Genomic DNA, 72,089 nt, shown 5'->3' with positions numbered 1-72,089 from the left:
CAGAAATCTCTCCTCTGCCAGAGCATCCATCCTCCAGAGCACCCCAGAAGAAGCCGCAGAAGGCCTCCTCATACGTGGCACATCTGGCAAATGTTGAGATCAGCTCCGGGTGAGAACGTCACTGCTCTCAGCAATTTCTGCGTGCAGGTCAGAAACCTCTTTTCTCTACCCACGCGTCCGTTTTGTGGGCGGTCTTTTTGTTAACATCAGCACAGGAAGCATAAACACCGGTTTCATGGAAATTTGATGATCCTGATAAAATTACTCAGCACAGAAGATAAGCAGCAGCACGTTCGGGTTAGTTCTATCTACCATTTCCTTTTCTTTTTACTGTAAAAAATGTGACTTGAAATGAAAAAAAAACTCCACAGAATACTGTCCTTGCAGCCATAACAACACATTTTGAACAAAAAGTGGAAAAGTTCGATTAGAAAATGCCACGTGGTACTCTGAGAGTTAGAGGCAGCCCATGACCATGCTTCACATAAGGGATGAAACCCTCCTCACCACACTTCCAGCTCCTGGCATCCCGCTCTTCTGCACCAGGAGAGGTCTGACCCTGCTGGCACCAACAACGTGAGAGGTCCAAACTGCCATCCCCACAAAGCACCACACCAGCACTTCTGAATTTTAAGAGTACGGCCTATTATTTGATTTTAAATTTTATGGAAAGTAGTCACTTTTTAAATAGAAAGAACTTGGTTTATTTAAAGAGCAGATTTTATATTGATTTTGATAAGTAAATTTTTGATGAGCAACAGTCTTGGGAACCTGTGGATAGTAAACAACCATTGAGATTCTGTAGAAGTGAAGATGCTGATGCTGCAGTTTAGATCATGTTCCAATGAGGGTAATCACAAAGTGCATATCAACACTCCTCTGCTACCTTATCTTTGAAGATTTCTTTGGAGCTGTTTTAATGAGTGATTGCTGGTGAACAGCACAATACCATGTCTCTTAGTGAAAGGAGTTTGTTTTTCGGCAGAGGAGTTATTCAGTAAAGCATGTTTTGAATGTAAAACACTTACATTATAATCAGATTTCACTTTATTATTGTGGAATATTAGATTTTTCTTGGACTGGGATAAAGTTATCAATCTAGACATATGAATTTCATTTAACCTGGTAGCGAAACGTAGAGAAAATATCAGGTACCAAATCCTGTTTGGACCTACAGCTTTGCACAGCCTCAGTCACGAAGCTGTATTTCAGAGTAGACTTTGGCTGAGAGATGTTGGGCTTTTTTAGAGGAAAGAGAGAAGTTTCTGGCTATTTTTTTGTTAAAAGACTCTCAAGGTGGAATTCTACAGTGAAAAGCAGATTAATCAAGTCAAATAATTTTCTTCTGCTGTGCAAAGGATTTATTGATTGATTCAGCCCACCTCTTACTCCCATGACATATGAAGTAAATTGGAGGAGGCAATAACCCTATTAACAAATAAAAGATATAGGGGATGGTCCCTTTAAGTAAAGGATGGTCTACTACCTTAATAAGAGTCATGGTGTGATGCTTCTGCCCTTGAGCACTCTTTTCCTTCTTTGATGTCTCCTATCTATTTATAAAGCGCTCTGAGATTGCAAGGATGAAGCACCCTGTATAAAGTACAAGGTCTTTGTCTGTCTGTATTAAAATAAACCAAGACAATTTATGTTTTAAAAAGAGAGGGAAAGAATTCAGCAAAGAAATCAGCTTGCCATGTGTTGTTGTAAGATCTGAGAAAAACTTCTGATAAAGCTGACACATTTTTCCGTTACAACCTAAATCACACACGTAGCTTCAGAAAGCTTCATCTGGTTTTCTACTCAGAGCAAATGAACCTGAAAAATTAGAAACTAAAACTTAACAATAAAAGAATCCCAGAAAGTTGAAAGGGATGCAGAGTTCTGGGTTCTAGGCTGTAATTACAGTCTAATTCAGGCAAACTGCAATTATACATAAATAACAAGTTGAAGCGGCACTGCCCTGTGGAGACGAAGGACTGAAACCAATCTCTGTTTTAAGGGAAACCTGCTACACCGAGGTGGAATACAATATGCTGAAAAAACTGTAAAAAATGTTTGGTCTGTGCAGCAGGCTTTATTTTATTAAGCATGTTGAAAGTGATACCCCTACAAACGACTAAAATAATGGTTTCTTTAGTGGGTATTATGGATTTTTAATTTTAAAGAGCAAATCAAGAGCATGGAAGATAACTCCAGAATCAGTCCTATACCACATGACTTTTCAATGCCCTTTTTGAGGCTTTTGTTTTGTATTCCTAGGCTAGACCTACTAAACTTACGGTGCCCAGATCCTCTTTGGCTGAGGAAAGCTACAGAGTTTATGGATCCTGTAAGAGCTGGCAGGAGTCCTGATTTGGCTGGGCTTCTGATCAGGCTCTCGACGCCCACCTGTGTCACTGGGAGGTCAGATGCTCTCCACTGGGCACAGTAAGTCCTCACGCTGAAGACCATCCCATGCTGGACTGGGCAACGTGGGGCATCTGCCTGCCCGCGCGTGCAGTGCACCTCATCCTTCCCAGCTCATCGTGTTCGCTGGCAACAGGCAGGACAATTTGGGCTGTCCAGCTGCAAATGACTTCAAATACCTGAGTTAAACATTCATGCCAAGTGCATCCTTAATTGCCGTGCTGAATTACAAGCAAGTTCTGCTGTCGCATTCGTTTGTAGTCCTAGGTCAATGAGACTGTCACGCTGACTGTCATCTTGGGTTAGAAAGAGAAGATTAAAAATGAGACCCCTTTTTCTTGCCCCATGTAGCTAAGAGCTTTTCTTAGCAGTTTGTGAGCTGTTTGAAACTGGCTGCTTCTAACAAATCCAGTTAGCTGATTGTCTGCTGAAAAGCCACAGAGGGGAAAAAACCCACCCTAATAAATACTAAAGATTTTGAAAAAAAAAAGTTGTGTTGTCATTCTTTGTATTTAAAGTTTTGAGGCTTGATTAGCCATTAGCCATCAGCCATAAAGCTGAACTATACATTACATCAAATAGCAGAAAATAGCTAATCATTGGACATGGTACTCATTTATTCTCGCCTAGCCCTGGGCTCTGTGTGAGCACGGCTATTGTTATTTCGTACATGGCAGATATTTGACATGGTGTGTGCCCTGTTATTGTGACTCTGTAAAGCTTCTGAGGATTAACAAAGAAAGGCCATAGAAATGTCAAACACAAAAGAGGAAAAAAGGTAAAATATAGGAAAAATGGACACATTTGTACCTAAAGCTCTCAGGGAATCAGATAATGTAGGTTCAATTTCTGATTCTACTACCAGCTTTTTTATGTGACCTTGGGCAAATCATTTAACTTTTCTCTCTCCATTTTCTCTTCTGTAAAACTGACACCATGCTTTGCCGAAAGGAAGGGGAAAGGGACAGGTTTTGGCATTATTTCAGCACAGAGATCATCTCATGTGGACAACGGAAATATGAACTAATCTCTTTTAAGAGAATAATTTATAATGTATGTTCCTCCTGAACTAGTCATAAAATACGCAATGCTTAAAATTTCCTTCTTTTTGTTATATATCTCATATCTGAATAAAATAACTGAAAACTGCGTACACCCCCAACCCACGCACACAAATGACAGCACACATTTGACCTCTTGAAGCATAAAAAGTAAGTCTTCTACTTGTTTTTTTCCTCCGTTAAACTGGTAGAATTTTTTCTAAAAGAATTACCTTTGGCAAAAGATTCATTTGTTGTAAATATTCAGAAACTATGGCAGAAGCCTGCATTGTAGCTTTCCGTTTATTGGATCTGAACAAAGTCTTACACATTTCAACAGCAGCTATGAAACAAATTGAGAAGATTAAGGTATACGTCTTGTCACCAAACAGATTTTTGCTAGCCCTCCCTTGGGCTGACGGCACTTTTAAACATTTATATGGCCTAGGATTTATATCCTAACTGCGTGCAAGTAAAAAATCACCCTAGTTGGTATGAAAAAGCCTTAATGGATGTGTTATTTTGGAAATCAGTTATTTAGTTTCATGCTGAACTGAAATCACATGTTCTGCTGTGAAGAACTGCTTCTGTTCACTGTTTACATACCGTGAATAAATGTTTAAAACACTCCTTCCTGTGAGCAAAGCTCAAAAGCAGAAGCTTGGCCACTCTTTACAGAAAGCAGGCGAGATCTGGTCCCTCGTGCTGGCTCCCGAGGCTCCCGGAGCTGAGCTCCAGCCCGGCCCCTGGCCCGCTGCGGCCAGCGGGAAGGTTTTGTGCCTTCGTCCCTGACAGCTCTGCAGATGTTGCGGGTCCTCCTCTGCAAGCCCACGGGACACAGCGTCAGCTGGGGGACTGTCGTGGCAAGTGGCATTTCCACTTACAAAATAAGGACACAAACTCTTCAGCGGATTATTCGGGTTGGTCTCTATGGCGAGAGCTGTGGCCTCCTTCCTGCAGAGGTATTTCACAAATACCGAGAATCAGACCCGCAAAAGAAAAAAAGCAGAAATGAATTTATGATAAAACAAGCTCTTGTAAGATGATTATCTGGAATGTCTGTGGAAAAACAAAGCACAGGATTGTATCATTATCTAATATTGCATATACATAAAGAAGCTGAATTAAGGTTCTTTGGGTCTTTACCTTATTTTTATCACTTCCTAACTTTTCTGTAATTAACTTGGCACCTTCAGTTGTGTCCTTAGTACTCTTCATGAGTCATACATAAAGTATCTGGACAGCATATGTTCTCTGAATGAACAGATTTTTAAAACACAATTATTCATAGTTGTATGAGCAAAACCCCCTTCTCAAACATCCGTATGTACAAAAATCACAGTCATCTGCGTACCCACAGGAAAGGAACTGCAATGATATGAAATGGAGAAATTATACTTTATCTCACATTTCATAAGCACATTCATTCTACCTGCAACTTCTTCTTTGTGAACCTCAGGCCTGTCTAAATACCTCTAATTCAGAGAAAGCACATTTCCCCTGTTTTCACAACACTGATAAAGACAAACAGATATTTTTATGTGTTCATCGCAATAAAAATACACTCAATTTTTTTTTTTAGATAATGATTTAAAGCCCTTTTTTCCCAAGACTTCTGGCCTTTCAATGTATCCCTGTAGTTTTTAGAGTTATGCACTGATGTGACACGGGGACAAGGCTGAATTGAAGGCTTTATCCTAGGACGATGCAGCAGGTATATGTTCTTTTCTTTCCTGATACAGTTTTTTCTTCCTTTCACATTTAAGCGACAAGCCCTGATGAATACTTAAGGTACTATGTGTAATGAATTGCACATGGCATGCTGACCTATTTTTAAATACATGGTTTTATTTTTTTTAGTAGACAAATCCCTTGATTTTTTTCATGTAAAGTTTGCATCCAGGCCAAGGATACGGCAGCATGCAGTGATTCAGGCTTATGAGTTATTCTGCCAGGTTCTGCCTTGTTACACTCACACACACCACATCATCTTCTTGACCTCCTTTACCTCTTAAGAGGCCAGTGCCTGAAGCAAAGGAGATTTAGTTTTAAAGCAGTTGTTTTGGCTTCGTATGTTTAAAGCTATTGAATAAAGAGGTGGCTCTGTAAAGGGCTCGTGTCCCTGCGGCTATTGTTCGGTACACAGATAGTACCAGAAAGCATCACACCGTACTGTAACAGCAAGTGGGCAACCTTTGACAAGAGCATGAAAAGAAAACAGATATGTTAGCTACAAACACTCATGTTCTTAACCTTTGGTTTCATTGCTCATAAAGAAAAAAAAAAAAGAGTTTTTAAAGTAGCAAATATGTAGGAATGGCACAGACACAATGGTTTCTTGAAGGCTATGAGTCTAAATATAGACATGGGCTGTGGCAGAGGTCTGTTGCCCCCTGAAGTGCAGAAGGTCATTGTGGGACTTGCAAATTTTTGAAGAAATGCATTGAACACGTTTGGTCAGAGAGTGTTTGCTGACATGGGCAAGGTGCTCAACCGTGTGGCTGGCTGAAAGGGGACCTGTACAAATGGATAGGCAGGGGGGAGCACTCAATGCAGGTGTAGCTGCAAAAGATTAGAGCGTACTTCAGAATAGCTCAGATGGCACAGAGCTTACTTCCCTCTCTCAAAATATTACTTGGGTCTCTGCAGCAACTGGAGGACTAAAGGCTTCTAGCTCCACCGGTAGGATTTCATCAGTCCACAGGGGGTGGGTATGTGTATAAAAAACAGATACAGGAGAGATGGTGTCCACAGACAGTTTATTTGTATGAAAATACATGTTGCTGACTCCGTGTGATACCAGTACTACTCCTCAGCTCAAGGGGACTGAGACAGGTCTGATCCTCCTTCCAGAACTGCTTATTAGGTGTTTGTATAATCATGTCAATGAGTCTTTCTTTCTTTCTCTTTCTTTCTTTCTCTCTCTTTCTTTCTCTCTTTCTCTCTATGTTTCTCTTTCCTTCTCTTCTTCTTTCTTTCTCTTTTTTTCCTCTCTCCCTCTCTCCCCTTTCTCTCCCCCCCTCTCTCCCCCCCAATTTTGATTTGTCTTCTGAGTTTCTAGGCCTTTCTCTATGTATGTTCGTGACAGCCAGGACATTTTCATTATAAAAAAGGAAAAATGAAGTCACATGCCCTGCAATATGAGTCATAGGAACTGGGGCTAAAAAGCTAGTGGAAGAGTTTGTCCAATTTAAGGGACAAATCCAGAACTACAAATTGGTGTGACTGTCTCCAGCGAATCCAATTTATACACGTGGTTGCCATTAGTTGTAGAATCCGAAGGAAATTGTGTGATGTTTTGGACAAGGTCCTTGAAGGCACAGGAAAAGTCCAGAATCATATACTGAAAAAAAACTCTCTTCTGGTAGACATGTAAAGTTGCTTACTGTTAATTATTATTTTACTTACATTTTTTACTTGCCTGAAGTAGTAATACGTCTGAATTATTACTCCATATTCGTGATTTCAGTTTATTTCTGTTGCTATTTCTGGTGCTTGGTGTCTAAAGCTTAGGCACATTTTTGTGGTTTAAATCTTAGGGGTATTCACTGCTTGCCTGTAACCAGTAATTGTGCAAAACACTGACCCAAGGCTTTTGTATTCCTACTCACTCTGTACATCGTTTGATTTTAGTTTAAGGGAGTTTACCCTAACAGTACAAGCTGACATAACACTCCCGTAACAAAATATACCTTGGCCACCTCCATACCCACCATACAGCTACGGGAATAATCTGAAAGCAGAGTTTCTATACTAAGCAGAAATTATAGGAAACAGCAGGCTCCGTCACTGAAGGATGGATGTATAGGTTCAGTTCCCTGCCAAAACTGCAGGGATGGAGTTCACCAAAGTGTATTTCATGTGAATTTTTGGATATCTGATCATTATTAGATGCATGCCACATGAAAGCGGCCTGGCTCTAGGCTCAGAGGGGAGAACGGAGTGGCTTTGGCCACAACCAGCATTCACAAAGCGTTTGCCATCGTGAACTCCTAGGCCTTTACATTTTCAGCTTAGAGAGAGTTGGGGTTGTTCAGCCTGGAGAAGAGGAAGCTCCAGGGAGACCTTATTGCAGCCCTTCAGCACTTAAAGGGGGCTTATAAGAAAGATGGGAATGGACTTTTTAGCAGGGTCTGTTGCAATGGGACAAGGGGGAATGGTTTTAAATTAAAAGAGCGTAGATTCAGACTAGATATAAGGAAGACATGTTTTACAATGAGGGTGGTGAAACACTGGCACAGGTTGCCCAGAGAGGTGGTAGATGCCCCATCCCTGGAAACATTCAAGGTCAGGTTGGACGGGGCTCTGAGCAACCTGATCTAGTTGAAGATGTCCCTGCCCATGGTGGGGGGGTTGGACTAGATGACCTTTAAAGGTCCCTTCCAACCCAAACTATTCTATGATTCTATGATTTGCCCCTTTGGCAGTGTTTCTGTTGCCACGCACACAAACACACTTTGCCAAGTCCTAGCAGCACCTGCCTTGCTGGCTACCACCATCTACACACAGAACCACAGAGACAGCCTTCTCTCCACCTTTAGTTGCTAAAAGTCAGCAATATGTTTCACTGTCCTGCCCCCAAAACCATCCAAACTGCTGTGAACTAACGCTAGGGCTTGCTTTTTTAAGGCTGTTGGTGAACAAGAAACTCTTCTGAGAAAGATGATGGTAGAAGTCACTGAACCCTAGTCCCTCCGGCGGAGGCGGATGCTTGTTGTACACTCTGTGGTCCCTCAGGAGGGCACATGTAAGCCACATCCTGCCCAGCCAGTCCCTGGCAGGTCCTTCCTCACCATGGCGGCCTTTCTTTGCTCCCTGGGTCTCCCCATGCCAGGACACCTTCTCTTAGAAATTACTGGGTCCGGGCAAAGTGAAAAGGTAGACTTTGTAGAAATCCCACTAGTCAACTTCGGGTTTCTCTAGGTGTGCTGTATCCTTAAACCCCACAAGTGTTCTAGCACAAAATGCCGGCATTTCTTGACTGGGCTGAGGCAACCCCTCAGATCACCCTAATCTAGTGCAGACTAATTCACAGATTTGGGGAAAAGAATAAACTGCATGCCTCAAATCTAATTCAGTCTTCCCATGCACTTATGAAAGTCGTTTCCACCTAAGACTTGCTTCCATGGCAGTGAATTTTCTGTTTTCATTGTCTGACCCTTTATTTGTGGTCTCTTAATGCCCATCCGTTACGTAAGCCAGTTTTACAAGCTAAAACACGAGCTCTCCATGAGCCAGCATCCACTTTTACACAATGGAACAATGAAGAAATGGATGTATGTTTATTGCTGCATTGATGATCCGTCTTCAAGATTCTTCCACATAAAGCTCAGTACAACATAGAGTCTTTTATTGAAGTTCAGCTTTATTGCCTTTTGCATTTCTTCTAACCATTACTTCTGTTAAAGGAAAGAGGAAAGTGACGAGACCATCTGAATAAGAGCATTTAGGAAAACATCTCTGGGGATATCATTATTGCTTTGAGATTAAAAAAAAAAACAGAAGGGAAACCAGAATGTTTCCTATTCATACAGTATTTCATCATCATTTCATTCTGTGAGTTCCCAAAATCTCCACTTTCAGGGATCACCAGTTGCAAACTTGTTAGTGATAAAATTAATTTATTGCATTTCAAGAGTGTTTCCAGAAGCTGAAAAGTTTCTTACCCCTTACGTAATTTTTATTTGTGCTCTTTTCCACATTTTTTTTCAGATTTTTGATCCAAAGATGATTATTTTAATAAACGAGTGCCTTTAGAAGATATGACATTGTTAATTATGCAGTAAATTATATTAAGAGACAAGATTAATAATAAGATAATGATAATGAGAAGCTATTATTTATTTATTCCAAAGGTGCAAAAGCATAAATTAAATCTTATTTGAAAGTATTAATTAATGATTCTGCTACTGTTGCTAATACTGAGCCTACAAAGAGATGGAATATTATGTCAACGCAGTGCATGGGAAGTGATTCAATTAAAAGTATAAAATATTTATGTCTCCAGGCTGTGAGCTGGCACTGTAGGTTAGAAATAAAACATGAAGTTTTGAGGCTGATAATTTTAACCCAGATAATTTTGCACAGAGATCTTTTTGTCCTTTTCCACAGCATCCATTTTTCAGCATGTTTTCTGACGATTGCATCAAGAGTGTAAACACAAATGTGAAGGTGGGCATGAGTCAGCGTGAGAGTAGGCTCCTGCCTTTTACAGAAGGACACTTCCCAAACCGGCAAACATATCAGCAAGATCTTACAGCTTTGATTTTGTTAGTTTTTTAAGTAAATGGCAGCTAGTAACCAATTCAGTACTGAGACGATACAGCAGTGGTACTCTGGGGAAGATGACGAAACAACACTCGTGATGGCAGAAGATCTTCACTTGTGGAGTAGGTTACTACAGTTACTTTGACCTCTTCTGTATAGCACACCAAGAAGAAAACTGCTGTATCACGACTCAAAGAAACATGATTTCTTTCACAGCATTGTATGAAGGCAGCCACAACACAGGGATCAGCTCTGCCCCCAGCGCTATCCTAAACTGTGGTTGCTTTGGCCTGCATCAACTGAAATGAGAGCAGGGCTGGGAAGAAAAAGGTAGAGGAGAGCATTATTTCACTCACCGACCCGTAACAGTAGCCATTAAAATTACAACCCCCTGACAGTCAGCGGAAAGACTCCCTTTTTTGGGAAGGACTCTTGTGGGTATTGGGTTGGTCTTTGTGGATACAAAGGGAGTCAGTGCCCCTCAAGACATGATCCAAGGAACCAAGTTAATCAAGACTTATAGCACTTCAGTATTTCAAAGGCCCCTACTGCCATTTTCAAATTTAATGGAGTCCAGATTCTTAAAGATTAAGGTATTCTCAGTATTTTCCAGACTACAGTTTAAAAAGCAAGTCATCCCAATTTGTAAAAAAGTATGGATAATACATACTTCACACACACACACCTGGCCTCTTTCAAAAGGAGCCACTTTATGACCTCTTGCAATATAGTTGTGGTGTATTTATAAAAATAGATGTGGTACATGCGTCTGCTGAAGCCTTCAGTTATGCATTTACATGCACCAGTGAAGGGTGAAATCTTTGTCACCGACATCAACAGTAGACTCTCACAGCTTACTTGGGATTCAGGCTTTCCTTTACTAATGCCTGTGAGTGATGCTGAGCCTGTTGCAACGTACCTGTACAAATATGGATGGTTGTACACACAAAATACCTGATTCTTCACACGCCTTTTCAGTCTCACTTGCAAATTTTGTCGTATTGCACAGTGGCTGAGAAAGTTAGCCAAAATTCAGTTGTTACTGTTTGCACCTCACGGTTTTGTTACTGGGGCAACTGGGGATCTTTGCTATGGAAATGTTGCTTTCAGACTTTGAGATATTGGCAGTGCTACACAGACTTATTTTGATTATTAAATCATTTTTAAAAATAAAACTGGAATTAATGGGCATGCTTTGAGAAAGGACTGGAATACTTTGTTTGATGTAAACAGCTAGACTAACTATGGCAGCAGATTAGCAGCAGAATCACAAAATAGAAGTAAAACAAACTTCCAAGCCTTTTGACATAAATAAGATTAACTGTCAGAAGGGAGAAAATCTGCTTTAGTAATGTGCTGGACCATGATTTCAAATCCAAATTTATGTCTTGAAACTTATTGCTCCTGAAAGACATTAAAAGAACCTGCAGAGTGCCAGCTACATAAAGACCTACCCAAATCTTTCATGATCCTCTCTGTTTTATAACGCTTCCCTCCCCATTTTGTTTGGTTTGATACCCACCATGATGGGTTAAGAACCAAATCTCAAATCTCAGCTTCTCTCTGATGTGCTACGACTGTGTGACAGAACAGGAGCAGCAGCTTCAGAGCATCAAAACACGAGTCCTAACTTGCTGATATCACAGAAGTCCAGACAGACCTCCTGCTGTCCTACTTCAGCCGTTGTTAGAGGTCTGCAAAGGGCCATGCGCCAGCAGTCAGACATAGCAGAACCATACGTGGTCCTGCCAGGTTCTTTACTCCCAAAGTCTCTTCCCGGGAGCTGCCTGACTTGGGACGCCCAGTGCAGTTCTCTGTTGATAACTGCTGTTACCCCAGCTGCTACTCAGGGAGGCTTTTCCTCCCCGATTTGAGGAATGAAGTATTCAGTACGGAGGCATGAACTGAGGTGAGGGCTTCCACATTTTTTTTCCACGTCCTTTCCTCAAAGTGTTCCCACAACAAAGGTGGCTTATGCTTAAACGCTGAGCCGTTGTTCAAACTGAGCTCAGGTAAATCATAGGTATTTGATGGGAAAGGAGAAAATAATGAGTCGTCTCATCTCAAATTATTATGAAGAGGAACGTGATTAGTATCCCCTTGCTCTAGTTGTCTTCAGCGTGGCTGCCTCCATCAGAGCTACCCACCCTTGGAGCTCCCGTTACAACCAAGGGAGACAAATAGGCACCTTTACAGCAAGTCACCTGGCCCATTTTATCTTTATTAGGCTGCTCCAGAAGTGCCTCTTTCTCTCCATGAGCTAAACAGCCTAAATGACTGGCACTACGCTGGGGATGCCTACATTTAATAAGATGAATTCCACTGCTTCTGGCATTTTTTTGACACCTGATGAAGAGCCTCCTGATGAAGCGGAGACACCAGTACCTGTTTGTCACCCACACTGCCGTGAAGCATCGTGAGGGGGCAGTGGAAGGAAGTGATCACTCCCGATGCTATTTCTGGCCCGAAAATGCATGCCTTACTTGGAAAACGGCAGTGGGATTTTTATCTGAGTAAGGATGGGTAGGGAGAGGGAGAGCCAGCCAGTTATGGATAAATAAAGGATCTGCATCCCTGTCAGCATCAGTCTGACATCTCTCACCTTCTCCTACGTTGACCAGAAAACCACACATGCAGAAAAGTAAAAAAGCATAGAAAATTTAAAACGCTGCAGGAAAATAAATGAAACGGTTATGAGAATTTGTCAGAAACATGGTTTCCAGAGCTATGATACCTGTTGTTACCTATTTTTATCTATAGCTGATGCTCTCTTAAGTACCAAAGTATACTGTTTCTCGCTAGATTTCCTCTCATATTTGCTAGTTACTCATCAGCAAAATCCAGCTTCTGACTGTAAGAAACATAGGAAAAAAAAAGTTTCCTCAAGTTATTGTTATGCAGCTCACAAGCTGGGTTCCAGCTGCATGTGAATCATCACCTCTAGGCTGGGCACAACCCATCCACCGCTTTTTGTGGGAGGCTTTGCAATTTGTTTTGGGAGCCACTTTCTTGTAGGCAGGGATTTTCCTGGGGTTTAGGCAACCTGCTAAAAAATACTTCTAGGTTTTGTTTTGCCCAGTGTAAAAAGTGCCCTACAGACTGCAGAGTACTGCTCCATTATCTAATTCATATTTAATAATTAATGTTAAGTGGAGTATTTCTCATGAAAGATTAGGAAAGAATCACTCCCATAGTTTGCTTGCAGGGACAAGCTCCTAACACTAGTGCTCTTGATTCCCAGCAGGCTCTGACCCAAGGTTGCCACAGCCAGAGGGAATGCTCGTAGCATGCTGAAATCAGTATGTTTTAATAAAACTCCAATTTTCAGTGAAAATTTTTTTCCAAAATTTTTCAACAAGACCCACATTCTGATTTCACTAATGGGCCATTGTGGCTCAAGTGTATTCTTCATTCAGTGGAGAATGCCTCCTGTGTTTCAAATGAGGGATTCAAAAATAAGAACGTGAAATAGCAGCTTGAAAAAGATGATGTTTTGCAATGACCTTTCTCTTTAGTGTCCTGAAAATTGCAGCCAAAACCTAACTTGACAGAGAAATACATGACTGGCTGATTGATAGATAGCCTGAAGATAGTTTTTTCCAAGTTAATTCATCCAGACAGATTCTTCAGGGAATTCTTAAACACTGTGAAAGTTCCCAGGAGGTAAATTGGATAGATGAATCTTCAAATGTTAGTCACATTAAAATGATCTAGTTTAAATTTGTCCTCTGTCTTGTACTTGCTATAATTGCCTACAGACAGTAAATTGGATGCCATATCTGAACATCGGCGCGGTGCATCACTTTTATGCAGATAACAGTGCTTATACAGAGCAGATAGCACGGAAAACTCAGTCTGTGGATTGAACACCCACGTGCCAAGACTAGAAGCAGAGAGCTTAATTTAATACGAGTTGTGACAGTAAATTAGTGACAGCAGGGTTATTGTTCTGTTTCACATGTAGGAATTCTTGGCCTGCTACCAAAGGAAGAATAAATATTCAGGGAGAAGCAGCTGAAAAAGGAAGTGGTTGTATTTTGTCATTCCTGACTCCCTCAGCATGTAAATGCAAAAGGGGAGAATCCTGCAGCTCCCTCTCGGAGATGCCGAGTTCTGCTCCGACGGCACCTCTCACTCCCGGCGGGGCGGCTAAGGGGTGCAGGCAAGAGCCTCACTAGGGCAGCGGTGGGGGAGTTCAAACACTCAAACCCACGACGTGCTCCGTGGTGGAGACAGGCAGGATGAGCTAGCCGAACCAAAAAGCTTCTCAGATCAGATGAACCAGACCATTAAGAGTGAAATCTAACTGGAAATGTGTCTACCTGCTCACAGGAAAACATGAATCAAAGCAAGTTATTTTCAAGTAATTCTTGTGTGGACCAGCCGTAGGTAGACAGTCAGGATAAAACATCTGGAATCTCTGAATCTCAGAGGTACTCCCCCACTTAGAGAAGTTGTTCGGCTCTGGTCCTTCAGCTTCTCTGATGCCCCAGAGGGGAATAAAACTTCACCACATTCAGCTGAAGACTTGTGCGATCCTCAAGGAACTGGCAAGATGAGCTTCCCCAAACCCCAAGAAGAGCAAAGTGAGATGATGTGGGGCTTGGCAGGGCACTGGTGGCTGAAAATAAAGTCCCTAGAAGTGATGTTAATGTTTTGATTGACTCCTGTGGTACTTGGATTAGGCTTTTAGTGGAAGAGAGTTGCTGCCTGTGTTGTGTCTTAGGACACAGGAGTGCTAATCCTAGCGCTTTGTTCAGGGAATTCAAGTGACTAATAAGGGACTTAAAATATTGGATTAAAAGATCTGTAGAGATTATTTTCATAGTTGTACATGTCAGTTTAAAAAGGATGTGGGAATTTCAGGTAAATCCCCACTTGTATTTTCCTTAAGTCAGCATAACCTGTGGAGGAGAACAGAGCTGGAAAGCTTTATCATAAGGGACCCCAAGCAAACAGGCATCCTCTCCCTCCCCCGGGCAGTCCCCTGGGGCTCACTGTCAGAAGTGAGCCCACTGGCTATCTTTTTCAGTGTCTCTTTAATGCATGCTATGTTTTCCTCAGTGTGCATAGACTTGGCAGCCTGGAAAGTAGAGAAGTTGAGGGATGGAAAAGGACACAGCGAGCCTAACACGGAAACCAAATTTAAGCATTAGGTCTTAAATTTGCCTCCTCACAGCCATGGCCGCAGTAGAGGGTGGGCAGCAGTGGCTTCAGTCCTGGTATAAGCATTTAATTTCCACGTGCTCTCACAGGAAGAATTTTATTCCTCAGCATTTGTCCAGAGGGAGACCTGGTTCACCGAAATTACGCACCCGTTTCACTGAGGGTGTAGTTGAACCAATGTGAAACGTTAGATGCGATATCAGCATACTTCTGAAAGCAGGTGTGTAACAGGGAGACTTGGCTTTAAAAATTGTGTCTGTGCCCTGCCGTCATTTCTGTAGCTGCCTGCGAGACATTGCTATTTGAAGGGGCTTGGACCTACACTTGCCCCCTTTTAGAGCAGGGCCCTAACGAGGATCCTGATGTGCAAAAGCTTTTGACAGCCGTCCCTGTCTGCCAGGAGAAGCGAACAGCGGTCACAGCAACAGCCACTCCGTCGAAGGGAAATGTAAGTGCAGGCTAGGGAGCTATCTTGTATCCAACTTTTGTGTACCCAGCCGGGAATCACAACAGCGTTCTTGAGGTAGCAGATACCTCTCAAAACCACCAATTCCAGTGGGTTAAATCTGGGGTAAGTAGGGGAGCATCTAATAAGCTTAGCTGCCTACAGACTCAGCTGTTTTGTCAGTCTTCTTTCCAATATCCCCTTTGTAACATATCCAACAAGCCTGGCTTTAAGCTTTTTCATAAACTGTATTATATTTTTGTCTAATTTTTTTCACCAAAAGAAGTCAAATTTAGTGACGGTAATGATAATTCTTTTTGAGATTCTGATATTTTTGGACCCTGAATTTCAAAATAGATAGGAAAGTAGATATTGCTGGCCTATATGAAGTGATGTACAAGATAAATAAAAAAAGATTGTCACGGAACCTGCAGTTGAGATTTATCACAATTTGTATTTCTTTGAAGTTCATGAATACCGCACTTCTGATATGAAAGATCCATTAATTTCCTCTCTGTTTTTACTTAGCAGTAACATTCAAGCTGTGATCAAATAACCTTCATTCCTCTTGTTCAAATATCCATTAATACGGAATATGCTACTCAAGGGATTTGAACTGATTCCCAAAACTACCTGTAGATTTGAAAATGCTTCAGGCTATCATACAGTACCAAAATCCAAATGAACAGCTCCTACAGCAACTACTGTTTACATGTGGAAATCATCTGTCATAAACAATCCATTCAGCGATGCCTGAATCAGATACTAGTAAGAATTACAGTATTTTCTATTACATTAATTTAAAATCCTAATTCTTTCTCACTAAGGCTAAGATCACACTAGGTGGACTGTTACCAGACTGTTGCCTTGCTGAGGTGCCTTTAAAAGACCGTATCTGTTTGTAGCAAGGATGCTGACAATTCATTCTAATAGCATTTGGCAATTTATAATTGCTATGTTCTGTCTGAAGACCTTCTGTCATATTCATATAATCTCTATCAGAGATTTCCAAACAAAATGAATCATAAAGAGCCATAATTAATTGGAAAAAAGCCAGATATCTAAAACAAACACTACCATTAGCATCTCCGGCAAGCCCAAAATAGCCTCTAGAGATGCCACTGTCAATGAAAAAGCTTTCAAAACAGTATGAAGATGTATTCTACATGTTAATGGAATGATTCTGCACTGGCCAAGACTTTGAGAGCTATATTTAGAATACCATTTTGTGAAACTAAGGTGACTACACCATTGCTGCTAGCTGTGTTACACCTGCCTCTAATTTAAGGACCAGGTCATGGCGCACTTTGTTTGCCCAAAGTGCAAAGGGAACCCAAAACGCCACCTTAACCCAGCTGAAAGCTCCAGCCTAGGAGGGCAACATGAAGGAAGGAGATTTCACTCGACGATCGTTTGCCATCATCTTTATATATGTGGGAAGGTGTGAAGAGTGTGGAAATTCAGTAGTCAATATAGCAGCTAATTTGAGTGTGCAAACATTAGGGTGCACTGTAAAGCCTATAATCAACCTTATAATCAACCAAAAAAAATTTTTTTCTCTTGTCTATCTGAATTATGGGAAAGGGCATGTACCTTGAATAAGAACATAAGCATGTTACTGGTATTAATTGAGGAAGAAACCTATTGTAATCAAGAGAATATTTAATAGAAAAAAACCACAGGAAAACAGCACAGATAAATGAGATGGAGGGTGCTATTCAAGACATCTTTAACTGAATTAAACATGCTTCATCAGTAACTTTTCCAATCGATAATGATACCAAAAATATACATAGGTCATCTTTTAATACAACAGGCCAAATATCTACTTCATCAGCAAGAGCTGTAAGCAGCAAGTTATGGCTTCCTGGTTCCTTGCCCAATGTTGGCTTGTGAGGGGGTGAGGGCACCCTAGACACTGCTCCTAAGTGCATCTGCTGGCCAGAGTCCCCAGTGGAAAATTTAGAGCTGTGGGTTAGCTAAGTGCACAGTTTTCTAACCACATTTACTCTCTGTCCCTCCTTGTGCCTGACAGTGACCCTGCCATTAGAGGACATAGGAGGGAAGGGTAAAAATTAGCTTAAGCTGGTATATGCATAAGTGAAACTGTATATTGTTGGCTTACTTGTAAGCTCTTTAGGGTAAGAGACTCTTAGTCTTTTTTATAGTGTATTTTATTGATTCAGATACATTAATGATTTTGTAATACAAATAATTAGGAGCCTGATTCTGTGGGTAACAGGGAGAGAAAGCTTTATGTGCCTTCCCCTGTATTGCAAAGTAGGCACTAACCAGACTGTTCAATACCAGCAATCAGTGAACTAGAGCATTCAGGTTTATCTCCGTAATTTTGGAGGCCTGTAACGTACCTGAGTGAAGGCTAGCGTTATCGCCTACTTCTGTACTTTGTGTCAAATCAGACAATCCCTCAGCTCTGAGCTTTGAAAGGCTGAGTGTCTTCTGTGAGCATGTGCTTTACTCAATGTCATATTAAAATCTATGTTTTTATCAAGAATATACTTAATATAACTGGGTCTTGTAAAGAGGTGCTTTCATGCCATGTTTATTCCTTTCTGAAAACTTTAACAATATTGGTTATATGGAATAAAAGGGGGTGAAAGGAGAAAGAGCTTTATTTGGAGCATGCATACTGCTTGATAGAAATATGAATTAAATGGATAATTTCTACTCAGTAAGACTGAATCTGAAATTACTTCCAAACTCTGTATGTGACTAGAGGAATTTAAGATATATTTATACTGATAGAAAATAGATTACTCCTCTACAGTTTTCTGATATACCAAAAAAAATCAAGTTCTGTGGTAGATCTGCCTGCAGATATGCAATTTCATATAGCATGGCACAGAAAGAATTGCGTATAACTGATTGGCCAAAGAGGAAAGACAGGTGAGTACAGGAAAGCTGGGAAGTGAAACATCCTGTCCCTCATGAATTAAAAATCTACAAGTGTCTGTGTTAACCTATAGGTGTGAACATTTCTCCTCGAATGCAAAGTGGAAGCCCTAGCAGCAATCAAGAGCGATCCTAGAGGAGATTGAGGAGAAATACCTATTATTACCATTGCCAGGAAATGTAATGAAGCACTACCCCTCCCCACTAAAACGGGATGCTAGTCTGAAATGTAAGCATGCTAACCATCAAGGAGTAAGATTAGCTGGAGCGATGGATTCGTGGATGAGTCGTGCTGATTAGGAGGCCTATAAACAAAGATCCTTTTAAAGGTCTACTTTGCTTTTGTGCTACTGTTAGGTTCTCATAGAGAAATAAAAGGAATGCAGTGAAAATCAAAGGGGATTTTAAAATTTCTAAAAATCAGTGTTTCATCTATTTTTGCACAGCTTTCAAGATACATTGGTATGATAACACAGATAATAAAAGCAACACAACTTTACTTCAATCAGCTGCTCCAAGGGAAGAGCTACTCACTATGTGTTCACTTTCCCTCCATGCAGTAATTCACCTCCTCATCAGGCTCAGCCTCCTTGTTTTCCCAGCCACCTCTTCCTAACTGTTTCTTTGCCTGCACCCTGCGTGCAACAACACCAACCCCCTTCAGGAAAGCTGTTGCTTCCATTCCAGGCACAACTAGAATGTGTGTGAATAATCCGCATGCGGTGACCCAATCCTTTTCAATTCAAAATAAAAAGATTTCAGGGTAGGTAGGTGGACAAGATTCCTTCAGCACCTTCAAGAGTGTTTGACTAATTAACTGGATGAACTTGACTTTTGTCAGAGTCCACTAGCTCCACCTGCCCCAATCTATAACCTCTTCAGTACAATCCTACGCCATTGCCCTCCTCATACGCCAGCAGGAAAAGCACATGAAGATGACTGATTTGCTCACATTCATTCCCAGCCACTGATGTGCTTTCTTCTTGTTAGTAAACTAAAAGTGGCTAAAACTGTTGGTTTCTATGAGAAGTGCTTAACTTCTACATTGCAAAAGTTAGAAGAAAATATATCCCATTTCCCTGCTACACTTATCCTGGATGACAATACTGCCTTTTGTACGCTGTCCTCCTTTGGAAACCACAGAATTAGTGATATTGCCATGTCTAGTTCACTAATATGTTGGCACTGGAGCTGCCTTCCAATAAACATAGCTGGGAGATGATTCTGTGAAAGGTGTTTGAGAGAGGTTAAGTCTGGAGGTAAGCCTCTGAACATGCAAATATCCCAACATGATTAAGAATCTTAATGTCTTTAGTTGGATCAATGCATTTGATGGACCAGATGGACACGGTGCTGGTTGTGAGTAGCTATTGCTTTATGGCTTAATGGCAGAACCAGAGCGACATCCTCTATTATTAAGATGATTAGGAAACAGGTTTAGTTTTGAATGATACTTGATAAAAGATAACAGGAGTAAAGGGAACGATAGAAGGTATCTGATAATTGAATAGATGGTCAGGAAGTTCAGCAAGACATGCAGAAAGATGGAAGCTTCTATATCTCTTATTTACTGCTCACTGCAGTCTGATGGCATGGACAAGCGGTTCCTCCAGGACAAGGCTTTTCCATGATGGGTGGCTGATGGAGGTGTAGGTAGAATCTGGATGGCTGTCTGCTAAAATTAGACCACACTAGAGATCTTGGTAGTAAGCACCTTTCTCCCCAGAACTGTAATCTTGCAGCGTGAATGTGCGAAAAACTACTCACTTCGGCTTGCATTAAGCAGGGACCTACTTACAGCGTGACTGCTATAAAGTTGTCAGCTGAGAGCTAAGTGGTCTGTACTCTTTCCTTGTGTTAGCAGGGGGAGCTGAGCACATGAAGACTGAGAACTGATTAGCTTGCTTGTCTCAAATGTAGTATGTATCTCTCTCTCTCTTCCTTAGGCCTAAGAAGGCAAAAAATGTAACTCACCCAAAGAGAAATCTGCTTTAATTTTTAGAAATTTGGGATGTATCTTTGTATCTTAACACAGAATGGGATCTCTGAGAGGGAATTGAGAATTAGTATCTCTGTCCATGGAGTACATGATATTGCTGAGAAATGCAGTGGACTGAGCAATATTTTCCCTAGCACACAAAAATGAAACTTCTGTGATGTATATTACACTGCTGCCTTCCACCTTCATTTACTTGTTTTGCTTAGGGATCTTCAGGATGGCTGCCTTGCAACTGTGGCTACACCGATATCTCCTGCCAGAGTGAAAAACCCTATTGTGTCTGAAAAGATTTGCCTTTTCCAATGAGGAATTGTGCTGAAATGGGTTATCCTTCAAATCCAGGAAATGTTACAGGATATCTGCTTATTTCATCTTGCTTTGCTCCAGATGATTTTGCTTGGGCAATGAAAACATTTAGACTGTGACCTTTCCCCTCTCCAGTATTTGTTGGTGTTTTTTTTATTTTAGTCTTCTGATAAGAAGACTATACCTCCCCATACCTTTGTAGGGAGATGGGAAGTAAGAAACAGTTTAAACCCTGCTCTTGCCAATAGAAATAGAAGAGAGTGAGAATCTTACTCTCCTTATCTCTAGTGGGCAACTTTGCATCTGGACTAGAGCAAAGTGAAATAAGCATCATGTGTCATCTTATCCCCTAGCTGAAACAGATAAAGAATGATAAAGCAGCTGTACTCCTGCCCTGAAAGAGGAATTCAGCTCTTCAAATGGCCTTTTGCATACTGTTTTGGTGTAGCTTGCTCCTAATAGTGCATATACCACAGCTTGAAATTCTGGATGAGACTGAAGACTACGTTTTAATGAGCCTTTGATAAAAATTCTCACGCAGGTCCTGCTATTGATATATCAAAGAGACAAAATAACATGCCAAGAACTATTTAATGGCAGTAGTTCTTCAATGATTAGGAGAAAATGTTTAATACATTAGGTAAAAACACATCTGGTAGGAAGACATCAGTAAGTCACACTCATGAAAGTCTTTTTTCAATAGACGCATATAATATAGATGTAGAGCCTCAGAGAAATGTCACTAAAACTATGATCTCTGTCTTCTGTGGCATCATTCCTGTCGTTGTAGATATTCAAGTGAAGTGTGTGCTTCACTTAATTTTTCCTTTCTTTTCAACTACAAAGGGAAAAAAACCACTAACTAAAAAACTCAGTTCTGTCAATGAGAAATAAAGTGTGCAAGCCCTTGTACTCTGAGATCCAACTGTATCAGACTGCAAAGTGAATTCACCTTTTGAAATCCAATTTAAATTTAAATTGAGGTCATGTGTTATCATTTTAATATGCAATAGTAGTATTGTTTTCAACTGGAGTCTACTAATCACTCTGTGAAGAGCTATAACAGGATTTTCCAAATGAAACTGGTCATAAAAGAGAGAAAGCTTTCCTGCTTTTTTTGCCAGTAGAAACCAGTTTGGAACTTAGCTGAATATTCACACTAGCCCTTCTTAGGTTTTTTATTTTTGCTATTTTTATTTTTGTAGTTTGGAGGTCATGGAAAATATGAATATGAAAAAAATTCATTATGATGTATTCTACAATTGAGTCAAAAAAGAGCACTGGATTTGGGAAATGCACCAGAACAGAAAACAAACTCCATAAGGCTGTTGTTTATCTTATAAAACTACATAACAAGAACATACATGGATATGAAAATATATTTCTTATCTTCTCAGATAAAGGAATTCGTGTTTAATGTATACACATTTATACATATGAAAAGTTTAATGTGTATATATAGATACAAAAGTTAATGTAGTCATAACCAACTGGACAAGTATGGCAGGTATCACTTTGCATTAGACTTTGCTCCTAGTGCTTTTTTGACTCACCACTAGATCAATTCCTTGACCAGAAACACTGTGTCGTATCGCTACGCCGGGGAACGGCAGGATGGAACAGCATCAACGCCAAGCAGCAGAGGTTTCACCAGCACAGCAGAAGAGCCTCGGGCATGGAAATTTTTAGAACCTGAAATTAACAGCCAAGGTCTCATTCATTGATTTTTGGCCTGTAGAAAGGACAGCAGAGCCACTGATTCCTGTGGGGTATCTGCTCGGAGAAGGGCTGAACTTGACAAGGTTGGTTCCATTGACTGTACGAGGCTTCACGCTGGGAAGCAGAATGGCTATTCTGGGTCAGACCAGCCTCTATCTAAACTAGAACCTTATCTCCAATACTGTGATTTTAACCTTGAGATAAGCTCAAAGAAGAGCTACAGAGGACAAGAGAGGATTAACATAGCCCACGGCATGCCTTCTTCCAATCTTTCATACTTGGAGGTGGAGTGCTCCCCTAATGAAGCAGATCACCTAACAGATCGGATCCTCTCTCAGACTTTGATTGCTTTGGGCTATTTTTTAAAATCATACCTAAGGATAGTGTTTTTCACAAAACCATATAAATATTTTGACTTGTAAGGTATATTTTCATATGCAGTTGCAGTTGAGCGTGCTCCCCCCATCCATACAACCAGCAAAAGCCAATTTAGGATCTGGAAGCTGTGTGAATACAGTTCATTTGCTGAAGAGTGTGACCTAATTAGCCATGTTAAGCAGGAATTTTACTAGCTGAGGAATGGTGTTTATTACGACAATCCAGAATACAGATGACCCACTTCTCCCTTCCACCTGTCCCCACCCAACCACAGGGATGTTGGCGATCGGTCATGAGCGGTGTTCCCCAGGGCTCAGTACTGGGGTCGGTCCTGTTCAATATCTTTATCAATGATCTGGACGAGGGGATCGAGTGCTCCCTCAGTAAGTTTGCAGATGACACCAGGTTGGGCGGGAGTGTTGATCTGCTGGAGGGTAGGAAGGCTCTGCAGAGGGACCTGGACAGGCTGGATCGATGGGCTGAGGCCAACTGTATGAGGTTCAACAAGGCCAAGTGCTGGGTCCTGCACTTCAGCCACAACAACCTCAGGCAACGCTACAGGCTTGGGGAAGAGTGGCTGGAAAGCTGCCCAGAGGAAAAGAACCTGGGGTGCTGGCTGACAGCCGGCTGAACATGAGCCGGCAGTGTGCCCAGGTGGCCAAGAAGGCCAATGGCATCCTGGCCTGTATCAGAAATAGTGTGGCCAGCAGGAGCAGGGAGGTGATCGTGCCCCTGTACTCGGCACTGGTGAGGCCGCACCTCGAATCCTGTGTTCAGTTCTGGGCCCCTCACTACAAGAAGGACATGGAGGTGCTGGAGCTTGTCCAGAGAAGGGCAACGAAGCTGGTGAAGGGCCTGGAGAACAAGTCTTATGAGGAGTGGCTGAGGGAACTGGGGTTGTTTAGTCTGGAGAAGAGGAGGCTGAGGGGAGACCTCATCGCGCTCTACAACTACCTGAAAGGAGGTTGTAGCGAGGTGGGTGTTGGTCTCTTCTCCCAAGTAACAAGCGATAGGACGAGAAGAAATGGCCTCAAGTTGCGCCAAGGGAGGTTTAGATTGGACATTAGGAGAAATTTCTTTCCTGAAAGAGTGGTCAGGCCTTGGAACAGGCTGCCCAGGGAAGTGGTGGAGTCACCATCCCTGGAAGTACTTAAAAGACGTGTAGATGAGGTGCTTAGGGACATGGTGTAGTGGGCATGGTGGTGTTGGGTTGACGGTTGGACTGGATGATCTTAGAGGTCTTTTCCAACCTTAATGATTCTATGATTCTATGATTCTATGATTCTATGATTCTATGATTCTATGATTCTATGTTTGTTGTGTGACTTTTGATCTCTGAAACACCCTGTATGTCTTTACTTCTTTTACATCATTTGAATGTTCCACCTTTTATTTTCAGTTAATGTCTTGCTAGTTTTGAGGGTGCTTCTCATGACTGATTGTTTTCCACATCTTATAAAACAGGCAGAGCAGAAGTTTTTACTTTGTTGTCTGTAACCTGTACTTTTCTGTGTGTCTGCCTGTGCAGTTTGGAGGTCATGGAAAATATGAATGTGAAAAAATTCTATTATGATGTACTTTCTTCTATTCATCGTGTTCCTTCGGTAGCCAATATCCCACTCTTTATACACAAGTTATTTTGGAAAGAATACTTTCCCAGAATTCTGACACACGATTATGACACTTTTATGTGTTAAGGGTAACAATAATCACCTAACAGAGGATTTATTTTTTTAAGTTGAAGTAAGGCTGGATCACTTTTTCTGTTTCCATTGTTATTCTCTCAAGTTTCAAATAGATTTAAACAAAACAGACAAACACACAAAAAATTCCTTCACTCACAAAAGCTTTCAAATTTCTTGAGGAAAGCAGGAAATAATTTATAGAAAGTCCTTGATGCCTACAAAAACATAGAGGCCTCTGGGACTTCAGATGACTGGAATTCTGATAACTGAAATGGAAAGACCTTGAGATCTGCAGACGCTTGGAAGGAATTTGGTTGCTAGGAAGTCATATATTTTTAAATTTACTACCTAAAAATCTTTTGAAAGGATTTTAAAGAATTTCTTATAAAATATTTTCTTAATTTACAGTTATTTTTATTATATGCCCTGCTTTTATTGATTTGAAATGATAATGTCAGCTGCTTTCTATCTTGCAAATGTAAAGTTATGCAGTTTAATCTCTATGCTACTATGTTACTAACACATCAGAGATTACGCACGCAAATGCCTGTTCATCCATGTTTGTACATGTGGGTCATCCCATGAAAATCAATGGGAAAGTTCCTGAACATGTAAAGCTTGTCACCTGTTCGAATTTTCTTCAGAAACCTATTTGCTTTTTCACTTTTTTACACTAGAGGCTAAAGGAGAGCACCTGGCTATCAGCAAATTCAGTGTAAATCCAAAATAAATCTAAGTCCACTGGAATCATCTGGGATTTACACCAGTGTACATGGAACGGCAGCACTTCACTAGCGCCCGTGGCAGGAGGAGCCCACACGCAGTGCTGCAAAGAGCACGGGGAAAAGACAGGAGCAAAGATGGGCAGTCGGTTGGGGAGCAGGTCCCTGGGATCTGGTCTGCGCCTGCAGCACGACCCCGGGGCCGCTCATGATGAGAAAAGGCAGCAGACAGTGCACACAGCGTCTTCCGCTTAAGGAAAATACCACAACAGCAAAATCCCCTGCTGAACTGCATGAAAATAAAACCATGAATAGACTTGAAATATTTTGATGCAAGGTCGGTTTCACATTTTTCTTTCTACAGTCTGGCTGTAAAATGACATCAGCAATCAGCTCAGACTTTATAGCTGTCCGTTTGTCACCATGCCCAGAACACTCCCCCAAGGCAGTGTAGTTTGTGTGCTACAAACAAGATCCCCAAGGTAGGACGGGTGGCTCTCTGTCCAGAGCACTTTCCCAGTGATTCTGACCATAAATTTACATTCTTACGATTGAGGAGAGGAAAAATAGGATCACATCCTAAAAACTGCCCTGAGGAAGAGTCCAGCAGACAGTAACAGAGAGGAAAATTTGCAGTGATCTAATATTCCTATTATGTTATGATTATCCGCAGAGCTCTGGCTCTGCAGTCTTTCTCTCTTTCTCTTGCTCTAATCTATGTGGGCATTTCTATTACGCCTGTCAGCACAGCATCTGAAAGCCTTCCAAGCAAGAAGAAATAGTACCTCTTTTTTCCCCCCATCAGCAAAATATCAGCTAACATGAAGTCTTCTAAAAATGTCAGTGTGCCGAGAAGGAGAACATGGAGATTTATCACAGATACAACACCTCATTCTCCAGTCTGTTTTCTGTTCTGTTTATGCATTGCGTTGGGTCTCTCTGTGACAATGAGAACAAGCTGATGACTGTGGTATTAATAGGGTATTTATATAAGCAATAGTTTTTTGAGTATAGCGACAAGGTTAAGTGTGATGTAGCAACTCAAGAAGTGCTTTCGATAAACTGGGTAACTCCTCCCAGAAGAGCATCGTCTGCTTTATTTATATTGCAAAGGGCACTTAAATGTAAGACACTTGGCGGTACTACTTGCAGCCCTAGGTCTGTCTTCTATATGGTTTTGTCATACAGAGTCTCTGCAGAAAGACACAGACCTACCAAAAGCCACAAAGTAATCACAAGTCACTGTGTAAGAGGTGCTTTAGTTGTGGTTTCTATGATGTAAAGCTCATAAAAAGATGCTCACAGTAAGCTATGCTGTCTTGACAGGGCTTTAATTAAAGTTTCAACTCAGTCAGCCCCTGTTCTGCTGCTAACCAAGGAAGCAGAGTAGAGCCCTCTCACCTCCATTCACATTTCAAAATGAATGAACCTACTGATAACACTTTGTTTGCATTTTCATTGAATAGAGGGAGAGACAGAGAGGTAATGTGTAAAGGTCCTTATAATTTTATGAACATTTATTTTACCTTCGTTCTTCATATTAGTAATTCAAACTGTCATACAGTATACTGCAAGAATGAGACAGGAAGAAGCTTGTTCACTTCTTTGTGCGTTTTTTTTTTTTTTCGTCTCAGAACAGTCCTTTGAAATCTTATTTGCATTGAAAATACTTATTGAAAAGCCGAGTCTCATGTCAGGGTTCCTATTCTACTCAGAGGATGTAATTTTGCTTTGTAAATTGGTCTCTCATCTTGAATGAGGAAATAAGCATCCTGGTGGATGCCAATTAGATGAACTTTTGTATCCCAAGTAGAACTGCTGACAGCAATTTTGATGGACTGATTTTGCATTTGAATATGCTTTCAACTTGATCTAAAACACATTGTAAAATCAGATTGATCTCTCCAGAGTTTCTGCAATGAAAAAAATTCCAGTAACATTTAGACATTTTATTTGGAGAGATTCAGAGCAAGACATTTTGATTTCTGTTTAGTTCCTAAGGCTTTTTTTTTTTTTAACAACCTAAATATCATATCTTAAGAAGTCAGTGTGAAAATATTTCAATTTTGCCAAAAGTAAACATTGAGAATGACTCCAGCTTTTTTATTTGTGTGCTTTTGAGACTTATCTTCAAGGAAAAATCTGGAACACTGATTCCTATCAGAATCAAGTCAAACACTGAAATCCTGAAATTCTTTTGCAATGCAACTTCGATTCTCACAGCTCATCTGTAGAGGGAAATGCACTGGTTGCTTAAAATATTTCCAGCTGCAATAGTCCAAATCAGGAATTTAAAAACGTTTTTGATAGATGTTGCCTTTGGTAATGGCAGGACTGGGTATAATCACTGACAGGAATAGCACTGATTACTGGTATCAGTCAAAAGCACTTCCAGATCAGACTGTCTGTCTATCATATATTGCCAGCTTCCATACCCTTAGCATTATAGGTAGTGCCTCCAGAACTGCTGAGATTGGTACAGGGGTTTCTGGTTTACTGGAGTGTGTACTAACCCGAGCTTTCACTGCTTCGTCATAACCAAGGCTGATGTTAAGGGAGTTCTAAATAGGTTTAGGGAAACTATTTTTCAGGAGGAGTTGTCGGTCACCATCCTTCCACGAGCAGGCAGGATCAGTGTCCACTTTTAAAACCTGTTCCACTGCATCCTAAACCCCCGAGGCTCCCGTGACAGCATGCAATTACTTCACCTTGCCTTTGGACAAATGATACACCAATCTTTTGCTGTAAAAATACTTTTCTCTCAGCTCCACAGAGCTACAGACTGGTGCAACTGATGTGCTGTAATTCTTGTTCATCTGGACTCACACACGTAACAGCAAATCTTTTTGGAAGCAGTTGTCAGGGAAGATGAAAGGTGCTGGACTTCCTACAGAACCACTTGTGAATTGTTAATTCTGGTTGGATTTAAAAGATCAGGTTCAGCAGTGGTGGGCATTGCAGCATGAGGACAGGCACTGGCCAGTGCCCTGTGGTAAGGGATCACACCAACTGGCTGAACAGAGGTCACCCAAGAAATCACTCTTTTGTAGTTCCTGAAGTCTAAAATAAAACCCTGTATCAGTGACAGGCATCGAGTCCAGCATTGCAGGCTAAAAAGCAATCACTAAAGGAAAGACAGCTCAGTGAACATATAGACAGTCTCCTATTCTTTAAAGTAGCAATGGTAAAAGTTACTGTGCTTCCCTGAAACAGAGGCAGGAGATGCCTCTCTCCCTTCTTTTACCAGCAGTCTACTCGACATCAAGGACATTTTTCTAAGGATTTCCCAGCACGGCTAACCTCATCCCAGTGCTAGACCTGACGGCAGCCCTGGCAAAGACATTTGGCTACTACATTTGTTCTATGTAACCCTGATCAGAATAAACATAACTGAATCAGTTATTTAAAATTAGCAACCAGAGGCTGAGCTGGAGGAGCCATTCTGTGGGAAGCCTTCTCCTGGGCAGGCTGCAAAGAGCAGCTAAGGGACTGCTCTGCAACCCGGAGTCTCCCGACAGCCATCCTCAGATGGCTGCCGCGTCCCCCGCGGGCTCAATTCCCAGCCCCAGCACCCCTTCTCTGATGGAGTCTGCACGAGACAGTGAGTAACGCCAGCCTGAGGCATTGTGCTGCTTCCATTGTGTGCACTCAGGAGAACTGGGGAGGAAGAAGAAAATGTCTTTCCTAGCTTTTTGCCCTTTCTTTTGAACGGAGCTATTTACAATTCCCTCCTGTGCCGTGAGCTGTTTCTTTGTGGCCCAAAGGAGGCTGTATTTACCAGATGACGTCTGTTCCGCCGCTAAGTCTGTATCATGGTGAATGCTGTGGGCAGCCGATGTAATGACAGGGAACCTTTGAAGGGTCTGGAAGGGACGAAGGAGGGAGAGCCGTGTTGTCTTGACGTCTCAAAAGGCTACTGGTTTCCAGGAAAAAAGATCACCCTTACCCCTTCCGCACCCTCCCAGCCACCAGATCCCACCTCCCCAGACCATCTCCCACAAAGCGCTGGGCTGCATTGCTCTGTGAAGCAGAACCCCACATTCTTCACAGTCTTTACATACAGATCTGATGCACTCGAAGGCAGGCCTGTGTTTGTAATGGCAGCCAGACAAACTCATAAACAATACCTCTCATAATAGCCCAAGTTCATACGAAATCCTAGTCTTCAGGGAGCTGGAGGATAAACATGAAGCTGCGTTGTTCTTTGCAAATGCTGAAGAGCAGAGCCTTACATAGAAAGTTCTACAGCAAATGATGGCTTTGTCTCTCTAAATGCCTGCCCCACAATTTGGGGGATAAAGTTTGACTGTTTATTATAGGTTACTAGAAGCACAAGAAATACTTCGCTACAGCTAAGAAAAGCCTTCCAATCATTATAAGTTTAAAGCTTCATGTTGTTCATGCTGTTGGGTTAGCAGCTTCCTAACTGCTGTAATTTTTGTAGCTGCAGAAAATGGCATGTTGCAGTTCAGAACTGTTTGGGAGAAAATATCTATTGCATACAGATGGAGGGGTTGGGATTTTTCACCCCCAGGAGAGCTCTCTGAAATGGAATATATCAAAAGCAACCCATAAACTTTTCGTATTCTCATATAAAGATGCTTGCATGTATGCACACACGCACATTTTGACACACCGCTTTGTTCTGACTTATGCCCCGTGACAGCGCTTCATCTTGCAGGCCAAGTTTGCTTTAGCCATTTCTTTTCCAGACAGAGCTGGCCTAACATCTTCACCTCACTTCTATAAAGCTAGCCTGCTGAGAGGTCAAAGTTAGAAGTATAGTTTCCAGAGACTCTCTGTATAACGACTGCCACGATACAGTCACCTTCCGAAAGATTATCCAGGTCATCTTGCCCCTAGGAAATTTGGAAAACATCAAAAGAAAAAAAAAAATCCTTAACAGAAGGTTGAAAAGCCTTTGGATTGCTTGGCACAAGGTGTGGGGGAAAGCACCAGCCTAATCCTCCCCTCGAGCTTCTTTTTGTTGGTGGTCAGCTGGTGTGGCTGACCTGGACCCCTCCTCAGACAACACGAAGGGTTACCTGGCAAATGTTTGTATTGTGCTTTGGAAACATGAAATGGAGATTTGATGCAGGCTTGACTGGAAGAAGTGGAGGCAAAATCAGCCATCGTTACATTGCATGTTTTTCCCCTCGTCAAACAAAATTGCCAAAGTCCAGAATGTTTTACTGCAAATCACTTTCCTCAGAGGAAGAAAATGAGGCTAATGAACCTGGGAAAGCAAAACTCAATGGAAGCAATACAGAATCTCTCCTGTTCACAAGGAACCCTCTGTTTCAGCCTGCCACATTGAACAGTCATTATTAATCTCATTTCACAGCACTGATTACATTAACATTATTCTATTGTACACTACTGTATAACACTGAAACCTTGAGGGGATAGAAGCTAAACAGTGAGGCTAACCAGAAGAATCCATTATTCCAAGCTTGGAATACAAGCTAAAAAAGATCTGACCTGTGGCTGCTGCAACTTGAGCAGGAAGGATCCACTTCCTAATAAACTATTCAGAGAGAGGGAGAAAGAGAGAGAGAACAGGCTGAACCTTTTACAAGATGCTAAGTGCAAGTTTTTTCTTGGCTAACATTTTTTCAGTCATGACAGCTCTCAGTCAATTCCAGATGAAAGCAGCTGCTTCCCGAGAACGGGTTGCAGCTTTCCTGACTTCTCTCTCTTGGCCTCATGTCTGTCAGAATTTGATATACAAACTTTCACTAAAAAGCATATGTAAGCCTTTTTTTTTTTCTGGTTATGAAAATATTCTTGCAATAATCTTTAAAGCTACCACATGTTCCATTGCCTCATAAATGTGTTCTCTCTCATACCTTTTTTCAATATTCTCTTTATAACTGCTCGATGTGCGGCTTTTTTACTTATTTTGATTGTATCTGTAAATTCCATTAGATGTTGCTGTTCTGTCACCACATGGATGTTATTTGATTTTAGCATTCAATTAACATTAAGAAAATGGAAGCATTGAGGCACATTCTGACTTTTGGCACTTTTGCTTATTTTCACAAATCCTACATGCTCTTTGTGTTGCAGAGCCCATTTACGAAGCAAGTAACATTTCAGGGTCCAATTCTATCAAGTGCTGAGTACTTCCAGCAAAGCGCTCAAGTCCCTTCACAAAGGGACCTAGGTAGCAAGGTCTTTTTTGGTATTAGATTCTCCTTCAAAGAGGTTTCTGGCTTCCCACTTATGTTTAGAAAAGTCAACCTCTCTGCAGCAAAACCTTCTCTACAGGATTTCCTATTGACCGCGCTGAGCTCCTTCTGCAGCATGCTGGCTCTTGCTACCTCGCTCTGGCTTGCTGAACTCTTCCCTCCCACTTCGTAGGGAACTTCACCGCTCTACTCAGGGGAGTGAACTTTGCTTCAAGAGCTGCTTGTCTGTGCCTAAATCCCTTTACCCTGTGTAAACTATGGGGCAGATGCATTTCCCAGCAGCCGGGTCGGGATGTCTGTCTGAGCTACCTGCTGCAATGAGAGCCACCACCTTATTTTGGGTGCTTAAGAACTGAGAAATCTAAGAGCAAAGGCAATCTTTGAATATGCTGTACTTTAAAAGCAGTGAGTCTGTTTGCATTTTGCTTTCTGCCTCCTACCCCTTCACAATCCATCTGTTGGATCTGTACCAGCAGTCAGAACCACATGACTTGCACTACAGGATGAAATGACTTTAAATGGCAACATGGCACTAGTACAGCATTAACATCTCAGCAGCAGACAGTGTGAGATTAATGTCACAATTAGCAAGTGGATGTTTGATATCTTAACCTCAAGGATTCATTGCACTTGTAAATCTGTAGGGGCTCAGTCGGGTGCTCGGTTGTCGCAGATCACAGGGATAATGTAAACAGGCATTTACTGCGGCCTGGTGGAACCAGAAGGTTTCTGTTTGCATGAACAGTCTTTTTAAAAGGTAGAAATCTTGTTATAGTATAAACACCAACGTATATATATATAAACATTGTTTTATGGAAGAAAATTTAATAAAACTAAATTCAGTAAACAGAAGTTAAAAGCAACTCCATATTAAACACTGAAAGGGGAAAGCAGCAGCTCCTTCCTACTTGTGAACTCAGGGATGATAAGTTTAAGCAAATACCGTGGGCACATTTCCTCACTGTTCCTGTCAACCTAAAGAAAAATATAAATGAGAACAGCAAAATACCGAGCACTATCACCTGTGCAGACCCTGAGCCGGGAGGACTAAGGCATAGCAAGCACACCTGATTTTGGGAGATCTTTCTGGATGCCCCCTGTAAGCTAGAGCCCGCAGGCCCCACGTGTACCCAAAGCCACAAAACCCTCTCAGACCTGGCAGCTCTAGCCCTTAACGGCGGGGGTGCTGCTGCTCCCTGCTGCTGCGCGGTCAGACTTCAAGTGAAACGTTGCTGAATGCAAACCAACTCTGAGAACGTGAACGCTGCTGCCTACAGCTAAGCAGAGAATGGGCATTCCCCACCAGGGAAGATTCTGAGATTTTCAACATTTGTCTTTGTTGCTGTTTCTAACAGATGCTGGGAGTTCTTCACACACGAAAAGGGAAATAGTTGGGATTTATCAAAATATTTTATTTCAACGAAACAAACTGTTTTGTCTGAGCTTTGAAACTTTTCAGTTATAATATGCAAAATTAAAAAAAAAAAAACAAAAACGGGTTTGAAAGGGAGAAAATGGGTGTTATTTAGTCTGAAAATGAACCTGTCCTTCATTTAATTCCCTTTCCTTTGAGCCTGGCCACTTTCACCTTGTTTCTCTAGTTCCTGTTCTCTGAAGCCCCAAAATTGTTATGCAAGTATTTTCTCTGCCTCATTGTGGCTTTTCAGAAGAAGATTTATTTAGAATTTCAGATTACTTATAGTATGAAAAACACTGGCTGTAAATGAGCTCTAAAGTAAATGATAGTTTGTTTATTCCAAAGAAGAGGTGTAATGTATTTTATTAAGATCTAGCTGTCAGCTTACTTTCATGTAAGTTCTACTTACAGTCTCTATTTAACTAATGGCCTCTTTTTTCCACTGGAAGGAACCCTGTTTTTTCTAACTGCTCTCTATTCTAAGCACTGAGTTGAAGCACATTAGATTAAACAAGACACATTATTCAACAGCGTCATTATTGATCCCATGTGTCGTGGTTTAACCCCAGTTGGCAACTAAGCCCCACGCAGCCGCTCGCCCACTCTCCTCCAGTGGGATGGGGGAGAGAATCAGAAGGGTAAAAGTGAGAAAACTCATGGGTTGAGATAGGTTAGGCAGCAGCCGCGTGTGCAATGTGGCGGTGTGTTCCCCACCCCGCTATCCTGAGCCGCTTGTTGATCTCGGAAATCAACAATGAAACCTTGGCCTTGGTGTACTGAGTCTGGAGGTTAAGTGCTCCTTGACCATATCAGAAACTCTGCGTAGCTGAGGCTGGGAACAAACTCCCACTGCCTGGCCCAGGTGTCACCCCCGATACCTTTACCTGAGTTGTAGCTCAAGTGGAACAACACTGAAACCTTGAGAATTTTTTAGTAACTACCACCTGGGACTGTGGCCAGGATGGAAATTTACAGATGACTAAAGCCAATCATCTTGCAAACCTATAAACAGCGGTCCTAAGTGAGACCCTTTGAGCTCTCCTGGAGCGCAGTGCCCAGCATCTCCCTCTGAGTGGGACGCCTCTCAGAGCTCGCGATCTCTCCAGTCTGCGATACCTGGAGGACCATCACCGAAAGCTGACGATGGGACCTGGGCTGAAACCCTTCACTCCTCGAGGCTCAACCCTCACTCGTTGAGAATGGCGAGACATTTTATATGAATTATTTCTTCACTGAACTCGAGGGGAATTTTTAACAGGTACCTTTTGTACATACATATATATTTCTCTGTGTGTGTGTGAACTAATAGTAAGCATAGCATAATCTGTAATTAAATCACTGTCGTGATTGTAGTAGACTATACTAATTTACTTTGCAAATGTTAAATTAGTCAATGATTAATTGCTGCTAAAGTTTTATGATCTATCTTAAAACTGTGAATGAACCTTAGCCTGCTGCTAAACACATATAATCCCTTAGACATAAACCGCTGACCAAGTCTGGGAGTAAGAGTAGATCTAGTTGGGTCTACTCTGAACCCTGTGACTCAATGGGAGGGTTTCCCTATTCCTTACATTTTCCCTGTTAGATTTAAACCGTTGACCAAGTCTGGGACTAGGAGTAGATCCAGCTGGGTCTTCTCTGAACCTCGTGACTCAATGGGAGGGTTTCCCTTACCCTTTTCGTCCTTGATCTCTGTACAAATCATTCTAGCTCAATTATAACATGATTTTACTTTGTATACTTTATCCGTGTAGTAAGTAATAGAGTGAATCTTGCCATTGAACTCTGTTAAGTCGTGCTTTTATAAATCTCTGTTAAAATTACTTTCTGCTAATACCTTTGATGGTGATTCTTTAAGCAGCTTTTAAACCACTCATTCGCGACACACAAACGAAGCAAAACAAGGAATCCATTCGCTGCTTCCCATCGGCAGGCAGGTGTTCAGCCATCTCCAGGAAAGCAGGGCTCCATCACGCGTAACGGTTACTTGGAAGACAAACGCCATCACTCCGAACGTCCCCCCTTTCTTTTTCTTCCCCCAGCTTTATATGCTGAGCATGACGTCATATGGTGTGGGATATCCCTTTGGTCACTTGGGGTCAGTTGTCCCAGCCGTGTCCCCTCCCAACTTCTTGTGCCCCCCCAGCCTACTCGCTGGTGAGGTGAGGAGCAGAAAAGGCCTTGACTCTGTGCAAGCACTGCTCAGCAGTGATGAAAACATCCCTGTGTTATCAACACTGTTTTCAGTACAAATCCAAACCACAGCCCCATACCAGCTGCTATGAAGAAAATTAACTCTATCCCAGCCAAACCCAGCACACCATGTAAAATAAAAACAGGAAAAGAGAGAAGAATATAAACTTAGACATAAAAATTCAGTGGAAATTCTCAAAGAGCCAACATATAAACTAACTGCTAATTGCTGTTCTATTACTAATACAATATACAGTGAACATTAATTTTAAGCAGAACCCCTAAACAAGATTTGTATTGGCTTTCCAATAACAGCACAACACGGTGGAAAAAAGTTATCAGATCAAACTAAGCATGAGTTAAAAATATCCCCTATAGTACGTCATGTTATTGATGTTAAGCAGAACAATCCACTAACTTTTAATTCATGGTGAGCTCTGATCAAAACTCAGTGGCATGACGTGATCCACCTACAGCGAGTGTAGCTCACAAACCAACTAACCGCCTGTTTTACAGGGAAAAATATACTTAAGAGACATGTTAAGGTTTCCTTTTTACAAATCTCTATTCGTAATAGGAATGAACATGATGTTCCCTTAAGCTGCAGCTCTTTAGCACAGCTTCAATCAACACACACAACTTGTGAAAACATCCTCAGCTCTACTATGTTCTTTCCCCTCATAAACCGAAGAGAGTATCGGTCCCTCTCATTCCTCTCTACACATCCCGCTATCACAAAAACAGCCACTGAACAGTGCTGCTAGGTAGCAAATCGTAGTTTTGTACCTTTTGAATACCATATGAATGCATCTCCTAGCTGTATAATTTCATTTTACAGCTTCTTGCTCCTATGGGGACAGGATTTGCACCCATGGGTAAACACAGTTAGCGCTTTCGATCAATGCGTGTTCAGCATGTAAGTGGATCTGAGGTCTCAGATGATCCTCCTATGTGCTTCTTCAGAATTTATGATTTCTTTTTAATGGACTGTACCAAGGATAAGAAGCTTTCACAATGCTCATCATCAGAGCCTCACTGTCCTGTGATTTATATGCCATTCCTATGCTTTTAAAATGTTATAGAAAAGGGCTGTATTTATGGCAAGTTTTCTACAATGTTACAGAAAGTGGTTTTAGGACATGTAATGTATCTTATAGATACACATTATAAGGAGGGTATATTATCTTTTCTGAGTGTCTTGCACCTTCATTGACATTAATAAGATTTACATGCCCCAGTGGACAAAAGAATGGACTGCAGAGTCTTTAATTCAATTTATTAGAATTGGCTGACTCGGAGTTGAGAAGGAGCATGACCTTTCCACATCAGTTGTTTGCTCCTAGGGCGAATGTAGAAAAACTCCTTGTAATCCCCAGGGAGAAAAATATTCTTTGCGTGTTTCTTGAGTGGCCTTTCTGGCCATTTTGGCCCCAGTACAGCGGCTCTACAGTACAGCAATTTCAATTGCTTCAACAGTTCTTTTTATGTTCTCAGTGACTGATGTTTTTGCTAAATCAGGGCCTTGGGAAGTGTTTCATCTTCAAAGATAAAGCAGAGCAAAAATAAGTACATCACAGGATGACTTGTTTCCTTCTCTAAGACTTTGCTTATTGCCAGTTCTCAAGGGAAGAGTTAAGATTTTTTTTTCCTCTCTTACGATAAAAGAAGTCAAACAGTGGAGTAGGTTGCCCAGAGAAGTTGTGAATGCCCCATTCCTGGAAGTGTTCAAGGCCAGGTTGGATGGGGCTTTGAGCAACCTGATCTAGTGAAAGATGTCCCTGCCCATGGTAGGGGGGGTCGAATTAGCTGATCTTTAAAGGTCCCTTCCAACCCAAACCATTCTATGATTCTATGATCCTTAATCCCTCTGGATGCTTCCTGGGATTAGATACAAGAAAACAGAAGAATAAGTGGGTCCATACCCCAGGTAAGACCCCACGGATGTTTCACTTGTAACTTTTGAATTTCAGAAAAGGTGAAAGTAGTCAAGGTCTAGTCTATTTCTTGAAATTGTAGGGATAATAATAGTAGTAAGCAATCAGACATTAAAAATAAAACTCTAGTGTCCTTGCCTATATAGAAACCCTCTTAGCAATGTTTAAGGTTGACACACAGTGCTTCATGCCCTTTATGTAAGAGAGGGACACACCATCAGTACAAGTTCAATGCATGAACAAAATTATCTCACACAGCCAATCCAGCTGGATTTGCAGTGCTATAGAAAGCAAAGCCACTCAGTTTCAAATTAAAGTAAAGATGGGTCATTCAAACATTCATAGACTATCAAAGCCACATGTACAATATTGTAAAACCAACTTAATGGCAACGCACTGAAAGCTGGCAGCTTTTGAGCATTCCTTCTGTTGGTTAATACGGCCTGTTGAAGAATTTGTAAAGTAAGCAAAAGCATTAATGTTCTTTACAACAAATCCTTTCTTTTCTCTTTTGCTATTTTCAAGAGTCCATACCCACAATAAATGTTGAAGAAACTTAGGAAATTGAATATACAGAATCAGAACTGTAGTTCTTGAAATAAGAAGCTCAAAGAGGCTTATAAAGAGGTGTTGATGTCAAACGCAGCAAATCTTTTGCATCTTATCCCATTGGAGTGCACGCATTCCTGGAGATCATCTGAAGTACAAGGGCAGGGATGAGATTACCAGTTTGATACCACTACTACCGCAGAGTATCTGTATATGCCACATATGCTGTGCTTAAGCATCTTGTTATGGGCAAAGGAAGGACCACATCTTATACTGGAAGCCAAAATTTTATTGTTAATCTAATTTAAAGATTTGACTGTATAACCAAAATACAGAAAACAGTTAATGTTTGTTAGTTTAAATGCAGTTTAAATTTTCCAGATTAAAAAGAATATATCTCATCAACAATATTATAGTTAAAAGTTGTAATAAAAACCTCGTCCTAGTATCTAATGCTTTTTCTCTGGTGCTACATTTACCTCTCCACTGCTCCTCTAGCTCCTAATGCTGATGGTTTTTGTCTGAGGGAAGAGGTGTGACAGCAAGTTGTCCTCCTGAGATATTTGCTGGGAGGAGTATGATGTTCATGGTAGGGTTTTTTTCTCCTCTTTGTTAGGAGGAACATGATGTTGATGTTGATGGCTGCTTCCTCCTTGCTCTAGGGGCCACTTGGGCCCATTTTTATATGTTTGTTAACATGCTCTACACCCTGATTTTTCTTCCTTATGTTGCACCTAACTTTACTATTTATGGTAGGGTTTATACACATAAGACACTTTTCTTTTTTGTTACGTCTACAACTGGTTTTACTCAGCTCCTAGGTTTGCAGTGCCCTCACTGGTGAGTTACTGATAGCCCTGGGGCCTCTGGTATTATCCTACGCTCAAACCTTTACAGCCACCACTATCGCACCATAACTTTACTTCTTTATGCTTCATCATTAGTCTAGGGTCACAGATAGTTCATTCTACACAGCCAAATTACTTGTTATTTATATAAAAGCTTCCAACAACAGACATTACACCAATTATACAAAGCTAAGCAAAACTAAAACAAAAAAGGTAAGAGCCACCTGCTCATTAGACAATCGCTGATGCAGATAAACAAGCTGAAACAAAGCTCCAAGCTAGTTGAGACCAGTCCAGACAAAACTTGACAAGCCCTCCGGCCTCTGTTAACACAAAGCCTGTGGCTTGTTACCAGCAACAGCAATACCGTATTTACTAATGCATGGGGCTGCACAGGGCACTCTTAACTAAGAAGGAGAAGAGATTCCAAGGGATCTGGCAAGAGATTCCGAGTGATCAGGTCCTTTTCTTACTATTTAATGATTAATTTTACATCTCTGAAATGTACAGTACTTGGACTGAAAGTTAGGGTGACAGCTGGCGATAGGATTAGGGTTTGGACAAGAACAGTTTTGAGAAACCTAAATTCTCAATGCATCACTGAGAACCCTGAGAAAAAGGAAAAGGGCTCATTTTGGTTTAAAGTGGCACTTTACCTTCTGTCATTCACTTCTCAAGGACTGGACTCAATTTCTAGCGTAGGGTAGATTTAAAACTAGGAGTAGGGCTAGAATTTGGGAAAGTGCAGGCTGAGGAGCCCAGGTTCCTGCTGCACCTTGGAGGTCCCTGACTGGTGTCAAACTGTTGAAGACACCTTTTGTTCATCATTCTCTGCTCATGGGATCAACTTCATTTCTAGCTAAGGCAAAAATTGCAGTTAGGGTACGTATTGGGAAAGTTGTTTTCTATTATTTACTGCCTTTTCTATGGAAAGTGCAGACACACCTCTCTGGGAAGCTTTTTGGAAACCTCTGGCTATCTTTTCTCTGGAAGTCATGTTTCATGTTTCCATCTGGTCTCAAAGATTTCTCTCCCTTGTGAATAATAACTCGTGTTCAACAAAAATGGGAAGATGGTTTTTCTGTGTGTACACGGAGAGAGAAGTATAAAAAGTCTAGCAGGTACGAAAAACACATGGCAGGTATCACGATCTTCCCTCTTCCTCCTCCCCCCGAATACAGCCTGTATGCCTCCCCACGCCGCACTTTTTGGCCCTCCCTGGGAATTCAGGTGGAGTTCGGGTGGCTGCAGGCCCGTGGCAGGGTCCGGCTTCAGTGCTGCCCGTGCAGCATTTGGGCTGGTGCCGGAATTCAGATGCTCGGTGACTCCGCAAGGTAAATTCGGAGATATTTAATGAATTTAAAGCATTTGGCAGCCTCGAGGAGAGGGCGATCCAGCTCGCCACCTGGGGCAATCCAGGCCAGGCGGGATACAGGTGACCCGGACTACACCCCACGAGGCATGGGGAACATGCCAGGTTCCCTAAAAAAATGAAGACGAACACCTCGTCTGCAGGACAGTGGGCTCCCTCTCCCCGCGCCCTCCCTGCCTCCCCCGGCCAGCCCGGCTCTCTGTCTGTGCCTAGGAGCAACTGAGCGGGGATGCCGAGGCCCGCTGCCCGGCGCGCCCCGACCCGCCCGGCCCCGGCCCGGTCCCCCGGGCCCGCGGCGGCGGCGGCCGCTGGGCGCAGCGGTGCCACTGCGGCCCCTGGCGGCCGCGCCGCCGCCAGCGAGGCGGGAGCGGGCGGGCGCCTCCGGGGCAGGCGGGGCGCCCCCGCGGCGCGGCGCTGGGCCGCCCGCCCGCTGCTCCGGGTGGGGATTGCCTGGGCTGTAGCCGCCGGTTTTGCTCGGTCTGACCCCGGCAGGTGCCCGCAGCGCGCCTGCGTGCAGCGCTGGGTACAGGCGCCCGGCCCGCCCGCGCTCCCCGCGGCGCGGGCGCTGGTTTCGGCGGCAGCCGGCGCTGCCGCTGGGCTCGGGCGGCGCCCGAACTGCGGCGGGCCTAGCGACGTGGGGTGCGCGTTGGAAACCCGGTCGGTGCAGCCTTGCCTGTGTTCGCTTTCAGGCTGCAGCGTAAAGTCCGCCGGATTTCTTAGGCCTTTGCCTGGAGAATACGTCTGGGAAATGTGTTTGCTCGTGCATTTGTTTCTTAAAGATCTTGGCTTTTATTGTGTCATCAGGGATCCCGAAATTAATGTTGATGCCACCATAGTTCAAATTATTAATTTTAAATTAGATTTATTGCTGGAAATAAATCCAGAAACCTTACCACTGGAAATCTGTTCTTTTCAATACAAACAGGGAATTAATCAAGTGAAGCATTACAGATCATGCAGCAACAGAAATCCAGACAGTGCAAAATGTGTTTTAGCTCTCCACTTCCTTCTGCTGGGAGACCTGCGGACACGGATGACCTTGCTCATGTGGACAGCTTGCAGGACTCCGTTGTTCAGTGACCAAGTTGCCTATTCTAGTGTTTTCAATAACTAGATTAACCAGAACACAGTGAGCGTATGGTGAAAATTAGATTGAAAAGTATTTTAAAAAAAAAGAAAAAAAGGAAACATTTTATCAGTGATCAGATTTCAAAAGTGAGTGTTGTTTCAAGAGCAAACTTCAAAATTCAGCTGAATATATTTAGAACTCCCATTCTGTTTAATGTAGTTAAATATTTTCTGTAGTTATAACCACAGTAAATCAGGAGGAGTTAAAGGGGAGCAGTTCTTCATTAGCAAGTTCTTTGCAAAGAGAATGGATCTCTGCGCCAAAGACCCAAGGATATGTTTTTGCCACGAGGACTGGTGGGTTTACATCTGCTCTGCTCTGGTGGAAATGACTGTTTGCAGTCACAGGGCTCTGGAGAAGCTGTCCAGCAGCAGGACTGTTAATTATTATTTAAAAAAAAAGTCTCATCTTTAATTGTTAAAAAAAAATTGTTTCAACTTGCCTTTATGGCCTATGCAGGAACTGACAGTTACTATAATATTTTTTTTTCTCTCTTAGAGATTCAGAAAACTTACCTCCATCTTACTGTGTTTTATTTTTTCCAAACTGGATAGCAGCATTTGTGAATTTTATACATGTGCAGTTTTTATGTATGTGTCTCTCAACTCTTCTAACGAAACAGTATAATTCTGATTTTCACTGCTCTTTGTCATACACCAGTTAAGTTTGGGGGATTTGCCTTTGCTGAATTAACGGTATGTCATTTTTAATTGTGTATGTAACATGAAAACAAGAGTACTAAGTGGAAATTATCTGTTGATACTGTTTAATGCAATGGTTTTCTTAAGGTTTCAAATATAAATAAAAATCAGTTATCTGTTACACACTATCTTTTTTCTCCCATCACTAGAAAACACAGGATACTGAGGTCTCCCCAGTTTCCTGAGAAGTGCTGATTACCTTCAAATCATATTGATTAAAATAGGAATTCCCCTTTGATTCCAGTAGGATTTATCAGCGGCTGGCATCTCTGTGGAGCAGGAACATTTTCCTCCATCTTCTTCTGACATACAGAAAGTCAGTGTTGGTCTGCAGTGCTCAGGCTACATCCAAGGCTTCAACTCACAGCTAACGAAAGCCTAATTGATATTGTTTCTTTCCTAGAGTTATTTCAGTCAGCACACAGGATGAAGAGAGGAAAGTGGACTGAGATGAAGTCAGGCTATGAGCAAGGGAAGGAGTGGCTAGAAAAGCCCACAGTCTTTCAGATTTTCTTTGATTATTATGTCTGTGACTGCATCAAATACAAACTTGACATTCTGGGTGTCTGTGGCACATGTCAAGTGAGAATATATCTCTTTATCTGCTTTTCTTATGTTCAAGTCTAGGAATTGTTTCTTGATGTAATTTCCAGCATCTTCAAATGTATTTAATCCTAGTGGAGAGAACAGTAAAAGAAAGAAGACACATTTCAACTGGTACTTCCTCACAGCTGCTAAGAAACAAGAATACTTTTTTTTTGGGTTTTTTTTTTTCTTTCTTCCTTTTTTTCTAAAGGGAATTAACTTCATGTATTAGGTATGAAAATTTTGTGTTTAAACTGCCCACCTAAATTTAAATTCCAATGCCTAACCAGAAGTTCTCATTTCTGAAGTGAAATGCTCAGTCAATGTGAAACAGTTAAGGACCTTAGAGAGCAGAAAGTGAGAGAAACAGAAGAAAAAAGGAAGGAGCATGAATTCAAAGGGAATAGCAGACAAAATTGGCGGGAAGTTCAAAAATGAGGAGACAAAGAAATGAAGAAGGAAAAAGGGAAAAATTCAGATGCTTATACATTCAGTCATCATTTCTCCACGCAGCTTTTCTGCCTGGCGGTAGTGCCTCTCTAGGACAGCAGCAGGCGTGGGCGCTGGTACCGCGGCCGCGCCGTGGGGCTGGGGCGGGACGAGGCTCCCGGAGGCCGGCGGCTGCTGAGAGCCCCTGCTGGCTCCCGGCCGGTCTGAAGCCCCAGGCAGCGTGAAGCGGCGTAGCTCCACTGAGCCTAGCACAGAATGTTTGATTATCCCAGTGAAGCGCTGAGCCGTTTTGGGTTGCTGTGTTGATGTGTCCTGAGAAAGGGAGTGAAGGAGCTGGTTTTCAGGAAGTGCACAGAACCCGTCTTATAATAATAATATTGCTTCAAGTATGCTGCATTCTGGACGCTCCCTATCCCAAATACATTAGGTTAATACTAAAATACAGGCAGATTTTGGTTTTTCTCTGGCACTTTCTGACATAGCCTCATATATTCTCTTGCATCAGCTGCGAACAGCTGCTGGTTTTTATTTCCAGTAGGTGCTGTGACATACAAGAAGAGGCAGACTCCCTTTATGGCAGACCCTTTATGGAATGGGTTTTCAAAATAAGGACAAAGAACTTGGATTCAGTTATGGTGTGTGTGAGTGATAAGCCACTGACTTGAACTGAAATGTTGGCTGGGTTCATCACACCACACTTCAGCCAACTGAAACTTCTAGTTCTCTCAGCTTCCTCTACCGCCAATGGAGAGAAATAAGCATCGCCAGAGAGAGGTGACCCCTCCTTAGGATAACCATCATGAGTAGGTGAGATGAATTGGATTCTGGCCATGTCTGTCCCATACCATTCTTTTGAGAGAAAGGCTAGATGCTAGATAAGATGCTTAGTATTTAAATGTTTATGTATAGGTGACCTGAGTCAAAGTTTCCGTCTTTAATGCATGGCCCACACTAATCTTCTGAATGTATTTTCTTCTGAAAACCCCAAACTTACCATTATACTCAGGAAAGCAGATATTCAGATGAACTTTTGTTATCTTCTCTTGAAAGAGGTCTTTTTTGTTTAGAAACAGCACAATGGAAGTGGCTGCGAAGCACTTGTGGTTGCAGATGCTGTTGAACAGCTGAAGGCTTTCATGCATTCTGTTCTGTTGAGTTGCAAAAGGTAAACATGAGAGACTGACAAATCTCATCCCCATATGTCATTTTTACTGTAATGTTCTTTACTGGCAAGAACCAGTACAGCGTAATAGACTTTAAATTGTTATCAGGGAACAGGAATAGTTCTGATATGCGATCAGAGAGTACATTAAAACTTAGCAGCAAAAAGGGTTTTTTGTCTCTTCTGACTCACCACTTCTTTATCTTCCACCAGAACCATGTCATAGGCACTGAGTGCAGCACAGAATATGATGCAAGTAACTCCCTCAAAGCAATGAATCCACTTTTTTCTCTCTGATCGCTGTCCACCCACATCAAACATCCTTTGCAGAAAAAATAACATACGTACAATGTAAAGCACTAACTAATAAAGACGTAGTCATGCTGTTAATCTGCAGAGTGCAGCTGGAGATGAATGACAATCAAATATCCAGCTTTTCCAAATATTGGTCTGTTTCTATCCCAACAGGTCAAGGAGTACTATGTATTACTTACAGCTTTGTAGTGGGCATAAAATGAAACATAAAGGCTTAAATACCTGCATGTAGGAAATGCATTCAGTACTTTCAGGTGGCACTCCGTGTTGCGGAAGCGGGGCTTTGCAGAAGAGCTCAGTGCAGGACTAAGCCCTCCAGGCGAGGATTTATTCAGGACAGAGTTCATACGTGAAACATTGACAAAAGACCCTCAAATCGACAGCTATTTGTTACTTCATAGTTTTGCTTGTAGTGAACTGACACATTGATGAATAAGGCCTATGACTGGAAGCTGGTCACGGGTTGACCCGCTGGTTATGTTTAATTGGCTGGTGCAGATCTATAGTCATCTATTCATCGCCCTGGCGCGATCGCTCAGCTAGCTGTACAGCCTGCAGCATGCGCCTGGGGGGGACTCTGCCCTGTCAATCTCATTAGTTGCTGTCTAAGCAGCAATTCATGGGGAGCAGGAATCCCTTCATCTGTAGAGAGGAAAATGTAGGGCTGTCCTCCTCTGCATTGATTTCCTTCGTTCTTTGCCAGAAATTACTACCTTTGGGTAGAGTCATCTGAACTTTTAATGGACTCTTTATATGGGTGCAACACCAACGGAGCTGGGACCTAGGTAGGGCCCTAGTTAGGGCCCAGCTGAGATGGAGCTGTCGTCAAAGCTACTGTTGTTCTGCTTAGCACTTGCTTTCAAAATTCCCATTTATATTTGCAGTTCTTCAGTGATAAGGGATAGGGCTTTCTTTTCACTATTTTTCTGACATAAAAGCTGCCAAACTAGAACATTTTTCAAGTGCATTAGAAAGGAGAAAAAACATGTGAAAAATCAAATTTATCCTACCCTTACTTTTTCTGTTTCCTTGTGTGCATGATGAATTTTCCCTGTGCTGCCTGTTGTGGAACTTAAAACTGTAAAACCTAATCCCCTGTTGCATTATCCCTTCCTTAAAGAAAATGCATTAGATCTTACTCTCTGGATGTGTATCCTGCAGCATCTGAAAATTAAACACAACTCAGTTTTTATAGCAATGAAAATATTGGGATTCAGTATGAAAAAATCATGTCAGTAATAAACAGAGCAAGAATAATTTGTTACTGAACCACCGTTTTTTGTAGTATATTGATCCTCTGTTTTCTTCACCATCAGCAATGCAGCTGATGGAAACAAAGGTTATTGTTTACATTTTTCATCCTGCTTGGAAGAAATGAAGCCCTTCCCAATGCCTGTGATGAACTGTTTCTGCAGCTGAGGAGTAATTAGAGAATTTTTTTTTTCTAGTACGTTTCATCTCTTTGTCTGATTATTGGGTGTCTGTAAATGTGAATTATTAGGAAATCAGGAAGCTGTTGTGGAGCATGATTTTGATAACAGTAATGGCATTCTTCCAAGCGTATCTTCACTGAGTTCAGTCTGCCTACTGAAGAGCGAGGTCGGTGTGAATAAAGCATCTTGACTTTTGGCTGTGATTAGTGCCCAAAAGTCACCTGCCATTACATGTCTTCCTTGATTTGTGGTAACTCTGAAATCAGGGTTATGGGGGGGGGAAAAGCTTCAAAATTTAGTCTGCAGTAAAGTTTTGCAAGCGTACATAATCATATGAATCTGTATTCACTTCCTGCAAGCTTTTAATATATGGCCCTGTGAATATTCATGAGAAGTCAGTTAAAATAGGACAAGATCAAGGCCAGAGGCAATGCTTATGGGCAGTTTTTGTTGTACTAACCTTAGTTTGCTCAGCTCTTCTCATGTCAGCCCAGAACTTAATATACACACATGTACAACTGAAGTGCCTCTGTGAGTGGTAGAAAATGTATTTCTGAGATGGTATTTTTCTTTTACCGAGACAGTCAAAGTTAGTCTTGAAAGCTCTATATTTTCCCAGCACTGCTCTTGGAAAACTTAGCTACTTAGCTACAGATACGGGACTAGCTGTCCCATTTGTCCTAATGGTGCATATAGCGAGACCTGAAGACTAAAATCAAGCTTGCCTGATTCCAGTCAAACTCTTCCCAGCACATCAATGGAAATGACAGCAGGAGAGGACCTATGAAGATAAGACCTTCTTTTAAAAATATTTAAGTATGTTCTGAGCTCTGGAAATCAAAGTCAACATTAGTGAAATAAATTGAAGAGCACAAGAAAGCTAACACACTAAACCAGCAAAGTAACCACTAAGAAGATAGCAAATAAGAAGAGATGCTGTCTGTGCAACTGTAATTCAGGTCCCTGGAGCAGTACTGGGATTTAGACTTTTACTGCATAGATAGAAAATGTGTTCTGCCTCATTCAGTTCAGAAGAGGGTCGAGTGTTTAGTGAATGAGGCATCTGTTCATGTTTTCTTTTTATCCATGTATGGCTTGTGACCCCAAGCCTCATTTGAGTACATCAACCAAAACTCACTCTGAATGTGGAAGTGTTCCTCTTTTTATAGATGTTTCTATGGTACTTACCAAACGAAGTGCAGAGTCATCAAGATCCCCCAGCTGTTTTGCATTGCTCTGGCAATGCAAAGTAGCAGTAACTGGCTGGTTAAGATGGATTTATAGCTGCTCTGCATCCCTGTATCAGCTCAAAACCCTCAGACTATTTTGTAGTGATTTTACCTCATATTGCTCAAGTGCCTAAAACCACCAATTAATTTACTCACTTAACACTACAGTGATGCATAGCAGAGAGGCTAAGCACAGTGGCTTTTTGTGTTTGTGGTGGCATTAGGAGCCTTCCCCTTGTTTACAGACACTCCGGTAATTTAATTCTCAGTTGTGCTGCATTTTAGTTGGACCTAGACACTAATTCTGATATTCTAATATCAGGACTGGTAGCTTTCATGTCAAAGAGGGTTTGTACTCTGATGATCCTGCTTTTATTTCTTACATAAACTATGACTGTAACTAAACGTGCTCAGATTTCCAATGTACAAAGCTGTCTGGTAATATGTTAATCAGAGAAAAAGAAGATGATGTCTATGACATTACACCGTTGGGTAACTGCTGAATTTTCATGAGTGATCAGTGTATTAATAGGTGATAATAATTTATTTATAGGGAACCTATTTCAGAATTTTATTTTGTATAGGTAATCTCTGTTGTGTCAAAGCATCTGTGTGGTAGCATAGATGGTTTGGGGGATGTTTAATTGCCAAATGAGGAGAAAAAAAGAAGCCCAATGAAAAATGTAGAAGTTATAATCTTAGTGCTTTATACATCTGTCTGTCTCTACAGACAGTTCCTTGTCTAGAGAACACTCCTCAATATGCACCCCAGCCTTTAAATTAAGAATTAAATGGAATTCAGTCCATAGAGAAAAGCATTATAGAACACTGAAACTATCATAATTCATTCAAATACATTTTCATGTGGAATTAGATGTTTTTAATTGGTTCACCAAGCATAACAAAATCTTGAATATCTGAAAGTGTCAATTATTTTCAGTCAAATTTCTCAGAGACATTATTTTCAAGAATTTTTTCTGAACATTTTGCTTTTCATCTTAAATGAGCATGAAGGCATGCATGCTAATACTGAAATTTCCCATGGGACATAAATTGTTATTTTTTTGCCAACGGTAATGCATTCCAGTGTTAAGAGCAGTTATTTCCGTTCTCTAAAGAAGAGAGTGAAAGGTTGAGAGTGCATGCAAATTAGCAGTCATCAAATGTTTTGCATGCTGTTAAGGACATTTAGGTAGGCAAATTTCATAAATGTCACAAACAATTATTCAAATGGCAGGATACAAATAATGCTTTTTAGACACTTACATATGTAAAAATGTCGTTTTAGAACCTGATATTCTGAGATCTCTTAATAATGGTCCATTATATGCTTAAAGTTGGAGTACTGGTACTAAAATATCTTGCTTTTTTGGCTATTTCAAAATATTAAATAAGAATGGATTCAAGGATATCACAATGGGATTACCAAAATTATAAGAGGTCAATACCTTTGAAAGAAAAAAATTAAGAAAGATAAAACCACAAAAAACTCTCAAATATGGCTTTCGTACCTGAAGTTCAAATCCTTGAAAGAAAACTGAGTCTCTATAATCCCAGTTGTTTTCACTCGGGAGTGCAAAACATCTTGCTCACTAGGCACATAGTCCGGCATTGCTAACCTATCCAAATCGTTGAGGTAACTAAGGAGAGTAGAAAGAAATGGTGATTGGTGAATTCAAAAGGTGAAATGAACATTACATAATCACTTCATATTGAGCCACTTGTAAATATTTTAGGTAAAGTACACATTTAAATACAATACTGCTGGTTTTTATATAACCTAGATCCACAATCCAGAGCCTGCCTTTTTTTTCTCTTTTTTTTTTCTTGTATATAGAAGTGTAATTTAATTGTATATAATAAACATCATTCTGAGAATTTCAGTTTAGGAAAATCCTTATTTTCCTCAGGGAGGCTAAAAAAACACCTTGCCAGGAAAGGGGCTTTCAGCAAGTGGGGATTGCCACCAGAGGGGAAGAACCGCCAGCGTCTTTCAGAAGCAGATTGACTAGAAGTTATCGCAGCCTATCAGACCTCTTGTAACAGCGTCTTCCTTCCTAAGTGAAAGGGAGGGTGTAATATTTTGGAGAAATTCACATTTAGGAATGTTTTCCCGGCAGACCTATCAGTTTACAAGAGGAAGGTACATGATAATTTAAAAAAAATGTATTTTGTAATCAAACCCAGAAGCTTCAATGAGGCTGAGGAGCCCCTAGGTTGGTATTCTCACAATGCCCTGGAAAAGAGTGGATTATCTGGTTTTATCTCTGGCATACTGAGATAAAATCTGCATGAAACAAGAAGCCAAACCAGATCTTGGAAGCCTGTTCGTGTCCTACCCAACCCAGGGGCACGCAGTTTTCTCGAAATGGCTGGACAGAGCCTATGAATCCTACTGGCTGGTCTAGCAATCTGTGTGAAGAGGTTATGAACTGACAAAAGGAAAAGAAGAGGTGATGTCTGGGTAGCTTCCTACCTTTTAACTACTAATATTCAAATAAAGAACAAAGCCAAAAGCAAGAAACCACATACAATAGTTGAAGCATTTTCAAGCTTTCGGTGTCCCAGTTGGCACCTTTCCATTTGTAGCCTCTTGTCTCTGACAAATAAAACACAGTCTCTCTAATGTTTATTAGACTTCATGCCTTTTTTTTTTCTTCTCTAACACGAAGTCTGCCCAGCATGAAGTTCTGCTGTTCAGTTTTACCAAAACAAACCTCAGCTCATCATCCTTGTCTGCAATATTTAATACATTTGGAAGTAAAAAAATAAAATAAAATAAAATAAAATAAAATAAAATAAAATAAAATAAAATAATAATTTTTTTAAAAACTAGAATCTTCCATATGGAGATTTGTAAGTAATGCTTGGAAATGGGATTTTCTTATTTTAAGTTGAATAGACTCAATCCACTCAGCAAGGAGTACTGTAGTTGATCTGAGTAATTAAATGTTTGCCCATTATTTGAGTCCAGGAAACAATCTGTTTTAAAAAAAATGCATTATAGCTCTGGTTCTCTGAGTAGGGCCTGAGGCAAACTCATCTCAGCTCACCTTTGTGGAAGGCAGAAACAAAGGACATTTTGCAATTTATAAAGCATGTAAGCACTAAAATAAACACTTGTACATAAAGTTCATTATAAAGATCTGATAGTTCGTAGTCACAAATACCTAAATTCAATTCAACACAGCCAATTGTAATTGCATAAAAAATTAGACCAAGTTAATCATCTAGTTAATGGAGCAAGAGAGGCATCTTCAGATTCTTCCTAGAGCTGTAGGCAGCTCCGAGGGGACACTCTGCAGCCGGCTCTGCACTGGCAAAAGAGGGAGCGCAGGCTGGTGGGTTAGGCTAAATGCCGGATCTTTCCTTGGCTTGAATTAGGGGACACGAATCCTACCCTGAGAGGCAAATGACTGCATGAGCGAAAAGCACCATGTGCTACTGGTAGCTATGCAATGACATTTAAGGTCACGATTTATAATGCTGATTTTGCCCCTTCCTTACCCATCACTCCATCTTAAAACAGGATTAATTCCAGGTGAGTCTAAGGAAGAAATTACAGCCAAATTTGACATACAGGGGATTTTCTATTATTCAGAAGATCTCTTTTTTTTTTTTTCCAGTTAAAACACACAGAGGAAAGGCAGTGATCAAACTTCATTAGCATGAATGAATAATGAAAAGACTCAGAGAAGATAACCTCAGAAAGTCAGAATTTACACAGTATAAATCAATACTCTGTGTAGGAGCTGTTTCACAGGAGCTGAGAAACAGGGTTTTGGTTTTAAAAGAAATTGAAATGTAGCATTAGATGGTTGATTGAGTCTAGCTGGTTTTGAACCGATCATTAGAAGTCCAGCAGCAAGGGCAAAAACTAAGTTGATTTTAATGGTTCAGAGCCAAAGGCCAGATTTTCAGAAGCATCAGGTACCAAAAGATGAAGACAGAGGAGTAGCAGGATTTTCGGAAGTGTTCAAGCAGATGAAAAACATATCACTGTTGGTTTTAATGTAACTCTAGCAGTAAATAATGATTATTGGCTCCTTTACAGTGTGTACTAGGTCCCTTAAATAGTGAAACCTATTGCAGGTTAAAACATGACACAGCCCAAAACACTGAGCGGGAATTACTCTAGACTACCCTATCTTCTTTTTAGGCAACCACATCGCATCTGCAGAGTGTGCACACTAGAATGTTAGCGGGTAAACAGGTACTGTATTCTTTTTCTGCATTAGGTTTTGTTTTTGTGGTTGGGGTTTGTGGTTTTTTTTTTTTTTTAATTTCAAGAAATGTTTTTCCTTTTAATTATGATGGCTGTTACGGGCTTTTAGTGCTGGGAACTGCAGTGTGGCCTGTCAGAAAGGATATATTAGGAAACAAAAGATTGCTCTGTACTATTCCTATAGAAATACAAGGCTGCCATAAAATACTGCCAAATCAGGCACAAATCAACACAGGCAATACTCTCTTTGTTTAGGTATCTTGCAGAAAGGTCTTCATTCTTGTTTTGAAGATATAAAGAGATGAAGAATTTTTAAGGTTTTCATGGTATATCCCTTCTACTATCTACAATTAGTGAGCTATGACTGCCTTCGGTTCGCCTGGCTCCTGGCCCAGCCCCGGTCATGCCTCTCCCAGAAGGGACACCTGCCACCTTGGGAGGTTTCACCCCGGTCATGCCTCTCCCAGAAGGGACACCCGCCACCTTGGGAGGTTTCACCCCGGTCATGCCTCTCCCAGAAGGGACACCCGGCACCTTGAGAGGTTTCACCCCGCAGGTGCCCTCAGCCTGTCGGAGGAGCTGCAGGAGCAGAGAAACCTCCACCTCGGAAGGTGGACCTCAGCTGGAACAACCCTCTGCCCCAGGTCTAGAGTCAGACTTAGGCACTCTAGAAACTCGACCCAGGTGGCACCTCCCTTCTCGGTCTTGTATGGGCTGAGGGAGAGAACAGCGGAGCAGGACCACTGCAGCCTGCCAGAGCAGCGGTAGAAGCAACCAAACCAGGGACTCCTGATAAGTCCAAGCTTACTGACTACATCTAAGCTAGGAGAGGTACCCCAGCGGAATGCTGACCCTTCGTGGAGCGGGAGCTGAGCAGCCCTAGTCCCCGGCGTATCTGCCTGCCGGCTCCCCGGCCGCAGAAGGGGATCGGGGGCCGTCAGGCTGGAGAGCGGCCGCAGCACCGCTGGCCAGGAGCAGCTGGGTGCTGAGAGGGTGACGGCGCGGGGAGCACCCCTCCGCGCAGCCACAGCGCGTCAGAGGAAAGCTTGTGTGGTTTCCTCCAGACTTGTGCTTAGCAGCTTGAGATGTATGCATTCAGGGTACAACGCTAGATAAAACCTAAGCTGTTTCAATTCACCTTTTCCCTCGTTTTGTCAATCTTAGGATTACCTAGAGAGAGAACAGACTTCTTGTTTTGCAGTTGAAACAAGTTGTTTTCACTTGTTTCCTTCAGTTAAACATTTCTAATATATTATAAACATTAGCAAAAAACCTCATTCTTTTTCACGTTAATGAGCAATAATTTTCGTAGGCTATTCTGCACGTGAGGAAGAGTTCTTGTCGCAAGCCTGGCCCCGCTGCCGGGCCCGGTCCTGGCCGGCGGTTCAGCACCGGCGGCTGGCGGCACCTACTAGGCTGCCGAGTCACTGAGCTGGTACTGCGCTGCCCGGGCCACGCAGGCCTGCGTCCCGCCGTCGCTCCACACTTGTTTGATGAGTTCGACCAGTTCAGAAGACATGTCGCCGTCCTCCAGAGTTGTTGCCATGGCGCACAGCTTCCTTTCATCTTCCTAAAGAGAAATTCCAGTAAATGCTGTGCAAGTGCGCTGTGCCCCTCCAGCGCCTTGCAGACGTGCTTGGTTTAAAGTGAGTTGCAGGGGCAAAATTTCTCATTTTCACTGATTTTTCCAGGTAGCTGTACTCGCCTGTGCATGTAAGCATACTTTCACAAGCTCACTTCCCTTTAGTTAGTGCCAAGGTTAGACCTAAATTGTGATGCACAGAGTTTTCCTCTTTCTATTGTTTTGTTTTGTTCATACGAGGGCTCCGTTTCATCTTACCGTAGGTGTTCACAAAAGGTCCAACTTGGAAGGAAGGTTTTTATTGTAAGAGGGAGTAGGGGGGTATCACAAACTAAATTAAAAAGGATATTTAAAGCTTAAAAATATTATAACTACATCAAAGCAGACATATATATAGCTAAATATATTTTTAATGTATTTGGAAGAAAAAATTCCTAGCTTTAGGCTGCAGTGAGAAATGTGGCAAAGTGAATATAACTAGTGAATGCGTTTCCCATATGTTTTTTTATTTGGGGAAGAAGAAACCTGTAACTGAATAAAATCCCAAATTTTAAAAATGTATTATTCTGTAATTTCTTCCTTTTGCAGTCAATACAAAAAGACTTCAAGTAATCTGTTACATTAAAAATATTTCTTTTCAGTGGTTAACAGCTTAGGAATGTACTGTAAATAAAGAGCAGGATTAAAATAGGGTCATTTGATACACTTCGCAGTGGTGAATAATTATAGAATATAATTCCTTCCTAGCCGTATAAGTAGAAAACTGAAGTGACTTGCAGTCAATAGTTGCAAAAGTATAAATGGATTCTGACAGACACTGTTTTGGCAGGGAGTATGTTTGTTTTCTAAAATACTGGAGAAATTGAGTTAGCATGGAGAAAAGAAAAAAAAGGGCGAAATAACCACTAGAGAATTGCCTTCATTTGAAAGAGGAAGGAGGACAGCCGTACAATTGCCCTTCTACATGAAACAGCGCCGGCTCCATTGACACCCATTGACACCCCGTCCTCTCGCTCCGTGCCGGGTTGGCAGCACGGAGCCGAGCCTTCTCGCCCGTGCCCTCGTCTGCCTCCAGGGCTGCTCTCCAGAGCGCAGGCTTGTTCAGCTGCGAGATAAGAGTTGGAATGTTCTCTCCTTCAAGATATCACCTATCATTTAATGATTACAGCTATCCTCCTACAAGGTTGGATTTGTTGGTTGGATAGCCTGCAGTGAGGAGCCTTGAGCTCAGAGCCTCCAGGTGTACGGTGAATGTTCATTGATCATTATGCAAAAGGTGGCAACTGTGGATTTTGATGCTTAGGTAAAACAGGAAGATAGCGGCAGATTGAGTTTATCGTAACCCTGATTTATATAATGTTTTCTTTCTCTCTGGCATTTACACAGACTTCAGATGATTTTCATATTAAAAGTAGATTGCAGTGGCGCTTTAGGAAGAAAAAAACACCTCTCTCCCCAGAACAGATGTTGTTCAAAATTACGTGCTGAGGCACTTTCAGGACCACTAAGAGGTATTTGCAGACAGTCCTGGAACATGGATAAACCCATTGCTGTCTGGCCCAAGATAAGCCCAGTCTTTGGGCTAGATGACATTAAGCAGCTAAATCTGGACCAGCCCACAGCAAGAACAAAGCTGAAATCAAAGCTTATATCAAAACAACTCAAGCTTATAAATGTCTTATGATTTTACAGAAAATGTAAGCAAGCTAAGTTTATTTTTGGAAGAAAGGGCAATGTTTAGTGGCGATTCAAATAAATGTGACCAGTGTTTCTATTTTCTTTAAAACTCACATCCAGGTTGCTCTTATGCAGTTCTGGGGGAAAAGAAGGCAGGCACTGCAAATATTTTATACAGATGTATTCAACTGTATTCCTAGAGGCTTGTTCTGCCAATGACAGTAAAAGTGGGCTTGCTGTGCTATAAATGATAAACTTACAAAAGCTGTATTTTTTGCATTTAGTTATATATAATGCTAAGAAATGAATTGGGCTATTTAACAAAAATTTTCAATTCCCAGTTCCCCAGGCTGTGAAATCCCTTGAAAATAGTGTCTGTGAAACTAGCATAGATGATAGATGATGAGTGAACACGTGTAAACCTCTCAGAGAGTTTGACAGGGCTGAGAAAGGAGGCTGAAGAACCGGGGCACAGGCAATTACAATTATCTCAATTACAGATGGCAAACAGAGTCTGGACCACGTAGTGGATATCAGTGGATATCCACGTAGTGGATATCAGAGTGGATATCAGGACCTGTGGCTGGGTGCTGCAAGGTTCAGCTGTCTCAGGCCTTGTGGGCTGGTAGATGGGTCCTTGTGCCGAGCATGGGTCTATCACAGCTGAGGAGACGGGCCAAGTTGCAGCACATTCACATGGGCCTGTTTTCTGTGTGCTGCTTTTGGGCACCGTTATGTTTGTTTGAATGACTTGCATTCATGGATCCTTAAAAGAATATAGGAAGAAAACCTTTCATTTCTATTTTGTCAAATGACAGTATGAGCTTTAGCAACCTCTGAAGCATTTGTTCATCATTTTTTAGGTCAAAGGACCACGTGTCATTGTAATGAAATGTAAACTTCTGGGACACAAAAAGCTCTTTCAGATAAGCAGATGTAATTCCCTCTAAGATAACCCTCTAAGGAATAGGCAGAATTTGCCAGAACTGGAACCAGCTGATTTTCTGACAGGCCTTTGAGAAATTCCCAGCAAGGTCTGAATTACAGGCAATAAACTAAATCATTGCACTGAGAAGAAAAGTATGTGTTTTTCCTTTACTTCTGCCCCTGAAAATTCATCATGATTGCCAGAAGATAGCAGGTTTTCTTACTGTGGCTTTTCCTCTCTGCGCTTGTGCATAGGGTTGCTAACCCCGTCAGGAAGGTCAGACTCCGCTGCTCCGCAGTGCCAATGCCCAGCGCTGCGTCCGTACGACGGGGAGGTCTCTGCTCCAGCAGCAATGCCAAGCTGAAATATTCCCAGCATGTCTAGATGACCCTTCCTTACATGGCTGAGCCCCAAGGTTTGTTCATAAAAGGAAAATATTTATTACATTTCCCAATAGCAATAAATAAGTGACTAAGCAGCTAAGAAAAGGTTCTTTTTTTTTTGCTTTCTTATGTCTTTGCAAGTTAAACATTTCTTTTGTAACAAGCAAAATGGCAGTCTATGCAAAGGTTATACCTCAGGCATCAGTCTTGAGAAAATAAAAATAAGTAAGGACATCTTGTCACATATAACTCAAGCAGCACTTAGTTTCCACTGTCATAAAGCAAATACTGAACCCTCTTTGTTCTACTAGTCTCTACTATTAGACTACAAAAAATTGTATTCTAATGCCTATTTGAAGAGAAAGGGCGTCATACTCACAATTCTAGCTGGGTTTTCATAACTGATTCCTAACTTAGTCATGGCTTTCATGATAGACAGGATAGACTGCACTGCGTTACTGTAAATGATAGGTCTGAATTCCATGCGTTCCTGGTAGGTGAAACCATCTTTATGGATGATCCTGGTGCAAAAATAGAAAACAAAAGGTTTATGGGATGCATTAAAAAAAAACAGAAAGTATTGAAAAGTTGAATCAGATGCTTCTGTGGTCTGTGTGAGAAAGAACTGAGTCCATCTGGCCCTTAAAAAAGCATTTATCAATGCTTGATCTGCCTATTCTGCTGGAACAGGTAAACAGCAGTTTCTGCAACTATGTGAGGTTAAATTTATGAGGCTTTGACTTCCCAGCCTGAGTGAATAGGTATTGGTTTTTTGCCTTGTGGGTCAATATAAGATAATGTATGAATCCAGAACAAGACCCAGGCCCATTCCTGTGGATACAGGGCAAGATGCATAGCTGTACTTAGATCCCAAATCTTCATTACTGGAATCTACAATGTTAGTCATGGGCTGTCACATTGCTTGTTTAATCATTCTCGTTTTTACCCAGAATCTTACCTAGAGTAGAAAAATTATTGCAAAAAATCATAGAATCATAGAATCATTAAGGTTGGAAAAGACCTCTAATATCATGGAGTCCAACTGTCAACCCAACACCGCCATGCCCACTACACCATGTCCCTAAGCGCCTCATCTACACGTCTTTTAAATACTTCCAGGGATGGTGACTCAACCACTTCCCTGGGCAGCCTGTTCCAAGGCCTGACCACTCTTTCAGTAAAGAAATTTCTCCTAATGTCCAATCTAAACCTCCCTTGGCGCAACTTGAGGCCATTTCCTCTCGTCCTATCGCTTGTTACTTGGGAGAAGAGACCAACACCCACCTCGCTACAACCTCCTTTCAGGTAGTTGTAGAGCGCAATGAGGTCTCCCCTCAGCCTCCTCTTCTCCAAGCTAAACAACCCCAGTTCCCTCAGCCACTCCTCATAAGACTTGTTCTCCAGACCCTTCACCAGCTTTGTTGCCCTTCTCTGGACACGCTCCAGCACCTCCATGTCCTTCTTGTAGTGAGGGGCCCAAAACTGAACACAGGATTCGAGGTGTGGCCTCACCAGTGCCGAGTACAGGGGCACGATCACCTCCCTGCTCCTGCTGGCCACACTATTTCTGATACAGGCCAGGATGCCGTTGGCCTTCTTGGCCACCTGAGCACACTGCCGGCTCATGTTCAGCCGGCTGTCAACCAGCATCCCCAGGTCCTTTTCCTCTGGGCAGCTTTCCAAACACTCTTCCCCAAGCCTGTAGCGTTGCATGGGGTTGTTTTGTATTTCTAGCGTTGCCTGGGGTTGTTTGTATTTCTACACTGTGAGGTATTTCCTCAAGAAAACAAACAAACAAAATCTTTAATATTTCTTTGTATATCAGTTACAATTTCTAGTTATTGAAAGATGTTACTGTTATTATCTAGAGGCTTTGGGGACATACATATTACTCTGGAGGATTTGGCCTGTATTCCAGAGGACAAAGAACCTTAGCAGTAAATTCAATTAATCTAATTCTGACAGAAGAATTATAATTTCATAATCCTCCTTGATTGGAGAATGGCATGTGGTTAAAGTTCTCCAAGATCAGTGTGCAGATTATATCATGACTCAGAGACATCTTTTTCCATGAGTTGTGAAGAAGGATGAAAACTTCACCCGTGTTGGTGTAGCGTACTCTCAATGAACAGACACCAAACTGCTTTGGCTGCTGCTGGAACCAAGGCTCTATTCTTCCGCCTCTCAGTTTTTCAGAAATGAAGGCCAGCTTATTTAAATAAATAATTTCTGGGGTTGGTCTGTTTTTTTTTCCCCTGTCTCTTGCCAGAAATACAATCTGGACAGACCTATACAAAAAGAAAGGGGTGATGTGAAAGGATCTGACAGGTTAGCCCAGAGTAAGTATAGGTGTGTGTCTTGGGGAGAAGTTAGCCCTGTCAGAAAATAATTCACTCACACACATGTGCACAAAACCCAGATCACAATTGAATGTGTCTTGATATCTCTGACTTACAGCTGTCAGAAAATTCAAAAGTTACATTCTTGTGTCTGGAGGAATAGCATCTGTAGGAAAAAAGGGTTCTTTAGATGTTTCCCCATGTGCATGAAGTGCCCAGAGCTCCCCACCTGTGTAGGTGGCCTCCTTTAATGGGTCAGATCACCTTTAACAGGAAATAATTTCAGCTGCCATCAATGTTGAACCTTGCACCGGTACTTAAGCATATTCTTCTCCCTCTTACCCTTACGACTGTGAAAGCAGCAGCTTTTCTATACATAATGGAATGAAATACACAGAAACTCAAACCCCATGGAGTACATGAACTTGGTTTAACTGCTTTGTGTGTTTCACAGCGGTGCCTGTAAGAGGATTTCTGGAGAAGATGGATGTTTTGCCTGTGGCTACAAAAATCTGGGATGAGAGAGAAGGAAAGGCCCTAACGCAGTCCGCAAATGGCTATTTTATACGTTGTTTTCATGCTTTCCCTTTGAAAAACAAAGGGAGGAAGAAAATATAAGATTTTGAAATAAAACCAAATTCTGTAATTACAGAAAGAAAACTTGTTTTTGCTCGAGGCTTTTCATAGTTTTTGCTGTTTGTTTTTTTTTTTTTCCTAAGTAATATATTTATGTCCTCTGGCAGAAGGTATGTTAGTCAGTCTGTTAAATAAGTAGTAAATTTTGCTGCTTTTATTAAAGATCTGTCATTCTTGAGGAAGGATTGTAAAACAGGCTGACATCTTGTATGGCCAGAAGGAGCATTTTAGCAAATGGAAAATTTTGTTCCCTGATCCTCCTTGAAAAAATAAACAGCCTTTAAAAAATAAGTGCAGGGCGCTGAAGGGATGAGGTGTTAGGCTACCAGTCATAATATCTAAATTATGTTTCTATTGGAGGAAAAAAATTAGTCTCTTGTTTTTTTTTTTCACGCGAGGAGGGCTTCTCACCAGATAGGTGGAGTCGACTCAATCTCAACAGGCATGATGAGTTACCAAATATGTTGTTTCTTCCTTTTCGTTTGCAGAATTATTTGTAGTAGGTTTGTACTGCTAACTTAGGGCGTAGCACAGAAATACTCAACTTGGTTTTAAAAAAGTTAGATCGCACATTGGAAATGATCTAGTCAGAAGCACAGGGCTCCAGAGAAGCTTTTTTTTTTTCCCCTTTTTAGTTATCCCTCATAACCACCCTAGCCTTTTTAGGGCCTTGCGGCATATCTATATTTTGAGCATCAGAAAATACTGTGCAAAGCTTAGTGGAAGGATTTAACTTTGATTGAAATATTCAGTCTGGAAAGAATGAGGTTTATGAATTAGAAAATTATATTAATAGGAGTAAAATTACTCTGATTTTGGTGGAAAACTATTTTCTGCAAAGTTATTTCTTTTGTAAGCAGCTATCAGTCTTCACTAGAAAATTTTGTGCTTCACTGAAAAAATTAATGACTGAAATTGTTTTTTTTACTGAAAAATTTCCCTTTTTTTAAAAAAAAGTCCTTGGTTGTGACAGAAAGATGACATTTTATATGAAAAACGATAATTTTCATGAACAGTTTTCCTGTAAAGTAATTCATATTTGTGATCAGGTTGACAGCACATAAATGCACAGGGCTTTAAAGATAACTCTCAGCTTTGCAGTTTTTTGCCCCCTCCTCGATGCTGTTAAGCATTATCAGCCTTCTTAAAGTGCTCAATTCAGAGGAATATCTTTAATCTGCTTCTACTTGGGGAAGCTTTCAGCACAAAACATTTCAATGGTTTGCTGAATAGGGAGGGTTTCCTCATTGGAACTCAAAACAGAAATAAAATTATCCACCATTTAACTGGAATAAAAAAGTTAAAAAAGTATTTGATGGATGGCTCTGAATCTTAATACAAAAGCTGTTTAAATAGTAGAAAATTGCTTTTACAGCATAACATTTTACACTTCACTCTTTAAAATGCGTTGGTGAAGATGTGAAATAGTTAGGAGAACTTAAATTCGGAACAGTATTAATGATTTCATAAAACAGTCTGTTTGATTTTTACATAGGAAGAGATTGGTGCTTACAAAGTGGGGTCATGTCTAAACAGTTGCAATTCCTTTGTAATATTTTTCTGTATTTAGACAGGTCTAGGAAGCAGACCTGGACACTGTCTATGAGAATCAGCTAGATACAACAGCAATATTTTAGCAAGTTACACAGTGGTGGAGGATTTTTGCTGCCTGTGTAAGTACGATCTTTCAAACTGAGGTGGATTATCTATTTAAACCACATACATGATTAGTATTTTGGCTACCCTTAAAAGAATAACATGAACGAATTTAGTTTTAGCCTGTTTTACTATATGTGAAAATATTGTGTTAGTAAATTGTAAAGGGACACACACACACACACACAGATTTGACCTTCCTCTGAAGCCAGGGGAAATAAAGCTACTGACTTCAATCTGTGTGGCACCGCGTGCGCTTTGGACAAACATCTACAAGTATTCTTGTAGATTTATGGTGCAGTCACACGATCTTCCTAACCAGACACTCAGTCCAAATTTGAACACGGATTTCTGCATTTGAGCTTGTTTTTTCCAATTGACTACTGTATGAAAACTTTTTGGGGTGATACTTTCCTTGCTAAAAGCAGTTCTCATGACTGTCCCTACCCATGCTAGATGATGGGTAGCAGCTCCTCACTGTGTAGGCTGGCGGCTAAAGATGTTCTCACCTGGCCTGTGGGAGACCTGAGAACAATCTTTCTGACCTCTGGCAGGAGCTGGAATAAGTCTCTGGAGAGCAAGAATGAGCTACATAGCACAGCTTGGGAAAGAAAACCAACAAAACTTTGCACTATTATACAGTGTGAATACTTCAATATTTTCTCTTGTAATACAGTGAAATCAAATGAAATTATTAGGGACGAAATTAAAATTGAGCAAAGGGAGATGATTCACATCATATGTAATTAAACTGTGGGATGACTTGCCGTAGAATATTGTGGATGATATTAGTTTACATTGGTTCAAAAAAGATTCAGGAGAAACATAGGCATGAATTGAGGGCTATTAAACACAGTGATACCGTCTCTGGTTCAGGATAGTGCCTGAGTCACAGATCATGAGATACCATCAGGGTATTCAGCGCGAGTATTATGGTGTGTTTGCTTGTCTGGTTTGATGATCTTCTGGAAATATCCTTCGTTAGCTACTTCGGTAGGAGACAGGATACTAGGCTAGCTGGATCTACCATGGCTGGTTGTCTTCTACGTTCATGTTCTCGCTACAGTACTGTAACTCCTACCAAAGCTGATGAAGAAGCTTCCCTGGTCTTCACTGAGGAGTTGGACCAGTGCATGATTTGATCAGACAGATTTGATTACCAATCCAGCTGTGTGTCTTAGTCACTTTGTATTTTTCTTTATGTGGTTGAAAGAGAACTTGATTTGAATGATGTTTCTTTGCATTTTATTCAAATAAGCATAAATACTGTAATAAGACATTAGCTAGATAGCTTATGCTACAAATACCAGATTCAACAACTGATATGAATATTCATATACTTACTTCATTTGCTTTACAATAGTGCTCTTTCCCGACTCTCCAGCACCTGCAGAAGGGGAATGTTGAGAAGATGGGATTGATACATGAATAAGTAGCAAGTATTAAAAATAACTTTCTGCAATACAGAATTTTGTATCTATGAAGAGACATACAGATGTTTTAGATCCCCATTGTACTAACTATAACCCCCTCTAGTGTCCATTCAGACTTAAAAAGAATGAAATCTTGGTAAAGTATTGATTCTGAAAAGGAAAGGGACATTTGAAAAGAAAGGAACATTCAGTCAATTAACAGAACAATATAGACTCTTTAATTATCAAGAAAATAAAGTATGGGTCATGTTTTGATTTCATCCCCGGCAGATGGGCAGAAAGACATGAACAAACTACAGCTTCTGACGGTGTCCCGTTCATTACATGATTTGTAGCTGCTCATTTAATGTGCGTCATGACCTTTAGCAAGCCAAACCAGTGCGTTCCACGCTCTTTTGCCAGCCTTTTTGAGCAACTGGAAAAAGAGAGCGTGGAGACTTGCAGGTGGTCTAGCTCACGATGCAGAGGCAGCACATGAGCAAATGTCTTGACACCGGTGTTTTGGCAGTTCCTCTGTGGCCTTCTGCTATGAAGGAGCGTGGCTGGGAGCGGGAAGCCTGCAGAGCAATGCAACCGATCCAGCTTGGGGACGATTCTGCAGGAAATCCCCATAGCTGGCGGGGTGGTACAGGCATTTGCTTGCACAGCCAGTTGCAGAACTAGGTTTGGACAGATATGATTAATTTGCCCTTCTTATCTCATGCAAAGTGAGTAATCACAATGCAAACCTTCTCCATTGGAAATCAGTGCCAGTGACTATCATCTGAACTTCAGTGAGAGTGGTGAGGCTTGGCAAGAACTGCCAAACAAGAGCCAGATTTTGAAAGCACCTGAAGAGAGGATTTAATTTTGGCTGTGAATCCATGGACCAGGACTCATCACTGCTTTTCTCTTTGCAGATTATCATTTACCTCACTGGATGATGTCAAATACTTTTGACAATAGAGGAAATCTGGGGCATAGCTGTTTTAACTGAGGGCTTCTCAGTGAATGGAACAAACTGATTACAGACTTTCCAAACAGATTTTGTAAAGCTAATAACATTTAAATGACAGGGATTACTTTACTCAAATGAATCACAACAGACAGCAAACCATACGCAAAGCATTTTCTAATGCCCATGAGGTGAACGGCAGAAAGTGCATGAGAAAAATGAGCCTATGCAAAATGGGCTGATGCTGCCATCTGCCACAGTTTGGAAAAAATGCAAATTTGCCATAGATCATCTACTATCCCTTCACTGCCCTTCTGAAGAACTTGGTAAAGCCCCGTCGGCAAGGTGGCGTTTGCTACACTTTTTGTGGGAAAGAGAGCAGGCTGTGCTGAGAATTCATACATTCACCTCATGGAAAGATGCCAGGAAACATAATATAGAAAAGAACCTCTCTTCCAGATCTGAAAGGCAAAGTTAAAAGAGAGTGGAAGGCATAATTTATATCTTTTGGGTACATTTTTCTACCTCTGCTCAACTTTCATTTATGATCCAGGAATGCCTTCATCTAAACAGATGACTCTCAGACTTCGGCTTCACTCCGGAGTACTGTGTCACTCACAGAAGCATTTGCACCCCAGCAAATGGGTCAGAAACAATTTACTTTGCACCTGCTTCCTTTCTTCCTTCTTCCTCCTGTGCAGCCTGCTCCTCGGGGCAGGCCCCGGGGTGGGAGGGCAGGGGCAGGGCTGCCTTTCCACCCTTCCACCCCAGAAGCAGCAGGAAGAGAGCATCCTGAGAGCCCCTGCCTGGCTGCACGGGGATCTGAAGGCAGCTTCCCTTTAGGAGGCAGTGAAAAGGTCAATTGTAATTGAGCCCAGATTTTCTGAATAGAAGACGAGAACTTAGGCCAAACTTAGTCCTGTCCTGAAGCTTGGAAAGTTTAATAGGTTTTTGAGAAACTTGCTGCCATTGTGAAGATTTATAGCTCAGCCTGATAGGGACCAGGGATAATGTGCCATAGCCTGTATTTTGCATTTCACATCTTTAAGATCTCGCTTTCTCAAATTTACCTCTGATTTCTCTACCTCTATTTGCATGCCTAGTTTTCTTGAGATAGATAAAGGCACAGAAAACAAAGGCACAGAAGTCTCGGTCAATGCTTGAGACTCTGGCCCCGCTGGGAGCTGAAAGATGTCCTCCCTGCCAGTAAGGCCGATGGAAGTTTATTCCCATACTTCTTCCCAGAGATCACTTTCACCATGCCCTGGGGCATCCTGCATCCACCTCCGGCGTGGTGCTGTACACTCTGGCAGGCTGGAACCTGCCTCTCTTCTTGTTTTGGATATTCCAAACTGCACCCCCCACGTCCCAAGCTCCTTATGTTTCTGGGCACGCTGGGGCTGCAGAGGAGACTCAAGAAGAAGTGCCGAGTTGCGAAGGAGCCATCCCCCCGCAGCCTGACGTGAGCTGCCCCGCGGCTCTGGGACTGCCTGACCTCTTCCCTGCAGGCCACCAAGGCATAGAGACAGAGCAGAAATAGAGAAAAAAATGGAGGCGGCTTGAAAGCCAGTGAGAATGTCTCAAATTCAAAGGGGAACAGAGCCCAGGACCTCAGCTGTAACTTGACATTACTGGTTTTCTAAGCAGAATTTGTTTGAATGGTTGTGGAAACTGGGGAGAGTACAAGCCCCGTTCAAGGTTAGCATCTGCTGAGCTGTTGAAGAACGTTCTTTTTGTATATTAAGCTGCTTTTGTGTCTCAAAGCAAGAGCTATTATCTCTTTACAGCTATTATTTATCTGGAAGTAAAGGTTTGGTTTAGGAAAGTTTTCAGAAGTAAAGGTAAGAAAATTTAAAAATCTACTGCCTGAATATTTTGTTTGAAACCTGTCACAAAAGCCACTGACAATGACATAAAACAGCAAAAAGCAGGAAAATAAAAACTTCAAATTAAAATCAGAAAAGGTTTCACACCTCTGCCTGAGCCTTGTCTGTGCCACTCAGAGCTCTGGAAACTGTGAACTAGCATGGAAATTCTCTCTTTCTGGTCCTTTTACCAAACTGAACAAACTTTTTCCATGGGAGAAAGAAACTAGAGAAAAGATCTAAGATCTAACCCTCTTGAGGGAATGAGGTCCTTAAATGCTGCCCCACCCCCAAAAAAAGAGAATCAGTGTATTCCAGTCAATAGGGTTATTGGGCCATCGTTGTGCTCCAAGTCTTTCCTTCCAGTGCAGGTTAACTTAAACCTGACTTCAGTACTACAGTAACTGATTCATTTTAACGGGTTTTAAATGTCTATGCTATAAACCTCTACATTCAGACTACTTATCAGAGACCTCTTCTAGTCAGTAGAGAAAAATATTTGCTGTCAAAACTAAAACAAACAAACAGCTTCAATTTTTGTCACCCTGAAGCAGATGTTTAAATTAAATTGGGTGAGTCGTGCCCTAAAAGTGAGTATTTCTCAGTAAAGTGAGCTGAGGATGACCAGCTCAAATAAGAGAGTTTTGTCCTGCCACTGAAAACTGTAGACAATGAGGCCATGGAGTAATACTTTGAAAAGAAATAAGTTCAAAGTCTAATGATTATTTAAGCTGAAGCTGCTTTAGCCGTGTTTCAAATGTGCGCTGTAGTTTGCACACAAATAAATTGCAAGCTGGCCTCCTACAAAGTATATAAACTGCATGTGATGTGGTAGGCAAGATATGGCCCTGATACAAAGGAAATAAAACTTTCACCTTGGAGTTTGTTCCAGACTCATAAAACAATCTGACTTTTTTGAAGTATAAATATGTAGAGGCTAGGTTTGTGGACAGGGTGGGGGGGTGGGATGGCCTCAACAACATAGCACAGAGGACTTAACCGTCCTGGCTCCTGGACAACTTGTGAAGAATGGCAGAAAGTGGCATAATTTTCCACCTCCCCCAATTTATATGTGCAGTTTTTTGTGTGCATGTCATATAAACTGTAAATTATCACCTCAACACAGATGTGTTTGCCCAGATCATGGAACTTAACATAAACAAATGTGGTGTCTTTGGTTTCTGGATATAATTTCATTTTTTTATAGGGTCCTATTGGAGGATGCAGAGAGATCAGACTAGATAATAAATAATCCTCTCAGGAAATGGTCAGAATACATTTTTTTTTTTACATTTTAAGGGTAAAAGCATAGTGATCACACTGAAAAACTTATGATACACATATCCTTTTTTTTTCTGAGTATTTTCTACCAATCTGCCAACTGCAAAAGAAACAATGGTGACATCTGGTCTGTAATACAGAGGCAACATATGGTCTGAATGAACAGAAACCTAGGACTAGGGTAGGACTAGGCTGGTTGGCTTGAATGGCGCTGCCCTTGATTTATGAAGTGTAAAATTTGAATCATTTCTGAGATCACCTCAGAGGTATGGAAAGATAGCAGGCCCTGATCTGAACATAGTAGATTTAATCCTCTCCTATCTGGCCATGTCACTGGTTGACGATGGAAGGGGCTATATGGTGCCCCTTAATCACGCTGCTTCAGCAGCTGTGATTCCAAGTGTTCAAGAGACACTTTCACTCTAGCTGTGCAATAGGCTCAAAACAGACTCAGGTTTTATTCACCTCTTGCTTTTTTAAGAACAAGAAAATTCAAGCTATTACGTCTATAATCTTTTCTTTTTTTTCCCCAACATGTTTTTTTACCAGGTTCTTGGTTCCTTGTGATTTGGCATAACTGCTCCCAGGAGAAAAAATCTTCCAAAACATTAACCACTGACAAATTTGAATCTTTATCATATGTGACATGAATAAGGGAAGATATTATAGAAATATACACTATAAAGATGACTTTTAGCAAAAGTATTTCAGATTCTGATGATTATCTTATGTCATGAAAAGAGTGCTTGTATAGTTGATGAAACTGAAATATGTTCAGATTTGAAATGAATGAACTAGAAGTCTTTTTCACATAGCTTGCAATTAATCTCAAAGTATTTTACTAAAGTTATCTTGAGATAATAATAGTGGCAGAAGAAGACTGATTATATACATTGGGAAACATTAAAAACTGAAGTTCTTAATGCTAAATACATATATGTGTTCTGGGAGGGGTAATTTAGTTTGTGTCCTAGTGTAAGACAGTCTCCAGTATTACTGCCAAGACATGAAGGCTTGAAGATCAAAATATATCATGAAACTGCTTATCTTATAAATTCCTCTTTATCTTATAAATTCCTCTTTATCCTATAAGTTGTTCCTAAAGGATTTCTTACACCTTCCTCATGTATCCGTGTTGGATAAGGTCAGAGACAGGATGCTGGAGTAGATGGACCCTGGCTCCAACTCGATATGCCAATTCCTTTTTGTAAGAGAATATAGAAAGTATGGAAACTTTATGAAAGTTTAAATGAAAATATTATTCTGTTTTTTGACCAACTCAAGCTTGTCTCAGTAGGGGCAATATTTTGTATTAATGTGGCACAGAAAATCTTCATATTCTCCACTGGACTGAAAAGCTTTGTAAACCACAGTCTGAATACTGATGGTACATAAAGTGTATCAAACTGCTACTTCCCTATTATTATCTGAGAAACCTGCATGGCTGTGTTTTTCTCTTATTTCTTTATTAATAATAATAGTTAGATTCTCAGCAGGTATAAATAGACTTTTTGCATAAGATAGATACAAAACAACAGAGTTAAGCCGATTTACTTTATTGAAGGGATCTAGCTAAGTCTGAATAAATGTCAGTTTAAAAGCATTTGTAAGCATTGTGGTTACAATGGAGAAAAAATAGAAACATTTCAATGATCAAAGGCTGTTTTTCTATTCATTTGGTGTAACCAACGTAAACTGTCATAGCAGGCATCATACTGTTAAAAGAAAAATATTAAGATAGTGGCAGTGTTATTGTGCTCTTGGATATTTCTTGTATTTCTACACAGTACTATGGTAAAAAAGAGAGAAGAATAAAGCCGTATCAAGAAAAAAAAATTTTTTCTTTTGCCATTACACCCACTGGCTGTTAATGAATTGATCATAGTGTGGATTAGAAGTAGTACTCTGTGAGACTATTCATCTGTATTAATCTAATTTATTACCTTCCATTCCACTCTCCACAATATCATTTTTATACATTGAAAAAAGCCTTTCTAAGTCACTTTCTGCTTCTGTAAAAAATGAAGTGCAACAGTTTGGAAAAGAAACAATATCAATACCTTGTGACACCTTTGGATTTTCTATGATGTAACCAGTTATCTCACTTAACCCTGCAAATGAATGCATATAGATCCATGAAAAAAAAAAGATAAGTCTGTGCTACATTCTGTGTAAGTAATCATCATAACATTTCTCAAATATTTTCAAAGTCAAGGATTTATAATATTTAAAATTGAATACATGCAGTGACATGGCCGTTTCCAGCCTGTTCCTTGTGACTTAATTGGTTGCTTCATGAGTGTTCACAACCAGAAAACATTTTGTGCATGTATTACAGGTTTGTCTTCTTCAAATAAAATAGTGAGAGGTGGGAAATTCACTGTACTGAAACGTAATTCCAGAGCAAAATAACCCATCAGTGGAAAAGCATTATGAACAATTTCTATTCTATTTACCCAACAGTAGTAGTTTGACTGTCCTGGCTTCCCTCTCTGCATCTGCCTGGAGTTTCTTTTCCAGTTCTCTGGATCTCCTGGCCGACTCCTTGCTCTCAGAACTGGCTCCGCTGCCCATCTTGAGCTGTTAAAAATCCTCTGTTTGTCCAGCTGATTTGCTTTTTATCAGACTAGTTGCTTTAATTCAGAAGAAGGACAACAGCCTGTGCTTCAAGAAAATTTTAAAATCCCATTCAATCTCTGTCTTCAGCCTTCAAATCAAACGGTCCCTTTTCATCTGTCACATGGTCTGGAGATGCTACAGTCAGGATTTAAATAGGGACATAAAAACGTACTGTTATGATGTCATAGAATTCAAATGATCCATTCAAGAGCAAAACCAAGGTCCGGATAGATCTCTGTCCTTCTTCGGACAGGTTCCAGCTTCACATGCTTCAAAGAAATGTGCAGAATATCTTGAAACAATAAAATTGGGAGTAACTCAACTCAAGGGAAATTTTTTCAGCTTGTGAATCAGTGTTGGTGAATCAGCCCTGAAGCAAAAACAGGTTTATATGTCTTTGAAGCATTTGCATAATTTCTTTTTCATCGTTCTCAGTGGTCATAGCTCTAAAAATATGTATTCTTTATTTTAAAATGACAGAATTTGGATTGATATATTTAGGACATGCTTTGTTTTGAATTATTAATTAACATGCAGAATGTTTGCTGCATTTTCATATTATGGCAAGTGCATTTATTTTCTTGTAATGGTAATGGGTAATTTACTGCAATTTGTAACATCTTTGGGATACTTTTGTGCAGCCATTCCTTGATGAATGTCATAGTCTTTTCCATTTTTCTATGATATTATTAGCAGTTATTAGTTTTGGCTGAAAGCACCACAACTTTTTTGTGTAAGAAAGGACACAGGTCAGATTCTCCCCACTGATGTAATAATTTCATCTTAGTTTCTTCATAATAGTAATATGTAAGTAATATGTAATATAGCAATAGTAATATAGAAGTATTTTATGCAATACGGTGGAAATATTACTTGGCATGTGGTGTCAGCAGTATATTGAGAAAATACACTCTACTGTAATATTGTGGTAGTGGGTAGGAGTAGAATTCCTTTCAGGACTAAAAGATCCAAAATACTTTCTTTTTGGTCCCTTCTCTTCAGATTAAGAATTTCAATAAAATAAATCTCATTAGTGTGCAATACTATAATTAATTGTAATGTTATACTTAATCACTTTATAAAGTATTTAAATTATATAAAACATACAAACATAAAAATGATATTACAGTTTTAAAATTATTGACTGGTAATAGGCATAACACTCTGACTTTACAGTATGTAAGCTTGTAAGGTTTAGCCTGGAAATAATGCTGAAGGGAAATATAAGCATATTGAATAATCAGTACTTGTCAACAGCTGAATTTTTGCATAGATATTTACAATGCAAGAAAATGCTCTGTTTTGTTAAGCCTATATTCTTACTTTGTTTATTCTTTAAAATAGGCCGTAATAAGGTCTTTATGCAGCCATAGTAACAACTGGTTTGTTTAAAAAATGAAAATAAGCAGCTTCAGAAATGTGATATCAGTGGCAGGTGTCTGTTTATCAAAACTGTAGGCAAGTACAGTGCTCCTATGGATTTCAGTGCATTTGAAAAGTAAGTCTGTTTGAGCATTTCTGAACGCTAACTGAATTTACAAATTAACCGATAGTCACAAATCATGGAGAAGAACATCATCTCCAGATTAAGGGCCCTTTTGCTACTGAGTTGTTCCAGGCATATACTAGTATAACTCTACTCATTTTGCATTTAATTTTTACAGTATCAAACTGGAATAGTGTAATGGTAAACTAGGTCCTATTCAGTTATACCAGAAGAAAATAAGTGTAAATAAATCAAGATAGAAAGCTTTATTTTTTATTTCCATCATTTTTCCTAGATGGAAAGCAATGGAAAATCAAGTGTGCATCCCATAGCATAAGTTTCCTGCCATCCTCTGTTGCTATTGTGACTACATACAGGAATTGGCTTTAAATAAGCAAGTGTCCGATACAAGCAGGCTGCAGAGTAAAGAAATAGAGATACATACTTCATAAACATACAATATCTATAATATCTTATCCATTTGAATTGCTCACTGTGGTGGTGCATTTCCCCCCCTTCCTCTGGGCTCCGATACGGTCTCAGGAACTTCTGTTAAGCTTTAGCCATTGTGTACGAGTTGGGTGGTTAAGTGTCCCTTGACCGTACCAGGCACTCTTGCATGGCTAAGGTGGGGAGCGACACTGATCGTACCAGGGACGCCAGCTGCATGATCAAGGTAGGGAACAAGAACAAGAGATAATTTGTCATCTCTGACAGCCCTGAAGCATTCCCTACCTAGATCATAGCTCAAGTGGAACGATACCATTGTTACCGTGAAACAATACCATACTTACCACCCTGGACCACCTCGGATAGTAGCCAAAATGGAAATTTACTGATGACTAAAGCCAATCATCTTGCAAACCTATAAACAGCGGTCCCAGGTGAGACGCTTTGAGCTCTCCTGGACCGCAGGGAGCTGTATCCAGAATCTCCCTCTGAGTGGGACGCCTCTCAGACTCCACGAACTCAAATTTGCGATACTCGGAGGAACACCGGGATTTGGGCTGGAACACTCCTTGGGGCTCAACCCTTTGCCCGTTGAGAAATGCCAAAGCATTTAACGTGAGTATTTCACGAGACTTGAGGGGAATTTTTAACAGGTACACCTTTATAAATTTAGCTAGCTTTAGGCCTTTATAAACTCATTTAGCTTTGGTACCATATTCTGCGTATATATGTATGTATTGATTGATCTAGATCTTTTTGCACATTTATCTGTACAATTACTAACAAGTATAATCTGTAGCTCAATTGTTTTAGTATTTGTAGAAAAAATTTGACTAACTCCTTTTTGTAGCTGCCAAATTGTTGGACTCTAAGTTGCTGCTAAACACCCTTAACCCTTTAGTCATAAACCATTGCCCAGGTCTGAGATTAAGAGTAGATCCAGCCACATCTAGGCTCCTCTCTGAGAAGGAGTTTAGAAAGGAAGGGGGTCTACTCTAAACCTCGTGACTCAACGGGAGGGTCTTCTTATCCCTTTTGTATTAGACACAAACCGTTGTCCAAGTCTGAGACTAAGATTGGGTCCAGTCGGATCTTCTCTGAACCTTGTGACTCAACGGGAGGGTCCCCCTTACCCTTTTATCCTCAATCTCTGTACAAATCACTCCAACACAATTCTGATATGATTTTTCCCTGTGTATACTTAATCCATGTAATGAATAATAGAGTGAACCTTGCCATCGAATTCTGTTAAGTCATGTTTCTATAAATTTCTATTAAAATCACCCTTTGCCAGTACCTTTGCCAGTGGTTCTTTACACGGCCTTAAAACCACTCATTCGTGACACTCACTTCTGTCTTGAAACCTTAACTGAATAGTTTACTGAAAAAACAACAATCTGTTTCTATTTCTCTGGAGAGTCAAAGCAGATTTAGGAGATGAACAGGATTCTGTTCTGCTTCAGACATCTTCATCATCATCATCATCACTAACTGTATTTTGATTGAGGAACTTGCTGATGATGATCAAACCAGAAGCAATAGATGCTGCCTTACAGGGTTCAGTTGAGTCTAAAATCTCTTGAATTATCTTTTCTCCACCTCTTCTAGTGCAATAATAAAAATATTGCCTCTCCCTGCCCCTCTTCTGTTGTATCAGCCCTGTATATTTGATATGGAAATAGACAGTAAGTCTGGAAAATGTTCCTCTGAAATACAATCACACTTTGTAAATAATACTAACTTTATGTTTTTGGAGTTGTTTCTAGTGATGCACTCTAGGTGGTGCTGATAATATAGAGTGTACACTAAAGGCATTCTGTAGCTAGTAAGAGTTATAAGAGACTTTCTGAAAGGCTCTTTCAGACGATATGTTCAGAAGTCATGTATTTGTGATTCTGGATTCCAATTCCAAATTTTTATTTTGGAACTTATATTAAAGGTGTATTGGTTTGGGATTTTTCTTTGGCAAATAATATAGATTGTTCTGTTAATAGAGTCTTTCAATTAAATTGGGTTTTTATTTTCAGTTTCTTTT

General features: G+C 41.0%; 1 protein-coding gene across 1 annotated transcript; it reads right to left on the bottom strand.

Moving 5' to 3' along the window:
• Positions 1 to 41,760: 41,760 nt before the first annotated feature.
• On the bottom strand, positions 41,761 to 68,073 carry GNAT3 (G protein subunit alpha transducin 3). The gene is made up of 8 exons (XM_075148467.1): positions 67,956 to 68,073; positions 61,331 to 61,373; positions 55,735 to 55,876; positions 52,198 to 52,355; positions 48,072 to 48,200; positions 43,776 to 43,905; positions 43,416 to 43,569; positions 41,761 to 42,060 (listed from the first exon to the last, which is right to left on the bottom strand). Exons 1-8 carry the CDS (start codon positions 68,071 to 68,073, stop codon positions 41,870 to 41,872), a joined length of 1,065 nt encoding a protein of 354 aa, XP_075004568.1. The 3' UTR covers positions 41,761 to 41,869.
• Between the last annotated feature and the right edge of the window lie 4,016 nt (positions 68,074 to 72,089).

This window comes from Calonectris borealis, chromosome 1 (genome assembly GCF_964195595.1).
Source record: "Calonectris borealis chromosome 1, bCalBor7.hap1.2, whole genome shotgun sequence".
Lineage (NCBI taxonomy): Eukaryota > Metazoa > Chordata > Aves > Procellariiformes > Procellariidae > Calonectris > Calonectris borealis.
The sequence above is the reverse complement of the archived record's forward strand: the minus strand, read 5'-3'. Positions and strand labels throughout refer to the sequence as shown.

Bases quoted from the DNA above. Each gene is read 5' to 3' on its own strand.
- GNAT3 (XM_075148467.1), bottom strand. From the start codon at position 68,073: ATGGGCAGCGGAGCCAGTTCTGAGAGCAAGGAGTCGGCCAGGAGATCC. The intron at 55,877-61,330 runs GTAAGTATATGA...TTTTTGCACCAG, and splicing joins ACTATTGTAAAGCAAATGAA to GATCATCCATAAAGATGGTT. The intron at 43,906-48,071 runs GTACGAAAGCCA...TTTTCTGCAAAG, and splicing joins TTCAAGGATTTGAACTTCAG to GATGTTTGATGTGGGTGGAC.